At 47.8% G+C, this 56,397-nt stretch overlaps 3 protein-coding genes across 7 annotated transcripts; 1 reads left to right on the top strand and 2 right to left on the bottom strand.

Moving 5' to 3' along the window:
* Nucleotides 1-10,176: 10,176 nt before the first annotated feature.
* LOC123029732 (cystatin-like) lies at nt 10,177-15,279 on the bottom strand. The gene is made up of 3 exons (XM_044442966.1): nt 15,023-15,279; nt 12,067-12,180; nt 10,177-10,526 (listed from the first exon to the last, which is right to left on the bottom strand). The coding sequence occupies exons 1-3, from the start codon at nt 15,245-15,247 to the stop codon at nt 10,449-10,451; spliced, it is 417 nt and encodes a 138-aa protein (XP_044298901.1). The 5' UTR covers nt 15,248-15,279; the 3' UTR covers nt 10,177-10,448.
* Nucleotides 15,280-22,242: 6,963 nt separating this feature from the next.
* Nucleotides 22,243-31,332, bottom strand: CCT5 (chaperonin containing TCP1 subunit 5). Its single transcript, XM_044442945.1, has 11 exons — nt 31,176-31,332; nt 28,288-28,348; nt 28,032-28,196; nt 27,318-27,516; nt 26,801-26,993; nt 26,533-26,682; nt 25,811-25,930; nt 25,542-25,727; nt 24,226-24,363; nt 23,067-23,247; nt 22,243-22,493 (listed from the first exon to the last, which is right to left on the bottom strand). Exons 1-11 carry the CDS (start codon nt 31,278-31,280, stop codon nt 22,366-22,368), a joined length of 1,626 nt encoding a protein of 541 aa, XP_044298880.1. The 5' UTR covers nt 31,281-31,332; the 3' UTR covers nt 22,243-22,365.
* A 1,328-nt stretch (nt 31,333-32,660) lies between these two features.
* On the top strand, nt 32,661-53,889 carry ATPSCKMT (ATP synthase c subunit lysine N-methyltransferase). Of its 5 annotated transcripts, XR_006415976.1 has the most exons (7): nt 32,780-32,879; nt 38,037-38,329; nt 38,413-38,550; nt 39,591-39,641; nt 45,277-45,839; nt 53,551-53,694; nt 53,808-53,889. XR_006415976.1 is itself a non-coding variant. In XM_044442968.1 (5 exons), exons 2-5 carry the CDS (start codon nt 38,048-38,050, stop codon nt 45,451-45,453), a joined length of 648 nt encoding a protein of 215 aa, XP_044298903.1. In that variant the 5' UTR covers nt 32,661-32,743; nt 38,037-38,047; the 3' UTR covers nt 45,454-45,874. The 5 variants fall into 5 exon arrangements, 4 of the variants coding, with proteins under 4 accessions (XP_044298903.1, XP_044298902.1, XP_044298905.1 ...); XM_044442968.1 differs by lacking the exons at nt 32,780-32,879; nt 53,551-53,694; nt 53,808-53,889 and adding an exon at nt 32,661-32,743 and having other exon boundaries at nt 45,277-45,874; XM_044442967.1 differs by lacking the exons at nt 53,551-53,694; nt 53,808-53,889 and having other exon boundaries at nt 45,277-45,874.
* The last annotated feature ends 2,508 nt before the right edge of the window (nt 53,890-56,397 follow it).

Genomic DNA, 56,397 nt, shown 5'->3' with positions numbered 1-56,397 from the left:
TGAATTGGGCCCGGGCTTCAATGGGAAGCCAGTGAAGCTGACGGAGGACTGGAGTCCACTTCCCTTCCCTGAGCAAGCGAGATGGGGGTGACTTCAACAGACTGACTCCCCCAGGCTTCATGACCGAGAGGACTTGAACCCGGGGCTTCCCAGATCCAATCCAACATTCTAACTCACTCTTCCCTCACTTGGTGTCCTCCAGTTAAGGAATACAACACCCATCATTCCCAGGCCATGCTAGCTGGTACTGATCAAAGTTGCAGATCAGTTCCTCTCAATGGCACCAAACAAAACCATGTTTTGGTTTGGTTTCTTTTGTGTTTTTGGAAAGAGAACTTATACAAGCTGCTCCATGATTTCCACAGTGTGCATCTTTGCCTGGATGTGCCTGACAGACACTCACATGGTTCCTATACTAGTGTGGTTTCTACCCTCCTCACTCAGTCCTCCTGCTGTTGCTATGTATCCCATCAGCCACTGTGCCTAATACTGAATCCCACTGCTGCTGAGCAGCAGATGCCGCTCTTGCCAAGAGACTCTGTGGTAGCACTGTGGAAATCACAAAGTGGAGTTCAGGTGGTCAGGAAAACCACGGTGAAGTGTGGAAACTGTCGAACAGACCACTGTTTCTTATTGTGGTCTCCAAAAACCAAATGTACCCTGCTGAAATGCCACGGCAGGGTTTGGCTCACACAACAGTCCTCTCTCCGCCTGATGCACCTCTAGAAACGCTTACTTAGGAATAAGCCCCATAAACGCATGGCAAGGAAACAAGCATTTGTGAGTGAACACATGCATGGGATTGCACTGCACCAAAAGAACGTTGAATCTACTCTGCATTGCTTGCATCCGTCCATTCTGGAGACTTTTCAAAAGGATAATCATTTTAATGCAAAGGACCAGCAGCACTCTATCTGGATGGAAAACCTCCATGAGACACACTGGTTAAGGTCTAGGGAGATACAAAATTCTGTAGAAAAGGTAACCTTTTGGGAAAAACCTGATCTGTTTTCTGCCTTGCTCTAAGTAAGGAGATTCCTGCACCAAGGTGGTTTTTCTGCTTTGATCCTTGAGCTTTTCTTAATGTCGAGTGTTAATGAGGAAGCTACAGGACAGCTTTCTTTCTCTTATCTCAACAACAACAAACCTACCCTAGGCTGTCCTACCTTGGCCATGAGAAGGCCAGGCTCACCGGAAAAAACAATCATGTCAGGGAAAGTTGAAGGCAAAAGAAGGAAAAGGAGACCAAATGTGAGATGGATGGACGCCATGCAGGAAGCCGCAGTCTTGAGTGTTCAAGCGCAAGAAAATGGCATTTTGGGGGCCGCGCAGTCAGTTCTGCAAGTGCCATGGGTTGGAGAAGGCTTGACAGCATGTAGCATCCCAGCAACAAGCCTTCCTCCCCGAAACCTAGAAGCCAAGGAGAAGTATTCCGGCGTAGGCCTCTCCCCGCCATGCTAATATCCTACGTTGATGGAGTTTATACGTGGAGAACCTTCGATCATACGTGCCTCCTTAACAGTGAAGGACCTGCCCTGGCATGAAGCAGAATGACGGGTCCCTCATGCAGCGAGTGCTGGAAGGTACGGTGAGGAGTCAGGGACAGAGGTCCACCTGCCGCGTGGTCTCTTCCCTTCTCAGGGTGGTCTGTTCCCGTCTCAAGCGCTGTTGAGGACGCTTCCCCACTGCCAGCGCTGAGACTGGATTCAACGGCGTCTGTTCGTGGAGAAGAGATGCGCCGCAGGGAGCGAGCTTGCTTGGGCCAGCCCTGGCTCCAGGTGGGAGGGAGACTCTGCCCACACGCTGAGGTCTCCACAATACGCTGCTCCGAGGCACTGGGGAACCTGAAGCCAGCAAATTCTCATTGGCTCGCTCCTGGGAGCTGCTGCATTCACACCAAGGCGCCCAGAGATGCTGGACACCTGGGTGCGACGCCGGGGCTCCTTGCCAGCGGCCTGCTGCAAGGCGAGCATCTGTGCACCGTTCGTGGAGAGAGGTTGATTTAAAATAGGCCCTCTTGCGAGTTTAAAGGGCTCCTTGGCCGAGGATTCCACCTCATTGTCTCTGCATGAGCTCATCGCCTTGCTCCTGTGATCTTTGACTCTGGTTGGGCAATCCTGCCACTTCCTTGCATCAGCGATGTTTGCATTGCTCACCCACTGCTGAGGCGGAGATCAGCAGGACGCCCAGCCACCAGAACAGACCCCTGAGAGCGCTGCATGTCAGAATCCGTGCATTGCCTTTCCTGCAGCCAGATGCATCGGACTCTGGGGAAGGGGCTTCATTCCCCACAGCTGAAAGTGTGAGGGATGCCTTCCGTTTAAATCCGGGGAATGGGGCCTCAGCTTTGAACAACACTGCCTTAAATTCATGATTCTAAAGACAACAGCATCTCAAGGGAGGCTCCAGTGTGAGATGGCTGAGTAAGAATCTCTTAACAACAGTGGGACCAGCTGCCCGGAGAGGCGGTGGGCTCTCCCACACTGGAGACAGTCAGAAAGAAACTGGCCAGCCATCCGAGTGGGACGGTGTAACTTGGTGTCCTGCAACAGCAGGGGGGTGGACTGGATGGCCTTCATGGCCCCTTCCAACTCTACTGTTCCATGATTCCATGAAATGCAGTATGGTGGAACGTCCATCCAATTCAACCAGCACTGGGCAAGACAGTATGCAAGGTTTTTCACTGGGTCTCCTGGGCCATCTAGTCTGACCCCCAGCTCCAGCCGGCTCCGCTCACGACATGCCCACCATGTGGACATCCAGCCTATCCCTGAACACCCGCACCGATGCGGCCTCAACAACCTCCCGGGGAAGCCCATTCCACACCCTCGGGGTCCCGACTCTCAGGAAGTGCTTCCTGGCATCCAAGTTGAACCTTGGCTCCCTGAGCTTTGCTCCGTTGGAGCGCATCCTGCCTTCCTCTGCAGGGGAGAACAGGTCTCTACCCACCTCCGTGTGACACCCCCTCACATACCTGTCTGTCACCCACAGATCCCCTCTGGGTCTCCTCTTCTCCAGGCTGAAGAGACCCAGTAATTTATGCGGAACAGTTCAAGCAGGCAGACAGACCTCGCTCGTTTTGTGGCACCGTTCTTGTGTAAACGCAAAGGGGCACTTCGTGTCTCTCACGAATCTTCTGGGGACTGAAGCACATTGTAAGGGTGCCAGAAGAGAAGGCTCTCTCCACAATTTCTGTCTGATCCTGTCTGGAATGAGGGACTCCCAAACCTATTTATGTCACCGGGAGTCGGTGCTCCTAAGTCCACCTCTCCACGCAGAACCAGGAGGCACGGGCAACGGAAGAAGCCCAGAAGGTTGGAATGGCGCCCCAAGTGGAGCAAGCGGGAACTTCTGCCTCGAGGTTCTGCACCCCAGATGCACACTCACTGTGGCGAGAGAGAGCACGAGCTCCTCCCAAGCGTGAGAGTCATAGGAGGCAAGGTCATTGCCATGTTTGTGCCATAATGCCAGAAAAGTGGGGTCCCGGAGAAGAAGCCATGCTGCAGTTTTGTCCCACATCGACGGTGCTGCTCCCTGAAACTGGGCCAGGCTTCTAACCTTTCCTGGAAGGGCACAGGAAAAGCTTGGCTACCACAGTTCCCGTCATGCTAAGAGGAACCTTCAAAGGGTCTGGAAATAATGCTTATCTGTATTCACCACCCTCGTTGATCAGAGATCTGGGCATTCACTCCATCCTTCTTCTCTTCTGCTAGCAACAGAAAGGATCTGAGGAGCTCTACCTGCGTCCAACTCACAGAAAAATAGAAACAGAGCAAGTCAGAAGGGGTCTCCCTGGCCATCTAGTCTGACCCCGGCTCCAGCGAGCTCCACTCACGACATGCCTACCATGTGCATGTCTAGCTTATCCTTGGAACACCCTCACCAATGGGGCCTCAACCACCTCCCCTGGAAGCCCATTCCATACCCTCGGGGTCCTGACCGTCAGGAAGTGCTTCCTGGCATCCAAATGGAAGCTTGGCTCCCTGAGCTTTGCTCTGTTGGAGCACATCCTGCCTTCCTCTGCAGGGGAGAACAGGTCTCTACCCAGCTCCGTGTGACACCCCCTCAGGTACCTAGTGAATGACTCTTAGTGGCAGAAAGCACATGACATTTCTAGCTATTGCTCTCCAAATTTGACAGCCCTTCACGAGAAAACTGAAATAAATATTGGATGCAGTCTAGTGCTTTAAATCTTGAGTTAATTCTTGGTGGTCCACAGCCACAAAAGGTATTTAAAGGGGGTCTGTGGTGAAGGAAAAGCTGAGGACCACCGCCCTATCCCTTATTCTTTGGGTGTCGGGTCTTAAATCCCAGTTGTAAACCTGAGGGCATGGACTTTCATGCTGCGTCTCTTAAAAAGCTGACGCAGCAGCCCTCCTGACCAAAGAAAGGGTTATAATGACTGCAAACAAATAGATAAATAGATCAGCATTAGCTCCAGTGCGTAATTTGTTAGAGTGAACCGACATATAGCTAAATCAACCAAATCGGAGGCTGTAGCAGGTTCCACGCCAAGAAAGCGTCGTCTTTGCTTTTAAGCGTTATGCTGCTGTTTGAGCATGTCTGCTGACAATAAGCTCCTCCACTTATGGCTACCAGATGAGCTTTGTGAATACAAACCATCTCTAATGTTTATTCAAGGAAATGAGGCTTTTGGGTGTTTCAATGGCAGGAAGGCTGGGAAACAGAGTCTATGAAATCATGGAGGTTTTCTTCAACAATATTATTTAAAGGAAGTGCTGGGCCGAACGGTGGGGTTTGACCATTATCCTGCCACTTGAAGTGTGCACCGAGCGATCCCTCGCCGTTTACATTCCGTCAGGGGCAAAGCAGAGAGGTAATTCAGATTTCCTGATTGCAGCTGTAAATCCCATTGTTCCAGTGCAGACACCTTGACAGGACTTTGGTCAGACAAAGCAAAAAGTTGGAGAGGGGCTTTAAAGAAGGGGGGCATGTCTCCCCCTTGTGTTTCAGCCTGCATGAAAGCTCGCCCCTTAGGACAGGGGGTCCCCAAACTTTTTAAACAGGGGGCCGGTTCACTGTCCCTCAGAATGTTGGGGGCCAGTCTATAGTTTGGAAAAAAATATGAACAAATTCCTATGCACAGTGCACATATTTGCAGTGCAAAAAAACAGGGGAAAAAACAATACAATATTTAAAATGAAGAGCAGTTTTAATCAACATAAACTTATTAGTATTTCGATGGGAAGTATGGGCCTGCTTTTGGCTAAGGAGATGGTCAGTGTCCGGTTCCATATTCGCTCCTCTCCTCCGTATTCAGAGCCAACGCAAGTGTGCCATAGGAGGAGGAGCCAGCACGTGCGCAATTCATGCTGGCCAGACCAGCGCAGCAGCAGGAGCCGGCCACAACTAGCAGAGAGAGCCGGCGAATGCACAGTTGAAGGAGCTGTCACAATTTGGCGCGTGCGCCGGCTCTCTGCTAGTCTTTCAGAGTACGCCTGCGCCAGCTCAGAGCTTTTGGACTCGTTCGGAGATCGTTTTCTCCGAGCAAGTCCGAAAGCTCTAAGGCGGGCTGGGTAAATGAACTTGGCAGGCCGTATCTGACCCCCGGGCCGTAATTTGAGGACCCCTTCCTTAGGATAACCAGTGCAACAGACTCAAATAGTGAACAACAAATGCAAACAATTAACCAAGCCAGGTTTGGCACGAATGCTGAAAGCACGGATCCTGCTGCCTAAAAGTGTGAGACTGTGTCAGTCAGGAGTTTTTTGGGGCTGGGGCCCAGGGCCACAGGACACAGATCTGTGCAACACGTGCACCTGCAAATTCATATATGCAAATGTATTAATAATTGCAAGCGTGTGTTTAAATTTTACAGACGGCTAAGGCAGCTGATTATTTTTCCATCCAGATCTCCTCAAATAAAATATGCAATTAGCTCCCTCTCCGCAAAGCATCCAAAATCACCCTCTCCTCTTCATCTATAATTAATTTGCAATGGCTGTGGACAGGTGTGAAAAATGCAGAAAACAGAGTGGGTGGGAGGGGATGGTTCATGGGTTTTTCCCCCATTCCCCGGTGGCCCTAATTTCCATTGGTGGCCATGGAAGGGCTTCCCCCTAGGCTGACTAGTGATGTGGGGACTGCAGCTTCCTGGGAGAGAAAGCTGCCACGGTGCCTCCCCACAGAATCAGCCCTGGGCATGGCAGAGAAAGCTGAAGATCAAGGAGAAACTTCATGCAGGTCTTTGAGTCAGGAATGGCCAGTTTATGGGTAGGACTCACTGTGTGCAGGTGTGAAAGTCAAGAAGGGTGACGGGAAGAAAATGGCTGTGATTGAAGCATGGTGCTGAGGATTGCTGGTGGAGTCCCTAGACTGACAGGCAAATGAACAAGTGGGTCTTGGATCACATCAAGGAAGAACTTCCCCAGAAGAAAAATGACCAAACAGGGGCCACGTCACAAGAAGGAAAGACTCCCTGGAGGAGGAGGAGGAGGAGGAGATAGAGATGAAGGGGAAGGGGAAGGAGGAGGAGATAGAGATGAAGGGGAAGGGGGAGGAGGAGGAGGAGATAGAAATGAAGATCAAGCCTTGACTTTACGAGACAGCGGGGCTGCCACGGACGGGTCACTTCGGAGGGCTTCATTCATGGGGTCGTCATACGTCGGAGACGACTCAACAGCACGTAATAGAAATAGGCAGGAACATCGTCCAGCACAAGACGGTGCTGCCAAGATGTGGGGGAGCCCCGGGAGCTCATAGCAGAGCTGCTAGGAGGACGCCGGGAATCATAGAAGAACACAGAGTTATGTGCTTGGAAGGGGCCTAGCGGTCTATCAGGCCCAGCCGCCTGCTCAGTGCAGCACTCAAGGGGTTAAAGAGCCATTTGGAGCAATCGGACGGCAAGTCCTTCTGACCAGCTTCGCGGAAGGGCCTGCAACCCACTTCCTAAAGCGGACAAGCCCGAGCGGGACGGGTCGGCTGGGCCCCATGCGATCCGGCTTGGCTCCTTTGGGCTCCATGTGCTGCAGTTCCAATGGATGCCACCAGAGGCCCTCGCTGGCTTGGCTACCACCAGTTGTCCTTTGCTGCCACCCGGTGGCCATCCAAGGTCATTTCCTTCTAGCTCTTTTCCCTGGGATTTGAAGCTATTCTCCTCATCTGCCATTTCTCCTCTCTTTGTGGCCTTATTCTCGAACGGGTTCGTTTGCACTGAGGTTATGAACTGACACAGCTAGGCTAGAATCCTTCCATGCTAACCTTTACATGGGATTTTTTGCATGAAAGCCCATTCGGCCACTTGAACTCCCACCTGTAGTCCGAAGAAGTCCCATGCAGACACGGGTGCACCTCTCCGTGAGAATGAAGCAGATGTTTCAGTGTTGCTTGTAGTTTCGTCCACAGCAAAACCGACAAAGCCCAGTGCTGCATCTCCATCTTAACCTGAATCTTTCTCTCCCACCATTTCTCTTACAGATACGAAGTTTGGTAAAAAGAATGCTGCAACTTCATTTTGACCAAATTTTTAGGAAGCACTGATACACATGCTTCTTTCCACAGCCATGCCTATAACACACAGAGATATTAACAGGTGGATAATAAGGAGCTGGTGTGGCACAGTGGTGAGAGCGTTGGACTGGGGACCGGGAATATCTGGGTTCGAGTTCCCGCTGGCACATTGGAGCCGACTGGGTGACTTTGGGCCAGCCACTCTCCACCTAACCTACCCCCCAGGGTTGTTGTCGTGAGGATAAAATGGAGCCATGTAAGCTCCCCTGGGGTTCCTCCCAACAGGGAAAAAGGTGTGATAAGGAGATAACGCAATACGAACAATTTGCCCTTGATTGGAAGACTACCAGGGCTGTGGAGGTGTCTGAACGGGTTTGGTGCCTCGCACCCCCAGCACACATGCCCCAAACAAGATGTTGGCAAAAATAAATTCAAAGCACGTGGGCTGGCTGTGGGAGGACAGGATTCCTTGTCTGGCAGCAGCCGCCTTTTCTGCCTGGGCACGCAATGAGCGGAGAAAGGAGTCCTGGAGCACACGGTCCCCCCTTGGCAGGAACCTGCGAGAAGCAGCCGTTCCTCGTCTGGCCATCCGAGCCTGCAGAGCACTTCATTCGCAGCGGAAAGGTCTCCAGGGCCAGGCCCAGAGCGAGGAAGCCCCGGCTGGGTCAGGGGCGAGTTTGCTGGTGATCAGAGGCCGTGTCGGCAGACTGGCTGGCAGGACTGGCCAGGGGGAGGCCCCCAGGTGCCTGCGGGTGGCGGGGGGCCCGGCTGCCTTTCCTGCCACCTGCAGACGAGCGGGGCTTCCCCCATCCTGACCCCCCTGCTGGGCAGTGGGGCAAGAGAAGAAGAGAGCCATTCCGTGGTCCCCTGGGGGGCAGGAGAAGCCCTCAAGCACGGCGCAGGTGAGCACAGGTGTGGGCGACGCAGGATGGATGCGCGCACACACGTCTGTATGCAGATGGTAAAGTGCTTTTGGGGGTCAAAGTGCTTTTTGGGGGTCAGTAGTTCAGCCCCCCCACATGGAGTGACTGAGGTATACGACTGCCTTGAGGAGAAGAATGCTTCCGTGAGCACTGAAGATCAATTATGTGAGCACTGATCTTCCTTTCTATGAGGTTGTGAATGTCTGGGGAAGCTGAATCATGTTATCATGATTTAGATTTGTTTATTTTTGTTTAGTCACAAAGTTGTGCCTGACACTTCACAGCCCCATGGACAACCTTCCTTCAGGCCTTCCTGTTCTCCACCATCCCCCGGAGTCCACCCAAGCCCACACCCACTGCCCCAGGGACTCCATCCAGCCACCTCATCCTCTGCCGTCCCCTCCTTCTTTTGCCATCCATCGTCCCCAGCATTAGGCTCTTCTCCAGGGAGTCCTTCTTTCTCATCAGGTGGCCAAACTATTTGAGTTTCATCTTCAGGACCTGGCCTTCTAAAGGGCAATCGGGGTTGATCTCCTCTAGGACTGACGGGTTTGTTCTCTTTGCTATTTAGATTTATACCCTGCCTTTTCTTTTTTAAAGAACTCAAAGCAGCTTACATCATTCTCCTCCTCCATCTTATCCCCACAACAACCCTCTGAGGTAGGCTGGGCTGAGAGTCCGTGACTGGCCCAAAGTCACCCAGGAGGCTCCATGGCTGAGCGGGGACTCGAACCCGGATCGCCCGAGTCCCAGTCCTGTGCTCTTCACCACGACACCACACTGGCTCTCGCAATATAATTGCATGCCAGAAGGCCTTGTGTGTGTGACCTTCAAGGTGCATGAGGGGACGCATGAAAGAAACACCTTCAGGGGGATCGTGTATATTCATGTGAGATGCAAGAAAGAAATTAGAGATCACCATTTGAAAGACCTGCTGAAGAACCAGCTCATAACTTTTATGCAAGAATGGGTACCCAGATATGCGTATTTCCTCTTCATTTCCTACCCCTTTTCTTTTGAGTTTATTAAACTAAATTAAAGGAATTATTTTTATAATGACCAAAAGCTGAAAAGGAGGTCTGCAAAGCTTTCAAGGCAGCACCGGGAGGGAGGGGGGGATGCCATCAGAAGCACACAGGAAGCGGGGGTTGAAAACGGCTTGACGTGCGGGCTAGGGGAGGGGTCAAAAAAAGAGCCAGTCCGGGTTGGACAAAAAGATGTCTCATTTTTGGGGTGCTCTGTGTGGCGGGGGGAGGGGAGATCCCCCAAGTGGCACCTTCCACAAGGAAGATGGGGGCACCTTTCCCAAGTGGAGCCCCCCCCACAGAAATGAGACCCTGCCTTCAGCATCAACACTGCTGAAGCATCGATGTTACATTATTTGTAGGCTTTTCCATTTTATAAAAAATAAAAATGGTTTAGGCCTTTCTATCCTTTTCATTAAGCACCGCGCTCTCAGAGCTGGGCCAGTGCTGGAAATCAAACCCTAATCTAACACAAGCGTTGCAAAATCACGTCCTCGGACAAGTAAAGATTAGATCACAAGCCACTCTGAGTTTAGGACAGAAGAAGCTGCTCTTATCTTCTAATTCATCCCAGAGGAAATGTAAACAGGGGGTTGTGAGGGATGAGTAACGGACTGGCCTTGGACAGAGCACCGCCCCAGCTCTTGCGGTATCTCAGTCGCGGTGTCCAGATTGCCGTCACTGAAAGCCGCCCCCACCGTTGCCGAAAACTTTATTCTTAGCAATCGATACTGAAAGCGGAATAGGACACGAGTCTCTGCAAAACCTTGACAGAGCCAACGTTTATTTTTCTCTCCATCGGTTCAGCATAAGGAAGGAAGCCGGCTACAAACAGTGTTATAAATGAGAAAACAAGGTTTAGAAAGTGCTTCAAGAGGAAGAACTTGCTTCAAAACAAGTAGGCACAAGCAGTTTTGAGTTAGTGGCAGAAACTCTCACTTAAGGCGTTATCTGGATTATTGCTTTTCTCGAATACGGAAACCTTCATCGGAACAGCAGTTTGCTTCTCTTTGCCAAAGCTGAGGCATGTTCAGTTGCAGCTGGTACGCAACAGGGAGATCTTGTTCTGCCAAGGGACTGTGTAGACTTCAAAGGTGCAGGTCATGTGCTGTGGGTAGAAAAGCAAAAGGACCTTAATATGACAAAGGCAAGTCGCATCCATAGTAGGACACCAAACTCTTGCTAAGCTTGACATTAACTGAGAAGCCACAAAAATCCCAGAGGTTGTTTTGTTTTTTTAAGTAACTACTGAGATACGAAGCAGGGTGCAGTGCATGGTGAAGTGCTTCTTACAGCAAAACCTTACGTACTCCTGGTAGGAAGCGAGTCCCTCCATGCTTGCCAGAAGCTGCCAACTTTTTTCATGGGAATGCAAACTAACTTCCAATTAAACTTGGATAAAGCTGGGTTGTATGTGTCTCACACTAGTATTTGTAAACAAGTTTTATAAGAGGGAAAGTATGCCAATCCTTACTTGGAGCAATGGAAAAAAGAGAGGAATGTTGATGTCATAAGTTCAGCTGGAAAGAAAGACTCATTAGGAAGCGAGTCTGTCCATGCGGGGCGTAATCACAGGGCTCTGAGTCAATGAACAGCTGATCAGGGAATTTGGGCCAATACCAGACCCCCCTCAAAGACCAAACAGTAACTCCTTTATAAGTCAGGCAGAGAAACCAGCCAATGTGTTGCCGTTGCTCCCTTTGTTGACTGGCTATATCTAGGTTTGTGTTCGTCTCTGGAGTCAACCCGTGTTGACCATCCTTTGTGCTCAAGTTGTTGAAACCAAGGGGGAAGTGCAGACAAGATGGTTTGCAATTTGGACGTGTCGCAACGTGGCCCTTCCCCGGATGCCCTCGTGCCTAAGAGGAGGCACTTACAACTTGTTGCAAATAGTGTGTCGGAGTGTGCGTGTGACTCATGTGCTTTGAATCACATCCCATGTTCAGAAGAGGAAAGCAGAAATGGCAGCAGGTAGGAGACAGTCCTCTGATTGCAGAAAGACTGGCCATAAAGCCCTTTGATTTCGTATTCAGAGGTTCCTATGCACATTAACGTAGGCAGGAGCTCCCACTGGGTTCAGTAAGGCTTCCTTGCAAGTAAACATGCATAGGATTCAAGTCTAAAGATGAGGATTGAGTGCAGGACTACAGAACAATTCGGCTGCAGGATGCATTCTGCTTGGAAAAACCTGCTGGAGCCCTATTCTGTGTTGGACTGGGCTGAAGGCAAAGAAGCATCACCCAAAGACCAGCTCCACACTGAATCCTACAGGTCAAAGTAAACACGCTGCAAAGAGCAAGACGCCGGGCACAGGATGTGCTGCATTTGGGGTCCCTCGCCCCAGTTCCATGGAAGATCCGTCGTTCTGGCACACCGTCATGAGGACCGGCATTTTGCTAGCGAGCACAAGTGCTTCCAACGAAGGTGCCCACGGTGCAGTCACCCTGCCTCATGCTTAAAAGTTTCCGAAACAGGAAACATCTTCCATTTCTAGCCCCCTCTCATGCTCCCCTACCACGTCTTCCCTCGATCTCCTGACCAGAAAAACATCCCGCTAAGGAAGAAAAGGCGGAATAGCTGAGCAAGACGTATCGCTGGAAGAATCAGCCCGGCCCCCGTTCAAGGCGTCCTGGGTTTCTGGCACATACCTTGGCCAGTCCTGGGGCTGTGTGGAAAGCACAGTTCTCAACATCCGCCACGGCCTTGGTGCAGGTTGTTCGCCCGACTCCAGTGACTATGATATACTTGACTCCAGAGACAAGCTGGAAGATGCGGGAATGAGGAGTTAAGAGAGAACACATTCCGTTTTGTCATTGGCCATTCCATGCCGACACAACAGGCCTGGCTTGTGCAAACACACACCAAAAAAAGCTAGTTTGACAAAGGAGGCCCAAAGCTCTATCGCTGGCCTGGCCAACTTCACTTCATTCCCCTCTCAACATCTAGTAGATAATAATAAGTGAATGCATGACACCCGCTTAATCCTCAGAATTCATAAGGAAATACAAAGTCCATTGAAACCACCATTCTGTTCAAACAGTGGGAAAAAATAGGGTGTGAGTGAAATAGCCTTGATCTGGAGTTGGTCCCATGTGATGCAGTCAGACTGAATATTTTGAGATCCGGGGAGGAGTTCTCTGTCCAAAGGTACCAATTTTAGCCATCTACTTCTGACATAATTAATAGTCCCCATTTTGGACAGGTCAGAAAGGCGACAGGCCCCCAGAACACCAGCCAGACCGGACAGCCCGGAATAATACACACCATTCCCCAGCAGAGCCTTCCTTCTCTCATCCGTCCCTGTACCTCATCATGTATCTGTTTCTCCCAAAAATGGGTTGGGGGAATTGCCCGATGTTCCACCGGTTGACTATCGGGCAGGACCTTTTGTAAGACCTCTTAAGGTCTGGACAGTCCAACGATGGTGCATAAATATTTGACATGGACTCTTGAACAAATAGGTGTGGTGCTGCTGATGCAGGAGGGAGATACGGGCACGAACCATCAGGACTAGTAACCTCTGATGGCTCCATCCTGCAAGAATTTGCCCAGTTTCCACTTAAAGCCATCCAAAAGTGAACCATTCTGGTTGTAAAGAAGCTTGGATTGTGCAGGTTATGAATGTGGGGTGTAACAGCCCCCACCTCAAGGAGGTTGCTGAGCACCCCCATTTGCTGCTAGGGGGAGAAAGTGTAAGAAAGACAGGAGTGGTCTTTAATAGATGATTAACTGTAATGTCAATTCACAGCCCACCGCTGAAGGCCAGACGTCGTGCCCGTGAGCTTCTCAAAGCAGCCCTGCTAGCAGCGAAGACACAAGGACTGACCGCCTGCATCGGCGCCCTGCAAGGAGGCACTGCGAAGCAAACTGGCCGAAACGGCACGGACGGAGTCTTGGTGTCTCGCGTGGTTTTCTGAGTGAGGTGAGCGAACTGGACAAGAGCACCGCAGAGAAGCCACCTACGGACGGGTCTTCCCGGAAGCAGCAAGAGCAGCCAGGTGAACGCCTGTGGCTGGGCTGGGACCCCTGCAGTGGCAGCAGCCTAGACCCCTGCCTCACCGACCCACCTGAGCGGTTCACCCAGCCCTGGCAAAAGCCATCTCCACCTGCACGCAGACTGGAAGAAAACAAACCCTTCCTTAAATTTATGCTCTCTTAACATCACGTGCAGCTAAAAATACAGATGAAGGAAGTGAGCGCAGGGGGAACAGAAACTGCTGCCCGAGCTTCAGAGATGACAGTGGCGGTGAAGGGACAGTGGAGACGAACCATGTTAACCCAAAGTGAAAAGGTCCACTTTGCCGCAGACGGAGCTCTGGCACGCCACGCCTGCCTTTCAGCCAGGTGGTGCAATCGCTTGAGTGCAAACTGGCAGCGGAGTGGAAGCTTGCAGGGTCTGGTAACGCGTGTGGGAGGGAGGGAGGGAGGGCAGGAAGGAGTGTGATATCCGAGCTGGAGCTGAGGCACACTGTATACATACGCTGCTCCGCTACCCTGGAGAAGCAAAGCGCTGCTGGGTCAGACCCAGCTCCAGCCAAAGCCAGCCCTCCACACGCAGTGGCAAACCAGCTGCGCGCAGGATCGCTCACTCAGGATCGGAGCAAGACCTCACTTCTTTCCAAGTCCCTGTTTTCATAGCCACTCCTGGTAGGGCAGCGGCTGTGTTGCCCTTCTCTGTGCTTTTCCCAACTCAGCCAGGTCCTTTTTCAGGCAAGATAAACAGAACGGGACACAATATTCCCAGCGGGGTGGCACGTGTAACGGGGAGAGGAGGCCTTTGCAGCTCTTGGACTTTGCACTTGTGCGGCTCCAGTTTGCTTCCAGTGGAAATTCACCGGCAAGCTTGCACAAGGGACCTGTTCCTGCTGAAGGCGATGGCCGAAGGCGAGCGGAGAGCCAGGCTCAGTTGAGATGGGCTGATTGCAAGCTGAAGGAAAGGAACTAGGGGAGGCGGAGGCGCTTGTCGTCCCAATTAGGACAAGGCCGTTCCAGTCCACAATGAACTCTAATCCTGCATTGGCAGAAAAAAGCCTGCTCTCCTCCCGCCTTCCCAACTACTGCTGCCCCCGTGGAGAGAGAGCTCATTACATTACAAGCCCCCCTCTGTTCTTCTCATGGCCAGGCCTGCCAACTTTCTCTCTTTCTCATGCTTTGCCTGGTAGCCCAGAATGCAAACATTCACAGAGCGAGTTTGTCCTCCTCTGTCCCACAATGCCCGCTGCGGGGCGCGCGAAATATTTTGCAAAGCACAGAAGCAAAGCCAGCGAGGACGGCAAGAGAACAGGAGGTCCGAAGGGCGCCCTGGCTCGAGAGATGGGCAGCTGGCGGATCTCCAGGGCCCGCTTTGGCCTTCGACGCCCAGAAGCCCCTGCCAGCAGGGCCAAGGATCAGCAATTCTGGGACGCGGAGTCCAAAGATCTGCCGCCACTGCCGAAGCCCCGGGCTACGCGCAAACACCCCGTCGAGGTACGCCAAGGTCCCCGCTGGAAGGCGCTCCGAGGCGGCTCCGCGCCGCGGCACTCCCTCCCCAGGGCCGCGCAAGCCGGGGCCGGGGAGGCGCGCCCCACACACACACCCCCGTCCCGTCCCGGGGCCGCCACTCACCTGCCTCTTGACACTGATCACCTCGGAGACGCGGCTGGCGTACATGTCGTTGCTGCCTCGGTTGTACTCCTTCATGGCGAAGCGCAGCGCGTCGCGCACATCCTGGTCGTCCGCGGAGGCCTCCTCCGGCGCGCCCAGCCTGCGCTGGGCCCGGGTCAGCGCGGCCGCGCACAGGACGGCGGCGAACACGAGCAGCCGCAGCCACGGAGACGCAGACGGAGCCATGGTCGCTCGCCACCGGCTCCCCGCGCCCGCCCGCGCGCCCGGCGCTTTTCTGCGGCGCGCCCGAGCCCCGCCCCGCCGGGACCGCCCTCCCGGGGGCGCGCCTTCGCCGGCGAGCGGGGGCTGTCCAGGCGCCCCGGCGGGGAGGCGCGCGGTCCCGGGCGGCCGAGAAGCGCGCGGCTCCGGCCGTGGGGCGGGAGCCCGCGCCCTGCCTTGCGCGGCCCGCAGAACCGCGCAGGCATCGTCCTCTCGGAGCGTGGTCCAGAGGGCGCTGCTTGACGGAGCTCATAAATAGTGTGCCAAATAGTGCCGTGTCGGATGCCAAGGCAGTAATGGGGTGGGTTGTGTTGATCGGGACGTGTGGTATGTATTTTGCTGCTGTTGTTAGTCGCCAAGTCGTGCCCGACCCATCGCGAACCCATGGACAACCTTCCTCCAGGCCTTCATGGTCCCCCACCATCGCCCGGAGCCCACCCACGCCCACCGCCCCAGCGACGCCATCCAGCCCCCTCATCCTCTGCCGCCCCCTTCTCCTTTTCCCAGCATCAGGGACTTCTCCAGTTAGTTGTCCCTCCTCATTCGGTAGCCAAATCTGAGAATATTTGAGTTTCACCTTCAGTATCTGGCCTTCTAAAGAGCAGTCAGGGTTGAGTGATATGTATTTAAAGTTCCTCAAATGTTTCCATTAAGAAGGAATTTTACACCTCCTTCACAAGCTATGGTTTCTTCAAGAGAACATGTGAAATACTGTGAGCTTGCCCCAAAATTAGATGCAATGGATCAAAAACAACTGCATATTCCAGGCAGGACCATCCAAGGGGAAGGTGGCCCTGCTAGCAAGGACAAAAACGACTGGCCTGCAGAGCTAACCTTTGCTTTTGGCGCATCCTGGAAAATACCAAATTCAGTGAAGATTATCTTATGCCACTCGAGAGTAGGAATTTATTCTCCAACTATGAGAGGAGACTACCTTAGGCTTTGGGTGTCATTTTTAACCTATTAAAGGTAAAGGTTTCCCCTTGACATTAAGTCCAGTCGTGCCTGGCTCCAGGGGGCGGTGCTCATCTCCGTTTCCTGGCCGAGGGAGCCAGCGTTTGTCCGCAGACGGTCTCCGTGGTCGTGTGGCCGCATGACTAAACACCGAGGTGCACGGAACGCTGTTACCTGCCCACCGAAGTGGCACCTTTTCATCTACCTGCATTTGCATGCTTTCGAACTGCAAGGTTGGCAGGAGCTGGGACGGAGCAACGGGCGCTCACCCCGTTGTGCAGATTCGAACCAGCGACCTCTCGATCAGCCAGCCCAGTAGCACTGCAGTTTAAACCACTGCGCCACCTGCAGTCCCTCTTTTAACCTATTATATCATCTAAAATTATCCCCAGTGTTGTTAATACAGAAACTGTCCACTTCTGTTTTCCACCACTCAGCAGAGACCTTGTGGGTTTCACCAAGGGATGGAGGTAGCTTTTGAGTAACAGCTGCATTTCATACCCCCAAACAGGAGGGACCGACTCTTTGCTTCTTACCAACCCTCCTGGGGAGGGTTCCAGCTATAACCTGAAGCCATCTCTTTACTTTGGATGTCTCCATTGTCCTTCCACTTCCCATCGTAAAACTGTACCAAGCAACCTAGTCCTGATCCTTGGCCATTTCGTCCTGCACCTTCTGGCTTAGTTCACTGGCTTGTTCCATGAATTCCGGAGGAATTGAAAGCCTGTGCAGTATTTCGTGCCTGCTGGGTTTGCAAACAAAAGGATGATGGCGTAAAGGGCTGGGCGGAACGCTGTTCTCTCATTTTGTCTGCACAATCACTCCGTGAGGCAATGGCGGTCAGGGGTAGCAACTTGCTTTACATCACACCAGCCTCCTGGTGGTGACTGAGGCTTCCATGGGTCACGAAGCTCAGGTCACCGAGGTAAGCCTCTGGTCCGGAAGCTTCCACACGTTGCTTCTAATTACTCTCAAAATGCCCTGCAGCTTACTTCTCCTGCGATCACTCCCTGGGTGGAGAAACAACTTCATCATTTCTCACTAATCTGTTACCTAACTGTGACTGAGACTCAACCAAATAACCTTTTTTTAAAACCACATGAGGACAAATCATGCAGCAACCCCATGTTTAAGGAGAAGAATGCTCATATCGTTAATTGACAGGATGAGCTGCACAGACATTAGTGAAAGGCTACAAAGCTCTGGGTCTGGAAGAGAACTAGAAAAAACAAGTCTCATTGAAGCACTGCAACCTGCAGGCTCCCTCAATCGGCTTTTTGGCCAGCCAGCCATTTTGCATTGATTAAGTTGCTTCCGCTGTATTAAAAGATCTGCAGATTTCAGACCTTCTCTTGGAAGGACAAGCACTAAAAAGCTCACTTTCAAAGATGATTCTTGGCCTTCCTGTTGAATTTAGGGGAAGGGGAAAGTAAGAATTCCACCCCTCTTCAGCGAGATCATGAAGATCCACTTTCCAGTGTCCTTTGAACTCAAAATTTGTTTTGCTACCACAGAATCCTGAAATGAGAGATTAAAAGGGAACCCAAGTCTGCAGTTTTCAGAGGAAGGGAAGAAGAAAGAAAATTCAGTCCATTTAATATGGTCTCATTCTGCTGAGAACAATTTTCCCAGCAGCCACAGAGGCATAGATCTTTGCATTATTTCTGCTTTTTCTAGCTGGTCCATATCTGATTGTTCCCCTTTTCTTCTTTTTCCTAATTGCAGACTTCAAAATTCCGTGGCCTTGGAACTCCTTTTTGCTTTGTTATGCCCACACACACACACACCCTCCCTGGAAGTCGAAATATACATGGTTCTGATTCCACAAATGTGTGAATCTGTGGCACTTTGCATTCTTCTTTAATAAAACGAATCGTCGTTTTCAAAGACCTCATTATGGTCTGACTCTCTCAGGTTATAGGATATGAGGCTTTCATAAGCACCCAGGGTTCAACATTGGAAGTTCCCTCATATTCTCCTATGTGCTTGGTGTGTATGCATGCGATATGCATGCCCTTGCACATTAAATCATTTTTCTTAACTTCGAAGCAAGCACAGAAATATGCTGCCAGCGTGACGACTGCCAGCTCAGACCATCCAAAAGTTGCAAAGATTGGCGAAGCGGAAAGTGGCACAGCGAGTTCTGTCCACACTCGGTGCCTGAACAGAGGGCACTTGCAACCACGAGGAAGTCCAAACCACACGCTCTTTAGCTTCTCCTTCAGAGGCTCTGGAAGGAGCACATTCCACAGCCGGGGGTCCCACAGGCCTTTCACCTCTGCATACAAATTCACTTATATATTTATTAAAAGCTCTCGTATACTGTTCCATCAGCTATACTTCTCTGAACGGTATACAACAACAAGAAAGACCATATAAAAAGTCACATAATAATTCTGATGTCAGATAAAACATAAAACAGTGCATCCATCCAAATGCAATACAGAACAACCATTAACAGATAAATAATTATACATATCATAATAATTAATCCACATCAGCACCAACAACAATATAAATAAAACCAGTATAAAATGATCATATTTAACTATTAAAATACTGGGAAAGCAAAAAGGTTTTAGCCTGGTGCCAAACTGTATAAAGGGTTGGACCCAGGCACACCTGGCTACACATTTGGGGTGCCACGGCCAAGAAGGCCCTGCCCCTCGTGCCCACCTTTTAAAGGTGGCTCACGGAGAAAGACCTCTGTGGATGATCTTAAGGTCCAGGCAGGTATATGGGAGAGCCTCTGCAGGCAATCTTAGCCTCCCAAAGGCTGTTAAATAAGCAGGGAGGTCTTCGAGAGACTGGCAAGCTGACAGCCAGCTCCTCAGCCAGTCAGGGCTGGAAAGGTTACCCTGAACCCCATAAACACCCTGTAAAGCCATTGGGGTAAACTGGCCCCAATACCAAGCACTGGTCGCTAGTCTTGCTGCCACTTTCTGCATCTGCTGAGGATTCCAGAGACTCTTCCGGGCAGCTTCTCACACCACATTGAAACACACCTGCAAAGAACCAGGCATATTGTAGACATTTTGAAACCAGGAGGAGGAAGGAAAGCTGCTTGGAGGGGGCAATTCGGAACTGAGAAACATCAGAGGAAGAAAAGGACATTCCTGGGGTGAAGGGAAGGAGACCAATCCGATTTCAGAGTTGTGCAGCTGTGTGGCTCCGGGTCAACACCACGTTCCTCTGTTTAGCAACAACACAGAGCCATGTGGAAAAACTAAGCCAGGATCTCGACACACTCGGTTGCTGCAGATTAATAGCTACCATTTTTTTCCCTTTGTCTATAACTAGAGCTGAGTAATGGATGAAAAATATTAGTCCATGCTCAGATTTGTCTGTAATTTATAATGAATGGATAGGAAAATCACAGTCTCCTAGAATCATAGAGTCAGAAGGGGCCGGGAAGGCCACTGGGTTCAACCCCCTGCTGTTGCTGAACACCACGTTGCACCATCCCACTCAGATGACCGTCCAGTTTCAGCTTGGATGTCTCTATCATGGGAGAGGCCATAACCTCTCCAGGCAACTGGTCCCACTGACAGTGAGGAAACTTCCTGATGTCCATCCCGAATCTGGGTTGTCGCAACTTGACTTGATTATTCCGTGTCCTACACTCTAGCGTGAGCGAGAAGAGCTCTTGACCTTCCTCTTTGTGACAGCTTTTGAGGTAGTTATAGCATGTCCCCCCTCACTCTTCCCTTCCCAAGGCTGAACATGCCCAGCTCTCTGTCTCTCCTCATAGGACAGTGTTTCCAAACCCTGGATCATTTTTGTTGCCCTCCGCTGGACCCTTTCTAATTTACCTGCATCTTTCTCAAACCTTGGTGCCCAGAACTGGACCCAGTATTCTAGATGCTCCGCTAACACTAAATGAATTTCATGTAACTTGAGAAGACATTTTCTAGAAAGCAACCACACAAACCAGACTGAAGTAAAGTCACCACCAGAGGTCGCCTGCACCATGCCTGCAGGCCAGAAGCCCCGTTGCTTCCCGGTTGCCTCCTGACCCTTCTCTGTCCAAGCAGAGGCACACCGAGGAGCTATGCCCGTTTTTCCAAGCTGTTCCTGCATCCAGCCACAACATGCTAGGTGGTTCACCTGCACTTGAGAATCTCACAGTGACACCACCTGTTCCTCTTTACTGCAGTAGAACATATGAATTGACATTGCCCCATGCCAGGCCAACTAGCTCAATCATGCCTGAGGGATGCAGAGAGGTCTTTCCCAGTCTCATCTGGAAACACCGAGGACAGAATTAGAGATCCTCGGAGTACGTGCTTTACTCTGAACTTACCACTGGAGCAGAATGGCTTGGCTTCCTCAAAGCCCTGCTCCTAGGCAGGTCTCGCTTGATGCCTCACTAAGTCCTTTGCCGGAAAGCCTTGCTGGGAGGAGGGAATGTGGCCTCTGAGCCTCGGGGTGGAAACATTGAATTCTGGATCTTCCAGAATCACGGTCTCTGCAAATTAGATTCATATTAGAGTTGGAAGGGGCCAGGAAGTCCACTGGGTCCAACCCCCTGCCCCAAGTTCAAACATCCCTCTCAGACGGCTGTCCAACTGCCTCTTGACTTCCGCCAGTGCAGGATAGTCCAAAACCTCCCCAGGTCATTCGTCCCATTGTCATACTGCTCTAACAGGAAGTTCTTCCTGATGTCCAGCCACCATCTGGCTCTCTCAGGCATGGGCCATTATTCTGTGTCCTGCACTCTAGATGATCGAGAAGAGAGCCTGGCCCTCCTCTTTCGAGCACTTGGAGAGTGTTATCCTATCTCCCCTTGCTCTTCTTTTCAAGGCTAAACAAGGACAGCTCTTTCATAGGGCAGTGTTTCCAGTCCTGGATCATCCTTGCGGCCTTCCTCCGAACCTTTTTCGGAGGGCGACATCCTTCTTCATGTGTGGTGCCCAGACCTGGACACAGCATCCATGATGCAGCCTAACCAATGCTGAGTAGTGAACCAGTATTTCATGCATTTGCATTATTATCACTTAGTTCTAGGCTGCAGTAGTCCATCTGAGTTCATATGTCCCAAATGTTCAGTCACACCCACCATGCTAGGCAGGAGTTAGTCAAGAGAGATGGTAGCAAGTCTTCAAAGGATGGAATTCCCTGGCTTGCGAAGTATAGGTAATCATCCACACTTGGAGAATTGCATTATCAGAAGCGCATTAATCATATTTGTAATCACAGCTTCTCCCCGCTTGAAGCTTTCTCTAGTTTCAAAATGGCTGCCAAGCCAAGCATTCAGATAGCAGGACTTGAGCAATCAACCAGATGCGTATCTTGGCAAGTTTCTTGGCTTTGGATTCCGGACCTGTGAGAAACAGGCACCAACCCTTGTGCCAGCAAAATGTCACAGCCTTCCCCTGCTCTTTGAAATGCAGAACTAAAATTCTTCCAGATGAATAAAATCCATCTAACCCTAGTCCTTGGACTTCTCCGCATTTGTTCTGTTACAACCAGTGTGGAATGCCAATAAATTTACTGCCAATGCCAATGGTACACTGGCAGTGTGTTTAGGGTCTTGGTCTCATAGAACCTTCACCCTTGTCTGAGGTCCCCAGCAAAGCAAAACAAGCTTTCCTTTAGAATTACTCTGTATTTGATTCCATACATCTTGTGAATTTGCACAATGTCAGTGACAGCTGAACCAAGAAAGGGGTTGTAGTAACAACATTCATCACCCCAACCTTCTGAGGTCATTCACATACACTCTGCAAGCACCAAAGAAAGCACTGAGATAGCAGAAATTTGGGACAAAATGAAAAGTATTGACAAATGATTGTCAAAGTATTAATGAATGACAATCTAGGTCCGAACCTCCTCTTCCACAATTATCCTGCGTTTCATCAATCTTTTGAAGTGCACACCTTTAAAGTTTTAATTCTACCCAACTGCAAGTCTTAAACGTCAGCCATTTAAGCTTTACCTTCCCAGAACAACCAAGTACAAGAAGGGTAAATATGGTATAGCTTTAAAAAACCACACACACAATGATATTTCTGAAGTACAGCTGAGGCCACAATATTAATTTATTGATTTAAGTAAGTATAACAAAAACAACCCATGAGGGGAAAAGTTGGAATTCTGCTGATGTGTTCACTGAGGGGATGTTTCGGCTTTTATTCTTCAGTTTCACCCGGCTTGCGGATATCATCAATCTTCAGAATCATTCTGACCATTTGCGTGGCCAGAGAGATCTGTTGCTTCTTGCCAATTAAAGTTTCTATGACGTGTTGTTCCTTCATATCTGCCGAAAGAGGAAATACTTGACTATATTGCATCCACTCGGAATAAAAACAGATCTCATCACATTTCTGGAGGACACACAAATAAATTGGCGGGGGGGGGCATACAACTCTGAGATCGCCAGTTTACGTATGTGGCTGGTGTCTTAAAGAGTGTGCCATAGCTTTTAGACTAAACTTTGTACTTCTACACAGAGAATAATATTGTATAAATGTCTTTCTCTTTTGGATAACCACCATAGTTATTTGCTCAGTGGGAGGAGGAGGAGCAAGGTGCAGCAAGGCCTTATGTGCAGGCGGAAGAAGGAAGCCTCTGGCCTACACATTCCAACCGACAGTTGCCACATTCAGTCCTGGGAAGGACAGAAGGAAAACCACATGGGAAGAACTGCAGTCTCCCCCCAGAAACTTCAATAGCTCAGCATAGAGGGAGCCTTTTAATGACTCCAGCCAAGTGCCCCGGTTTTGGTGCTGAAAGCCAAGCTTAACAGCATTCCTGGATTTGTTTCTACATAACTACCCACACCAGAGAGCTCCTTTTTATGCTCCTGGACACATCTGAAAACAGTGCTTACCATTTGTCCCTTTGCGTAAGCAATCCATGCCCAGGGCAGGGTTTTCTTCTTTCACTTGCCGAGCTCGCACTGCAGCCATGGTTTGTATGGGATTCATCCCGCTGTTCTCAGCAAGGGCCATTGGAATCGCTTCGAGGGCATCTGCAAAAGCTCTCATGGCATATTGCTCCAGTGATGGGCACTAGGAGAGCAAAGAACAGAACCCAAGCATAAGGAGAGTCTCAAAGCAGTTGTGCTACAGCTTAAAGGTGTAACTGGTTATACTTTTTAAAAATCAAAATCAAATCAAATTCAGTCTGGAAAAAAATCACAAGAACCAACTGCCTACAGATTGTGGGACTCAATTCTTAACTGCATGATGCTTTGCATTTCTGCAACATTAAATTCCTTCTTATATTCTGCTACTTAAAGTACAGAAGTACACAGCTTACATTACACAAAGATTAATGACAAAAGCCAAAGAAAAATAATCTAAAATACTTTCTAGTCCTATGCATGGGCTATTCAGATGGCTGACATGACAGAATGGAAGAGTACTTCTGAACACTGGTTATTGTCACTGCAGGAAACTTGTATTTTTCATATAACCACCATCTATCATCCAATGAAACACAACCCAAATGTGGTGGCATCCTTTCCAGCAAACAATGTCCATTTTATTCTATGAACCTTTAAGGAGCTCAGGGCAACATCCAGCTCTCTACCACCAGCTGCCCGACAATGTAGTTGTGAGCAGAGGAAAACACCAGTCCAAGCGAACCCACTGAAATTCATGGCTGAGTTTTGAACTCAAATCTCTGTAGTCCAAGTCCGACATTGTACTGCATTATGGCGACTGCCTTCCGCAGTTGAAATGAGATTTTAAAAAGACTCCTTTGGATGCTTTTCCCATGAGAGTGAATGCTTGTTTTGGTTTCAAGGAAGAAACATTCACCACCTGAAAAATACTGTCACGTGATTCACCTAGGGAACAATCCACCCCATCAGCGTACAACAGCCATGAGCACTGAAGCAAGTAGGCTCTTCTCCAGAAACTGTCGGGTACAAGCGAAATTTAATCGCCACTGCAGCATCTGAGCAACTAGAGAGCATCACTTGTTTCATGGAAAACTGGCCGGTGGAACACAGCCCAATATTCACCCTCTTCTTTTAGCTTTACCTTATCCGCAGCTTCACTAACAGCCAGCGCACAGGAAACCTCAGACGCGCCCCCACCATACACGATGCGGTTGTCACGAACCAGGTTCCTTATGACACACAATGCATCGTGCAGGGACCGCTTGGCTTCTTCGATGATCTTCGGTTACAGGAAAAAACGCAGACACTCAAACCAGGATGGTAATAAGGAAATTTCCAGTGAAAGAGAAACCCCCCAAATCATTCAATATTTGAAAAGTGTACCGTGCCAGCGATATTCACTGACTAACTTGACAGACATATTCTGTCTTCTAAAGTAAAGTCTCCTAAGGCAACATATAGCAAAACCTAATAAAATGATGAAAACGTAAAAATAAACAATGAGATCCAAGAGCATATGCACCATGTAGCCTCAGGTAATTATGTATGCCTTTAGGGTCTACCTGAAAGGCTGAAATGAGGGGGACTGGCAGATTTCAGTCGGAACAGAGTTCCACAAGTGTGGGACAACCAGGAAAGCCCCATTGCTCCAGAAAAGGAACAACTACAGGACATTGTCAAAATCCATGTTCACAAGACGCATTCGCTGTATTGCACCACCAGCGATTATCCAAACTGGACAATTCCTTTAAAAGGTTGATGTGGCCACCAGCAAACACATAACAAATGTTTTGCTGAATGAAGGGTGCTCTGGTTGTGCGACAGCACATTTGAATCCACGCCACAATCTCCTCAACCAACTCTGGCCGCTGAAGTACAGCAGCTCCTCGGGAAAGGTGAAGGGAGCCCACAGCCCTTCTTTCTAATATCCAGAAAGGGAAATGAAGACTCAACATATATTTACCCAATTAATACATATTTTTCAGGTATCAGTGACAATCGAGAGATTCAAAAGTGTCCATTTTTACTCAGTGTGGGCACATTTGAGAAAGCTATCCAGAAATGTGAAGTCACAGACCTGGCTACTCAAGGTTTACTTTCAGTTGGCTAGAGAATTTCCATTGCCTCAAAATGACCTTTTTTTTCTTTTTGCAATCCTACAAATATTGTATATGAAGCACGTCCGTAGGATGTGCTCTTAATGCAAATGAAATATCCAATGGAAGAGTGCTTTTTCTGAAACTGCAACTGCAATCTCAATGTAACTACCTTAATTAAAAGAAAGAGCAACCTAATTAGAACAGCAATCCAACCCCAAAGTCTCAAATGCTTTGCCACACTGAAGAATGCATTGGCACTTGTCAGAACAGTGGAATTCATATTGGGGCAAACAGTAAATCATTTAATTAGGAAGACACAATTGCTAGACAAGCTATTCAGTGAATCCATTCCACTCACCATTTTATTTCCACCTCTAATGAAGATGGTCACAGCTCTAGAATTCTGACACTGCTCAATCACCAGCATTTTGTCTCGCGTTGTTCCGAATGAGAGTTCTCTGACCACACCAGCAAAGCCCAGTTTTTCAGGTGTGAGCTCGCAGAAACGAGGAACAATGCGGCCTCCCGTTGCAATGGCAATCAACTGAAAGCAATCAGATTGAGTTATGAGGCAAGACACAATGGAAATTTGGCATACGTACGGAACAGTAAGGGATTCCGACTTACTTCTATTTCGGGGCCACCAACCCAGCGAACAGCGGGCAGCTCGTTCTGAAGCAGCAAGTGATTGGCTTCATCATCGAATCCCCACTGGCAAATGGCAAGGTTTGCCCCGGTGTCTTTGATCTACAACAACATGTGCATTTTACTTTTATCCTGCTCATCCTTTTAAAAATGTTCACAGAAGCTTATATGGAATGTGCAGTAGTCTCCTTAATGGACAGTTAATATGAACAGTTTCTTCATTTCAGAGCTAACAAACTACTCCCAGATCATGGAAGTTAATTAAAGTGCTTCCTCTGATAAAGTGGCTTCCTTCTGTGCAATGAAAAGAGGAATTCCTTCCTTCTGCTGCAGTCCCAGCAGATCCTCCAGAGCTGAAGGCTTTTGGTTTTGTTTTTTTGGTGGGGGAGGTACAGGAAAGAGTAAGAGAGTTCACCCCAAACTCTACATCACTGAATTGCCAGGCACAAGCCAGAAACGCTTACAGTAATGAAGACTCACTTAAATTTAAATTTCATTTTGGAAGCGAAGTAGGCAATATTTCATTCTAAAATGTCACTTAGTTTCCTTTTAGTGCTGACAGAAACAAGCTTGCCTACAAGAAGCTGCTAGATTCAGTACCTGCACAGTACTCTCCCTTCACCATGACTAGAAAAGGAGGACTTGTGCAACTACAGCCAATACATAAGTACATCTATAAATAAATATATACGTATCATTCTAACCTGCTTCACCATCTCCTCAAACTTCTCCTTCTCGTACTGCTGCAATGCCTTGTAGTCTTCAACAGAAGTGACATCGAGCTTATGCTTCGTTTTCGGCTTCGGAGGCTCGAATGGACAAGTCAGAATTGCAATCTTAGCATCTTTAACTTCCTGGGGGTTTGAATAATTCCATGAGAAAACAGCATGCATTAAAAATAGTTCACAAAACAAAGCAACAATAGGAGAACCCAAGACTATGAACCTCTCACCGATCAGAGAGAGTACTCACTTTAGGCATTTGTGGATGGCTAAAGTCTTTGTCCACAATCACGCCTTTGATTAGCTGCGTGTCCTCCAGTCTGCCACCCACTTTTCCTTGCACTTTGATCAGCTCAAAATCAACATCTCTGCGGTCCATATCTGCCACGGTTAGCACCGCATTTACAGCTATTTCTGCCATTTGTCTGTGGCAACGATTAATTCTAAATGCAAAAGAAAACTTCATTTCAACTCATTCAGAGACACAAAACAAAAAGAAGCAAGATCAAATGTGGGAGAAACCCAATGGCTTCTTGAAGATTCCGGGGAACCAACAAAGTGCAAAATACGTCTTGCACTGGCAAACTCACACTAGTAATAAGGCCAGTTTCCATATATAAATTCCCCACAGTATCTGAAGCAAGAGGCAGCTTGGTAACTTCGGCTCCTTTAACAGCTAGTTACCTTTTTATACAGTAATAAGAATCAGCAACCAATTTTAAGACATTCTCATTTCTCAGGACGTTTTTTAAAAAATGTGTACGTACACTTTAGAGCCCAGAGTTGTCTTTGCTGTCTGAATGAGAGGCTCAGTGTTTTCTGGATCAACTGGAAAACTGTCACTGATCTTGTCCAGGTTTTCAATGGCAATGCGAGCAGCCTGTTCATAACCATCGGCTATTCGGATGGGATGAATACCACGATCTAACAAGTGCTCTGCTTGTTCCAATAATGCACCTGCAAGGACTACAGAAGCAAAATCATAACACATCTTGGCTCTGTTTATGAAAGTTCATTTCTCCCTGCCCTGTAATTTACTTTATGCTAGATATACGCAAGAGGCATTTTAGTTCCTAAAATGAAAACCAGGCTTGCTAGTGAGTCTGCAAATATTTTTGTTAGCCCACTTGCCAACATTTGTCCAAGATCAACTGTTTAAAAAAGGCCAATTCATCCAGCTTTACCAAAACTTCATTGATTGGTAACTTAGCAGTTCATTTAACTGCTACAAGTAATTAAATAAGTAGTTATTTATAAGGGTTCTGCAGGCAAACAGAGGAAGAAAGGAGTAAGTAGGAAGCACCTACATGTGGTTAGCAGCTAACCAACAGTGCTGTACGGTACTGCATTCCACCAAAATATTTTTCAGATGTGTTACAGAAAACAAAGTTTCTTGAATTAACCAGATTTTATCAGGTAACACAAACACCCACTTTCAGTACCTTTAATATTTAAAATCTCCTAAAAGAGTCCAGCCTTACCAACAACCCCAGTGGTTCCATCCCCAATCTCATCATCCTGAGATTTCGCCAGCTCAACCATCAGCTTTGCAATCTGATGGTCCACATCCATCATATTCAAGATAGTGGCACCATCATTTGTCACCGTCACTTCACCATCCTTGTCAACCATCATTTTATCAAGGCCTGCAACAGACAGTTAAACATTTGGAAGTTTCGACAGAACCGTTCAACGCAAGAGCTGTAAATGTGTACAGCGTGAAGTGTCACTACTTACCATTGGGCCCAAGTGATGTTCTGAGTGTGTTGGCTACTGCCTTGGCTGCCAGTATGTGAGACTACAAGAAATACAAACGCAGAATCTGCATTACCACATCCTGCAAGTTCAGTATTTTCTGCTTATACAGTTTGCACCACTTACTTTAAAAGCAACAGGATCTTCTCCCATATAATCTAAACTGCTTGAATAGCACTTCTTAAGTGTCACCTCTTTTGGAACAGGTCCCCCCCTCCCGCATTCTATTCACACTAATATATACATGAAGATTTTATTTATGGCATAAAACCCGAACACTTAAGGTTCCTGCAGAATTTATAGGAACAATTTATGTCTCAAAAAATCTGGAGAATCTCGGACTATTCATTCCTAGGATGCTTTTCAAACTTCCAAACAACTGGTAATTCAAACATTTCAATACCCTGGAGAAAACATTAGCTCACACAGTGGAACAGTTCGACACAAACTCTCAATTTGCTCTGACAAGGCAGTGGCTGATGGACAAGCAGGTGCTGGGGAGGATGCATTAGGTCCGTATTAGGTCCAGAATTCCAGCTTTCAGTGGCAAAAAGTGCTTTTAGTCTAGCAGAAGTAGATTACAATTGTATGGCAACCAAATACCCCATATATCCCTCTAAAGCAAAGGACTGTAAATTTGCTTTTTTACTGGATGTGCATTTTCTGACTGGAAGGTGCCTGGAGAACCTCAACTGACAGAGCACAATCAAAATGTTTAAGATGATTTCCCCCCCAAACACCACAACATTTCAGAAAATGGGGAGAAGGCACTGATATTAGTACTAGCCTACAAATGAATGCATAGATACATCACACTGTCACATGGAGATGTCAGAATTGCCATGCCAGTGCCTGGATTGGCTTCCAGATGCATGCATCAGACTGGGAAATACTCTTTTCAGGAGCAACAAATCAAGAGCTTGACTTTGAATATCACAATAATTACAACTGACACGTCATACTGCTAATATCCAAGCCCAAGCATGCAGTTAACCCCATGCGGCAGTTTAATGCAGATTCACCATGGTGAATAAGATGGAACTTGGCACCCCTCACTTGTGTCAAGTCCAAAACACCACCACCACCCTGCATCAGAAGAGAACAAGAAAAGCTCCCCTCAGCTCCCTTCTGACTTGATGGCCTGGAAGGGCACATGGTTGGTAGTATGAAAAGCTGGGGTGGGGGGGGGTGGGGGGTGTCCTTGAGAATCAACAGGGTCTTTAGTCTTCATAGCAGAAATGCAGAACAAAACCAGAGCTGTCACCCAAATGCAGGATAAAGAATCCTGAACAACCTGCCTGTCAAGTGGTAGGCAGAACAGCATGTTGGGCATTGTTTAGACAATGGGAAAGAAAGACGAGTAACTCAAGGCTGGGGCAAAGTTGGGAAAGGAACAGAAGTATCAGGAAAATGTAAAGATAGAGCGAATAGGTAGATTGAAAAGCCCTTGTTGATGGAATGGGACCTGACGGAGAGACTAAAAAGGAGAAGAGATTTTACTAGGCACAAGGAGACAGCTGCTGAACAACTGACATCACAGGAGCCAGGAATAGGAGGGGGAAACTAGACAAAGCTTCAAGTACTAGTAATAATGGCAAATAAAACATCAGAAAGGTACCATATTAACCTGAAATTATTAAAAAGAAACACAAAACAGAACGACCTGAAAACTGATTCTTTGTCAGGTAATTCAGCATATTGTGCTTTTCAAGCCAGGCCTCTACAGTTTTCCTTAAGTTCTCTTTACAATCAAATCATCTTAAACTGGTAATGCTTCACTTTTTATAGGCCCCCTTCCATACCTCTGCAACCTGGTCTGCAGGCACTGCAGAATAAGGTGGGGGGAGAAGAAAAGGGAGCCAGTAGGTAAAGGGGAGCCCTGTCAGACAGGGATCCAGAAGGGCTCTAGGGTCCCTTCAGCCACAACACTCACAGGGTGTCTTTGCACCAGCTATTGACTCTCAGCCTCCCTCACAGGATTACAGTGAGAATAAGACTGAGGAGGATTACATAGACCACCTTGAGGGAAGAAAAACAGGATATAAATATAGCAAATAAAATAAATGACAGATAAGACAGTGCCACTTCAGACAGCTGGAAGGAAGCAAATACTAATTTTTAAAATATAAAGGCACGTGGCCCGCGAATAGGAAATCTCTGCCAGACTTCTACTTGAAAGAGTGGAAGAAGCATTAAAGATTACCTTCTCTCTCCAATCTGCAGTGGTGCAGTCTCGTGCACCTCCCCAAATTGTCTGAGAAGGAAACTCCACAGCAGGAAACACGAAAAGACATGCAAGCAACCCCCCTGCAGAGAGTGGCTGATCTCACGTGCCTTTCCTGGGCTTAAACTGCGTTTCCCTTAGCATCGTAAGAGAAATTATTATTATACTACATTTTTCGTGTAACGCAAGGCAGCTTACACAGACCAGTCTATCCTTACAACAACCCCTGAGGTAGGTTAGGCTGAGAGTGTGCGACGTCCAAGGTCAGCTTTACAGCCAAGAGGGGACCGGAACCCGGATCCCCGATACCAGGCCAGCACTTTAACCACCACGCCACCCTGGCATTTCATGTAAGGCAAGACAATACTACCGCATTCTTATTTCATGGGATTTCTGATCCTGCCGCCCCCCCCCCGCAAAGAGCCCAAAGCGGCTCATGGCGTTCCTCTGCTCGCAACAACAACCCCGTAAGGCAGGCCGGGCTGAGGAGGGACTGGTTCCGCGCCCCCCAAGGACCTTTGTGGCCGGGCGGGGCGCGGCGTTCCCGGCCGGCACTCGAATCCGCGGCGCCTGAGGGGCCGGGCCGGGCCGCAGATGGGCCCACGGAAGCCGGGGGAAGCCGCCGCCCGCCAGCCACGCCCCGTACCTTGAGGGCCTCCACCCCGGTGGAGCGGGTCTTCCGCTCCTGGTCCTTGAGGATGAGGAACGGCCGCCCGTACTCGTCGAACGCGAGAGTCCCCATGGCCGACATGATGCCGGCGACGCCTCACGAACCGCGCGGAGGCAGCAGCGGCGGCAACGAGGATCCGCGTGCGCGCGCACCGCTCTCCTCTCGTGCCTTCTCGCGAGGCCGCCCGCGCCGCGCATGCGCCGCAGCTGCCTCGCGCCAAGAATCCCCCCCGCCCCCGCGGGCAGGCCAGATTCTCGAAGCGTCTGCCGAGAGCGCGCGGGTTGCCGCCTCCGGGCCGTGCGAACCATAGAGATAAGAACTTCAAAAAACGAGAGACCCGCAATCTGCGTTTGGTTTAAAATAGAAAAGCCCCATAGACGGCGCTTCTTTATGGCAGGGTGGCGTCACTCAGTAGATATGCCAATAGCTGCAACCTCTCTGTTTTGCATTTCTTTTTTATTTAGAATATTTATACCCCGTCCTATACGCAAAGTGTATTGGCATCTGCACAGTAGCACGCTCACTATTTAGGACTAGATGCATTTCTGAATGCATGTGAAAGTTAGTTTTTTTGTGTTGCAATCAGGTAGTAAACTTGCCAGTGGAAAAATGCAGAATTTTACTGTATCTCATACACTCGCCTAAGGTAGCAGTGGAAATAGAAGTTTATGCGCTTTAAATTGTATGAAAAATTGAAGTTGTAAAAAAGCTTAGAAATAATGTACAAAGTGCATGCAAATAAGCGGAATGCACGGCCTTTTCCTGTAGTTAGTGATTGATTGCACTGGGTTAGGAGATCCAAGGGAGGAATTTAATATGGGGATAATAGCTATGCTAGCATTCAGAAGGCGTTCTGAATATAATATGCTGGATATTTTAAAACTCAAATTGTTTTCCAATCGAAATGAAACCAGAGTTAGAAACATTCGGAATGCCTCTCTCTGTTGGGAGGAAGGAAAGTATAGACCATTGCTGCAGATCAGTGCTCAAATTAAGGTGTGTTTTTCCCCTTTGCTGGCTGTCAGCAATTCTTAGTCCCGCCTTGGGAACTGGCTGCTCTATCTAAAGAACCAGCAATTTCTGCTTCGAGAATTTTGAAGTGCGCTTCAGCGCTTTGTGCCCACGACCGCATCGCACATTAAGGCTGAGATTGCCGCGTGTCATTCTACATTTCTATCTCTACGCACCAGTCGCTCTTGGGAAGTTCATAATTCGGGAGTTCGCGCGCTCCCTGCCTCGCATCACGTGGTGGACGATACCATTCAGACAATACGCCCCTTTTTAAAAGCTGGCCCGAGGTATTGAAACACTCGGTGTTTCTATAACAGAATGATGCTTTTTCCCCCGATGGAAAGCCGGCTGGGAAAGCGGTGTATTGGAGAAGAAGTGCAGTCCCCCCTTTCCTTAAAACAATGGTACAGTCCACAAGACCGGAAGTAGCCGTATTCCGGCCGCTTCCGGTGGCGGCTATCGGCCTCCGGTAGCGGGGAAGCAGAGGCGTTGTTTGCCCCGCTGTTGGGAGGGGAGTTAGTGGTCTTTCGGAAGTAAGTGCCGTGGATGTCTGGTTGAACTCGCTTCCAAGGCCTTGGTTTGCGAGCTGGTTTCGTGAGTGATTACTATTATCGCACCCGAGGCGGCTCGCTCCGCTCCGTTTTATGCTCGCAACAACAGCCCTGTGAGGTAGGCCAGGCCGAGGGGCAAAGTCTCCCGGGGGGATCCCCCTTAACCAGGGAAGCAGAAGGGACAAAGGAGAAGCTCGCGAAGGCCGAATCCTGCTGGGGGGGGGGCAAAAGCAAAGCGGGGAGGGGGCAAAATGCCTAAACCTCTGGCTTTTTTCATCCTTTTTTGCTTCAGGCTCCTACTGCCAGCAGTGAGTCTTACGAGGAACACAGCAGCTTTTTAGAATAAGGAGAAGCTGGAGAAGCCTGGAAACCAGTGAATAGTTATTTGTTTTTCAGCGCCAGGCTAAGACCTTTTTATTTAAAACTCATTTTAATTGTTAATTTATTTGTATTTATAGGATTTTAAATCTTTTAAGCCGAGATGTACCAGGTTTTAGTATTTTTACTTGTATAATTGTTATATTTTTGTATTTTGTTTTTGTTGTGAGCCGCCCCGAGGCTTTGTTGTGATGGGGGTGGCATAGAAATGTTTTAAATAAATGAATAAAATAAATTAGTGGGTTAGAACTTCTGGGGCCCCAAGACGGAAGCTCTGCAGTTTTAGCACAAAGGAATGGGATCTTTTATTCACTGTCAACAGAATTTTGGATTAGATTACTAATGCTCAGGGGTGACATCAATACAAAGCTGAGATGCTTCAAATCCACTCGTAGTCTGGCAGGAACCAGGACTTCTATACAACTTGGGAACTAGCAAAGGGTGCCGTTCTGTACATGATCACACACAGAATTTTTGGATTTTTTCTGGCTATCCAAGCATAGGATTTCACTTTAAATGTATAAACATGGCTGTAAGCGGTAATGAAATGTATGCTTCAAAGTACAGTTGCCAGGTTTAATCTAGCAAGGAATGATGCTCTGGGAGGCGTGATAATTGTCATTCTTTCACTCCACCTTGTGGAGTACACATACATGACATCCCATCAACTCTTTTAAAGTTAGGTCTCCCAGAATCATCATTGAGGTATGCTGGCCTCTACGCACCAGGCAATGGGTCATCACCCCTTCATGGTTTTGTGCTCTGTGTTTTTTAGTGAACTCCTATTGGGCAGAATAGGATTTTTCACATACAGTAAAGCAAGTATAATTTCAAGTGGGAGAAGAAAATGTGTCTTTCTTTTTAGTGTTTTGCCTCTCTTCCTCCCCTCCCCCATGTTGAATGTTAGTCTTTACACAAAGTACCCTGGGCCATGGCAGTTAAAACAATTTGGTCTCCCTCTTGAAGCCATTCTGCAACATGGGAACACTCTTCCCTCAATTTTTTATGAGCCGCATCCATATTTTTTTGCATCTTTCTTCTTTTCCTTCCCCTTTGCCCGAACTTCTTCCCTGCCCCCCCAGATACTGTTTGTTAGTTTTGCCAGTTGGTTAATGTTGCCAGTTAAGAAGACAAGGTTGCAAAAAAGTATCGAGCAACAAAGTTTAAAGTTTTACTGAAAAAAAATGTGAAAAAAGATTTAAAATCTGTATGGATACACACACACCACAAAAAAGCATTGGAGCAATAAAGTAATACAGTGTATGCATCCCACCAGCCTAATTCAGACTGTTCGAACTTTAAGTACCTTTTAAGCTATATCTGACAGTTATAAGTCGAGTAACCGCTTAACCAATTCTCCAAACTTCTGACAATTTCCTCTAGGACGCTGGACTGACGGTCCATCCTCCCTGCCTCTCCCCATTGCTTTTGTGTCTTATGCAGTGGTACCTTGGCTCATGAACTTAGTCCATTCCACAACTCCAAGTCAAATTTCCCCATAAAGTTAATGTAAATAAGGTTAATCCGTTCTGTAAATTTTGTTTTAAATCACAAAAAAAGTAACAACAACAAAGTACAGTGGAGAACACTAACCTAGGTGGGGGGGCGGTTATTGTGCTAGGGGAGGGGGGAGATGGCTGCGATTGTGATAGTGTTTGTGCGGCAACACGGCCGCGATCGTGGTTGTCACCCAATGCGGATTCTGCGAACTGAGACATTTTTTTTTTTTTTTAATCTGTTTGCAACCTGATTTGGTCGTGAACTGAGGTGTTTGTGAGCCAAGGTACCACTGTATCTTATGATGCGATCCTACGTCTTTGAGGTAGAAAAAAAGGCCTGCAAATCCCAACATGCAAGCTGGGGAATTTTGGGAACTGCAGGCATTCTTCCCACATACCTTTTATCTTTATTTGTTTCCACTGCAAGCTCAAGCTGATCAGAAGGACAGCTATGTTATTCGTTTTTGCCATCCAGGTTTCTATTTCCAAAAAACTTTTGCTGACCTTCAGATAAACCTCCTTGCAGACTTTTGGCTTCCTGAGCAAATTTTCATCTAGCTAAAGATTTGGCCTCTAACCTGTTAATGTTTGGCTCTCATTGACCAGTGCATACTCAAAACAGATTAAACTCTGAAATGTCTGCCGACCAAACTAAACACAAAAATGCAGGACAGCTTTGTTCTTTCACAGCAACAATAAAACTACAACTGCGAACAATAAAACAGTGAGTATAATCAGTGTAGCAAAAGCTCTTGGCAGTCTGTGGGAATGATGGCTAGCACAATGAGAAGCTGGCGCTTTATAGCACTGCCCTGGAAACCAGCTCTAGCTAATGCTTGTGGGATAGGCAAAGCTTTGTTCCGTTCCAGAAGCATTAGATTGGTCTCATTTGGGGTGGGCTGTTAAGCGTCCTATCTACTCTAGGGATCATTCCAGCTACTGCAAGGGCAGCACTGGATACTGACCTCAGCATCACCCAGCAATCAAACAGGCTTTCGGTTTTGAAAAGTTTAAAGGAAGGTTTCACATCTAAGAGTGGGTGAGACCTGGGAAAAATCAAAATGTCTTCACCCCATCGCAGAGAGCTCAAGGGTCAGCCCCAAGCCAGCCTCTCTGGAATGAAATTTCCACACCCCAGATGCCACCCCTATAAAGCCCTGCAGAGAAGGTTCTCTAAGGATGATCTCAGTAGGTTGGGATGATACACCTGGGAAGAGGGAGTCCTTAAGGTAACCAGCTTGCCAACCAATTAAGGCTCTATAGGTCAAAAGCAGTGCTTCAAATTGGACCTAGAATTAATGTGAAGGATGTGCCAATGACAAGGCACTGATGAAATACAACCAAATTGCTCTGTGTCTTGCACCCCATTTCTGGGTTACCTGAAGCGTCACGCCCAGTGCCAAATGCCAGTGTGACACAGTTGATGGAGCATTGACCTGGGACTCGGGAGATCTTGGTAGTCCATCTGTTGCCCCCCAGCCACTTCGGGCCAGTCGCAGGCTGTCAGCTTAAACTACCTACAGGGTTGTTGTGATGATAAAAAGGAGAGGAGAAGAATTCTGTAAGCTGCTTGGGTTTCTTGCAGGAAAAAGGTGGGAGATAAATATATGTCACCACACTCCAAACAGGATTGCAGCTGACAATGGATAACTGAAGAAAGGCTAGATATGGTCATAGCTGCGTTTTCAGCTAAACAGAAGGCACGCGGAGCCACAAAGGCCTGGAAGTTTCCAGTTTCCACATTTCCATTCTATTATCCATTACCTCGTTTCATAGCCTTGAATGAACATGGCCATGAGTTCTAGTCGGGAATTGTGCAAGATTCTAAATCAGCCTTTCCCATCTGGGAGGCCTTCAGAGGCATGTGGACTGCAGTTCCCAGAATTCTCATCCAGCAGGGCCATTGACTGAGAATTCTGGGTGTTGTAGTCCAAATGCACCTGGAAGGCACACAGTTGGGGAAGACTGTTCTAAACCATTTTCTTTGGTCATTGGCACGCCTGCTCTGTGAGGTAACCTATCGATATTTTAAATAAATAACATCATTGGCTACTGCTGTGTATATGTGTTTAATTGTGATTTGCAGGCTCATGTTTTGGTAATATCGGAAGTAGCCTTGTGAGGTCAGTGTACCCCGACAGGCAGGTTTCAGTTGCTTAAAAAAACAAATAATAGGTACTTTGGACAGTCCACCTAGGAAACCAGTGCAGTGCAGAATTAGGCATACTTGATTAGGCTTGGCAGTTCTCCAGGTGTTTGTGACTGCAGTTCCCAGAAGCTCCTACCAGCAATGTGGGTAGATGAAGTTCAAAAATATTCATCATGCCTGAGGCCACTGAAATCAACAAGCTTAGGTGTGCCCAACACTGTGTAAGATAGACAGATTTCTCCACGAATTTGTGCTCCATGCTTTTCTGTGCTGAGAATCAGGTGGGTTTCTAAAGAATCTAACATCTCCCTCCAACTGTCATAAAGTTCCTGTTTTCCATCCAGCATAGCATGGCCCAATTCTTTTTATCCTTTAAATGGACATTGCTCTTCCCTACTTAAAGCACAGCCGAGCATGCAGTGGAGCAGATGACCAAATCCAGCACAGGGCATTGCTTGCTTAGACACACATTCCACTGCGGTTCAGTGGGCTACTTTCTGAATAAGAGGCAAGCTTTGGATTGTTCTGAAAGTGTCTGAATTATTAACGCTTCTGCTAATACATTCAAAAGGAATGTATATATCATTTCACCATTTGAATTTGTCTCTTTCTTTGTAAATTGGATCCAATTTTATGTTTGCACATTTACATTTCCGATGTTCGAATATCACCGAATACTTCAAGAGAAATGTTCAAGGAAAGCATTACTAAAGAAAGAGAGCTCATCCTTCTTTATTCAGCTACTGTAAGACTTGGATAGTATATATTAATATTGGATTACATGTGTAAATTTTGCACTACTTATACGAGAACAGAGTTGATATACAACTCAGTTTTCCTCATAATTCATTTTTGTTAACATGATTTGAAGTCGTCTCGACTAGAAACAACATCCAAAAAATGAAATTGCTGTTATAAATTAGAAAGCAGTGGCATGTTTCACCCAAAGTCAGGCAATGTTCCACCCCTTTGCTTTTAATGAGAGAGATTTAAGGGTGTGCTTAGCGCAATCTATCATTCAGTAATGAAGGTCACTGCCCCAAGATGTGCTGAAAGCCCACGGCTTTAGAAGAGATCAGTCAGACTCATGAAAGACAGCTTGTTGTTAGCTAGCCTCCCAGTACCAGTTGGAAACTGACAAATGGACCTGGCTGCCCAGTGTTGGCTACTGCATAATACCTGCTTCTGCTGCTGCAATCAGGGACGTATGATGTATTCTTGATCATGCATAATCTTTCTCCTTTCCTAGGTGTTTCTATTATGTCGGAAATACCCGGAAGCAACGCAGCACATGACATTTTGCCTTTGGTTGCCGCCAAAGAAGACTCTAAACAAAGGCGCTGGGGTTTACTGCTCACTGGTGTTGTTGGGGGGTCGCTGGTTGCCCTCTATTCTGTTGCCGCTCCCTTCATCGCTCCGGCACTGAGGAAGCATTGCCTGCCGTTCGTGCCTGCCACTCCAAAGCAGATTGAAAACGTGCTGGGTGCGCTGAGAGGCCGAAAGGGGTCCCTGGTTGATCTCGGGAGCGGCGATGGACGCATTGTAAGTCGGGAGAAGTAGTTTACTCGGTGCTGTGTTCACCCCAGTGCATTTGTCTGACCACACACTGGTTTGTCTTTATACAGGTGATAGCGGCTGCAAAAGTCGGATTCAAAGCTGTTGGCTATGACTTAAATCCCTGGCTGGTCTGGTATTCCAGGTACCGAGCCTGGAGAGAAGGAGTGCACCGAGATGCCAAATTCTACATTTCAGATTTATGGAAGGTACATTGATTGAACATCATGCATGACAAATGATGCAGATGAAAATGGCCAGATGGAAACCAATGCAATGCTAAAGATGAGTTTTAACCAGTGTAAGATACTTGTAAAATTCCCATGGAATCCTTCAGTGGAATCAAGGCATCATCATTGGGAAAGGTGGGGGACATTTTTTTTAATTGCATGTCATTAAAACCATGAGAAAAGGATGATTTCCCCCTCTCTGCATCCCCTTTCTATCTGTCTCGGAGCTGAACTAGACTTACACAATTACAAATGGTTATTTACTCTAACAGCAGCAATTAGTGCAAATGGGCGTTTGTCTCTGGGTACAGCTAACAGATGCAGGGGCAGGGCTGGACTGGATTTGGCCCACGGTGTGGGGCGAAAGATGAAAGCCTTCCTGCCTCCCCACCACGGCTGATCTGATAAGCCTGCGTACCCACCTGCCACTTAAAAGCGGTGGCTCTCCATGGGTGCTTGCATGAGTGGTGCCGTGTTTGCTTTGCCCCCGATAATCAGCTTTTGTCCCTTTACTCTCATTGCATCGCTCCTTGCTTGTTCCCTTTTCTCTCCTGAACTGGTCAGCTTGACTCATTATTATCGTGCCTCTGTTCTTTTCCATTCCCTGCATGGACTTCCTCATCTTGTATTTTTTTTAAATCATAATACTATTCTAACTTTATTTGAAAAAACCATCTATCGACTTTCAAAAGCCTTCATTCTTCCTCCCACTATGGGGAACAGATCATCCGCCGGCGGTAACCGATTGGTTATTCAGTTGGCATCTGAATTCTAGAATAGAAAGATACAGTGGAGTCGCACACCAGCGTTTTAAGCTGCCATACTTTGCAGAGATAAGACAGACGGGATTCTGACAAGTAGAGGGAAAGTTTTAATTTAATTTCCATGTATAATCGCCGATCCTTATGCAATGTAGATGGAAGAACTAAAAAGAGTCCCACAAGTACATATAGAAAGTAGGCAAACTGAACAAATAATGCATCTATAGAGAGTAACTCTGCCTTTTCCCCCCGAAACAGATCAGTTTTTCCCAGTATACGAATGTTGTTATATTTGGAGTTCCTGGAATGGTAAGTTTTAATTCTCCTAACCACAACAGTATCTGGATCACCAATATACAGAGATCTCTCAAATGCTTGACAGTGAATAGGCTGAAAAGAATCCCTGTTTCATCCTGGGAAAAGATAGATAGTGGAATCTGCAGTTGAAATGTGACACTCCACAGAAAGCCTCGCATAAACCTTCGATTGTGGAGATGGGGGTGAGCATAGAAACAGAGCGAGTCAGAAGGGGCCTCCTGGGCCATCTAGTCTCACCTCCGGCTCTATCTGGCTCCGCTCACGACATGCCCACCATGTGCACGTCCAGCCTGTCCTTGAACACCCGCACCGATGGGGCCTCAACGACCTCCCGAGGAAGCCCATTCCACACCCTCGGGGTCCTGACTCTCAGGAAATGCTTCCTGACATCCAAATTGAACCTTGGCTCCTTGAGCTTTGCTCCGTTGGAGCGCGTTCTGCCTTTCTCTGCAGGGGAGAACAGGTCTCTACCCCCCCCCCGTGTGACACCCCCTCACATACCTGTGTGTCGCCAACATGTTGCCAGCACAAGAGTCCGTGCCAGCCTGTGCGGACTTGTCTGCGGCCCCGTGGCATATGGCCCTGCCCTGGAAGGCAAGTTGGGAGGATGGGCCCTGGGCATCCAGTGGAGGCCAGTTGCGCTGCACGCAGGCAGGCAGGCAGGAGAAGCCGCTCCGCCTGGCTGGTCTCTCATCTTCCCCTGGAGGGAAGGCAGAGGAGGAGAAGCTCCCTCATCCAGGCTTACGTAAACTCCTCCAAGCACCGGCCGACTGTGCTGCCCAAGTCCCCTTCTCTCCAGTCTGTGATCAGAGGCAGCCCCTCTGAGAGGAAGAGGGAAGGGGCATGAAAGGTAGAAAGAGCGTTCAGCTCCGCACATAAAGAGTCCTTCCTGTCGGAGGCAGAGTGGCTCCCAGGCACGTCGGTCTGTGACGAGACTTCACGTACCCATGTTACCCATCCGTGTGGATGAGGGCGCCAACGTGGCAGGAGTCCCCAGCGGCGTGGGTCGTGTGGGCAGCATGCAGCTTTCCCCGCCTGGTGATTCTGTCCAGCACTAGCCCAGCTCGACACCGGGGTTGTGGGGAGCTGCCGTGTTCCCAGGGAGCTCAGCCGTGCTTGCTGGGTAGCCCCCTGCCCCAGAATAGGCAGAGCCGGCCTGTACTTCGTGCTGGGCTGAGGAGCACACAGGAGCGGCATGGAAATTGCCCCATCATGTGGCTGGACAACTTTCTGGTAAAATTTGGTGTTACGGTGTCAGTTCCCTCCTCAGGGGAAAAACGGGTTGCTACTGGAGACCTACAGAATCCAAAGGATTCCTGAACATGGTGGAGGATTTTCTGGTAACTCAGACCTGAAGCTGGACAATGAAACAAGTCAGGAGCAGCATATGGTTTGTCCCGAAGGCGATAGACCATGTGTGAGAGCCTAGAACTGTGCCCATCCCAGGGCAGTGAAGCAAACCAAAGCAGGCTCGTTTTGCTTCTCCGTCTAGCTGCACTTTCTGAGCAGCCTGGCGGGTTGCTTTCATCTAGCCCAGGACTGGAACCCTGGGAGACCTGCAGGGCCAAGCCAGCAAGGCCCTCTGAGGACAAAACCGCTCACGCCATGCCGTGCTTCATTTTGTGGGAACAATTTCTGTTCGTGGAGCCTGCGATTGTGACCAAGTCGGGTACATCCACACACACTCTTGACACATTCCCTTCCTGGATTATTTATTTCTTATTTATTCCTTACATTGCTGTCATTATTGTTGTTATTATGTTGCATTTGTATACCGTCCATCGACAGAGTTCTCTGTGCACTTCACAACATTTAAGTCTCCCATCCAGGTTTCAACCAGGCCCAGCTTTACTTAGCTTCCAAGATTAGGCAGGCTCAGGCACTTCAGGCTATTTTTACACCACCCAACAGCCGACCCCCTCTGGGCAGTTCACAGCAATTTGAAACATAACATACAGTATAAAGTTAAAATAGCGAAGGCAACCATATGCAAGAAAAATGAGCTCTTTGAGCTGGCCACAGCGGGAGCTATTGGACTGGGTGGAGCAAGGGAGCAGTGCAGCGCGTCACGGCATAATGATGTGTTCGTGAGTCCCCAGAGGAGGCGATGGGGCAGCCGTTCCTGACAAGGAAAACACTCTGTGGAGCCAGACATCTCCTGTCAGCAGCTCCCGTCTGTTGTCACCTCATTCCTGAGCAAAGTGCATCTGAGAGCAATGGCACTTCACCTGCAGCAAGTGCCCTTGGACAAGCCTTGCCTGGGCCCGTCCCAGTCTGGATCCAGGCCCAGCTCTGGAGAGAAAGCAGCCTCGGTCGTTTTGCCGGATGACCTTGCTCAGGAGAGGGGGTGCAGCTCTCCTACTTCTTCGCCATTCCAAATGCCTCCTGGAAATGCACTTGTTCACCAGGGGTTTCCAGGAAGATAATTAATCGTGCTGCTCCATTTTTTTAGTGCTCTTGCATTGCTCTGTCTTCCTGTAATTTAAATTGTGTATAGTATTGCATTTTCATTGTCTTTTCAATGTGATTTTAATGTTTGTGTCTTGAAGCTCTTGTGGGTTTTATTATTCCCCTCTGCTGCACAAATAAAGAAATCAGGATCCAGCAGGAGCTTCATACTGGAGGAACTGAGTAGAGATTGCAATTCCCATTGACTCTTCCTTCCCCTCCAACAACCCCCTAGAGTCAGATCACACAGTCCTGGGGGTGCCCCCAATTCACCAGAGTAGAGGAAAGAACAGATTTTCAGAGGATGGAAGTGAGGGCTGAAGAAGGAAGAGGGAAATTGGCCAACAGTTCCATTTACAGAATTCTGCTCTGTGAATTCACTAACTCTTGATCCACCTTAATTCAATTTTAAAAATGAAGCAAAAGATAAATGTTAAACATTCCCAGAGAACTCCGTGTAGGTACTGGGGAGGGCAGCAGTGGATTCTAGAGAAAAGATGAATGTATCAAAACAGGAAAAATCATCTAAGATTTGCACAGGGGAAAAGTGTATGGAAGGCTGTGATGAGAAAGCAGACAAAGCGATTTGGTGGAGTGGGGTTATCAGAAGAATGGAGAGAGACTGTTTATTTGATTTTAAAATATTTCCAAGCTGCTTTGAAGGGTAGAGAAGAAATATCTTTGTCCTATAGCTTAAGCTGGACCCAATAACACATAAAGAAAGGGAGTGTTACAAAGATCAAGGCTGGGAAAATGCAGTGCTCACAAATTTCGTAAGCAGCAGAACTGAGGAGAGGAGAGAGGAGCAACCCAGAAAGGAGAGAAATAAAATAGCCATGCCCCCCCCCCCCCGGATGCACACCTTGACATACATAGTGAGGGATTTGAGAGTGCCCAGGAAGCGGAGAGCTTCGCCCTCGGGAGGCCAGAATCGTCTCACTAGGTTGGTCTCCCAGCAGGGACACCCTCGGTAGGATGGCCAGGCTGAGATGCCAGACCAAGATGCCTCCGCCTTCTTCAGGACTCATGGCCTGATCAGGTGAAAGAGAACCGATCGCAGCGGTGATGGCAGGGGAGAAGCCCCTGGAAGACAGCTCCTGGGCAGCCATGGTAGCTGAAGGCGACGCTGGCAGAGGGTTGTTCTCAGACAGTGGCCATGATGGATCTCACAGGAGGAGGATGGTGGTAATCCACTTCTGGGTTCTTTCTCCATGCAGACCCTATGCTGGAATGACCCAAAATGAAGGACAGGTTAGTTTCCAGAAAATGAGGCTGCCAAGCTGGGAGGCACAGAGAGCCACTGGGGAAGGGCAAAGGACAAAGGCACGTAGTGCTGTTCCTGATGATACAACCCGATCGGACCCAAAAGGCACCCGAGGGCCAACACGCCCAGAGGTGGAAAGGAAGTCCCATGCTGCGTGACACACATGAGTCAGACGTGGGAGATGAGCAGCTTAAATCCAGGCAAGCTGGAAATTGTTGAGCAAGAAATGGAAAGAATGAACATTATGTACTTCGTGTGAGCGTACTAAAGTCAATGGCAGTGGGACATTTCCAGTCAGACAAACAAAGTGTTTTCCTCTGTAAATAAACCCAGAAGAAATGGGATAGCTGTAATACTGAGGCAAGATATTGTCCATATAACCATCATTCAAGTCTAGTTTCCAACAACAGATGCTGAAGAAGAAGACATTGAAAGCTTTTATGCAGGTGTTCAAGAGGAAATTGATAATACAGCAAAACAGGAGATGCTGCTAATTCTGGTGACCAGAAGGCAAAAGTACGGCACCATGCGGAATCCAAGGATGTGGGACAACTTGGCCCAGGGGTAGGAAATGAAGCAGGAGAAGGACTCCTAGAATTCTGCGGAGCCAAAAACCTGTTCATTGCAACACACTTCAGGCAGCCTCCCAGATGAGTGTATACCTGGGCTTCACCAGATGGCCAATCAAATAGACTATGTAATTGGAAGCAGAAGGTGGAAAAGCTGTATTCTTGCTGCCAGAACAAGACTAGGAACAGATTTCGGTCGTGATCATCAGCTCTTAATTTAAAAAATCTGAGTCAAGCTAAAAAAGAAAGTCAAAGGCAGACAATGAAAGGGCAGACCAGATATAAGATGGATTGAATCTGTCAAGGAAGCCACAGCCTTTGCTATGTGCTATAGAGTCATCTTTGACCTATGGCAACACTGTGAACGAAAGCCCTCCAGAATGTCCCATCGATGAAACCCTGCTCAGCTCTTGCAAATTCCAGGCTGTGGCTTCCTTGATGGAGCCCATCCATCTCAAATTTGGTCTTCCCTTTCATCGTCTGCCTTCAGCTTTCCCGAACATGATTGTCTTCTCCAGGGAGCCTTGCCTTCTCATGATGTGTCCAAGATATGACAGCCTCAGTTTTATCATTTTTGTTTCTAGGCAAGCTCTGGCTTGATTTGATCTAGGACCTGCTTGTTTGTCATTCTGTCAGTTCAGGGTATTTGCAAAGCTCTCCTCTAAATGTATTTTAGCAATATTTTAAAGCTGAAATCGAACATTTTTGCTGGCTTGAATAACAAGATTTTAAAAAAGAAGACTGAAATGACTTCCAAGCTTCCTTATCTGGGAAGGAAGATTCTGGCTGAGTCTGTACTTTGGTAGCAGTTTTTCCCTTACTGTGCCCTTGTTACAGGGCCACATCTGTCATTTCTTCCACCAATTTGCTGTCACTGATATTTTCCTCACTTCTTTACAGCCAGCATCTGTCTGTATGTCTGCCTTTCTCATTCACTTAGAAAACCTGTTCTGAGTTTTGCATCCTTTCACTCACTTTTCTCTTTCTCTGCCATTTCCAAATGTTATTTTCTGTCTTCTGCTAAGGAGACCTCACTTGATTATCAGTTTCCATGCATTCTCTAGTGTGTATGTTGTAGAATACCACATTTCCAGCCTGACTTCCAAATTTGTAGTCCACGAGTCTTCTCCATCAAGCACCAGAGAGTTATTGTTTCATACAATATTTAACAATTAGGCCGCAGTCCCACGTACTGAGAGTAATTTCCCAGTGGGTCTTGTTTGTGGGCAAACATGGATAGAGTTGCTTCTTCACAGTCAGTCCTCCACATGGTGCTACTGAGGAATTGCTTGGGAAGAAGCCGGTCTCCCACACCATCCAAAGAGGTTTTATTGTTTCTTCACAGATGCAGCAGCTCGAAGAGAAGCTTGGGCGAGAGCTCCGGAAAGATGCCAAAGTCATTGCCTGTCGCTTTCCTTTCCCCCGCTGGAGGCCAAGTCATAGTTCTGGAACGGGCATTGACACCGTGTGGACATACGATTCAGAATCTTTTAGAACGAAAAGGAAAGGGACGCAATCATGACCAAGTTTGTTCCTCTAATGAGATACAATTCCAAAAATGTTGTGTTCTGAATAGCTGGGGGTGTTTTGTGGATCTCCTTGTGTCTCCCATTTTGGAGAGAGAACAGCTCAAAAGTAGTTGCCACAATGCTTTCCCAGAAGGTTTCCTGTGCTCCTTAAAGAAACGGAAAAAGAGGGATTCAGTCATGAAAACTATTCAACCCCAGCAGGACTGGTGGGAGGACTCGCAATGAGGGGTGTTTACATCAGTCATGGCCCCATGCTGGACAGTGTTCTCTTCCTCAGCGGCTTGAGATTGGGAGAAAGATACATGGAATTGAAAAAGCAAATTATAGAGTTGTGATGTGCCAATTTCAAAATGCATTGGCAAACTGAATACACGAAGGTGTAAGTATTTTAATAAAATGTTTAACAAAAGGTAATATATAAGGTTTTATTACAAATGGGAGTTTCTGATATAGTCAGCCTTTCTTTGAGTTTCATTTATTTATTTCATTTCCATACCACCTACAGCTGAAGCTCTCTGAATGGGTTACAGCAAAGTATAAAAACAATGAAACATGTTTTTTAAGTTAGTTAATAGTAGTAAAATATCACCGTTTTATATTCTCTGTTTTCTGGTTAAGGCCACCATTCTGGGCATACTTACTTGGAACAGATCCCTTCACTCAACCTTGCCAGTGTATGAGCACCATGCGTGCGCATCGGCTTAATTGCGAGCGCTCATAACAAGAATCAGTACGCTCATTTGAGGGGGCTCTAACTGATAATAAAGAGCTACAAAACACGCTACCAGTTGGGGTCAATGGATTGTGGTGGTTGGACACTTGCCAAGACCCACACGACTGCAGGGGTCTGATTATTTATTTACTTATGAGTGCATTTATAATCCACTTGGCCAATAGTCTGGCAGCACTCTCCAAGCAGATTTACAAAACTCATAGAAACAAACAGTGACAAGAAAAAACATAAACACTGCATAACAGTCAACCAAACAAACATCATCATAGACAGAAATGACAAGAATATGCAACACCCGAGGGTGTGGAAGGGGCTTCCACGAGAGGTTGTTGAGGCCCCATCGGTGAGGGTGTTCAAGGACAGGCTGGACGTGCACATGGTGGGCATGTCGTGAGCGGAGCCGGCTGGTGCTGGAGGTCAGACTAGATGGCCCGGGAGACCCCTCTGACTTGCTCTGTTTCTATGTTTCTACGTAATTAACATCCAAAAGACTATATAATATACAGTGTACAGCTGAGAGTTTAAAAGCAGTACAAATTCTAAAACATACCAATATTTGATTCTAATTTAAAAATTAATAAATTTAACAGAATTAAAATGCACTATTAAAATATCCAGAGAATAAAATTGCTTTTGCCTGGTGCCAAAAAGATGGTAAAGAAGGTGCCCCCTTTCCATAAATGGGGTGTAGCCACTGAGAAAGCCCCTCTTCTGTTTCTCTTCTGAGAAGGCCATCCTCCCAACCTCCTTGGTGAGTCCCCTGGCCACAATCTACTTGTTTGTCATGAGTCTGTGTTCACATGTCTCTCCCCTTCTTTCCTTTTCCACAGATCATGATAAACAGCTTCTAAAATGCAGTCCTTTATAGGCTGCCCAGTTGGAGATGGCTTTGCAAAATTGTTCCAAGTAGCAATCCCTCTGATTGCTGCTGTTAGTTCTGGCCCATGTAAGGAGTGGATTCCAAACTGAACCCTTCTTCCCCCCTTCTCCAAAAGAAGCAAGCTCCATCCTCAGGGAGGTTCGTGCGGCTTGTGGGCCAGAAGGCAGAAATGCTTGACATTACTTAATTGATCTGCACACAAGGCTTGGTGACAAATCACTGGGTGGATGAACTCACACCCATCCCTCTCTGATCCTTCTTGTTCTTCATGGTCTCTGCCTGAACCAGAGTCGTTAGCCCTGGCCTTTCATTAATGCATTCCAAGCCCTCTTCTAGTTCTCCAGAGCCTGAACTTTCCAGCTTAGAACGCTGCAGTGGCCCAGTCCTCCTATCTTTCTCACCTGCCCCTTCCGACTGACCCAGGAAGCATGCAAACAAAGTATGTTCCAATTCCCTCCTGGGCAACTTTGCAGGCAACGGTGGTAAACAACGAGAGCAGATGGCAGTAATGAGAAGGGACGCCCACTGGTCCTGTCCTGCCAGAAGACCATCCAAACCCTGGGCGGGCTGTTCCTACTCTATCAACTGCTCCTGTTCTTCCTATCTGAGAACTTGGGCATAGCTCCTTCCCTTCCAGAGTTACGCTCCTGTCAGGCAATGGAATTTGTATTTGCATTGTGCTCAGCCATTGCGTGGGCTGGCGTTACAGTACGAAATACTGGACATCTGGATTGCTCTGGAGCAAAGCTTTCAAAATGCTTTGAAAAGAAGGAGGACATTGTCATCGTCTCCTCCTCTCCTCCCCATTCCACCTGCTTAAGTAAAACCTTGGGTAAGTCCTGGGGAGGGTGTAGCTTTGTAGAGCTGAGGAGCAGTCCCAGAAAGCTACAGGAATAGGGAGCAGGAAAGCCAGAAAGGAAAAGCACCAAGTCAGATTTTAGTGGAGACGTTCACATCTTGGTTTGAATCAACCAGTGAATTCTTTCATCCTAGGATTTCAGTGAGGATGTAAGTTGCTTCTCCAGCCACCATTCGTGTCCCTTCATGAAACCGTGCAGAAGAATTTGTCAGGGAGATATAAATGAATATCTCTGTAGCTAAGACAACTGGGCCTAAACTCTCCCATCAGGATCCGCCATGTGAGAATCCGCCTATTGCGCGCAGGTATTCAAACTTCTCTACAACTTGTCCCGCATCATTTTTGTGCATCATGAAAGGCAATGGGAACGGCCGGCACAACAAGAAGGTTGCCTCAGCAACAAGAATGATTTCTCTTTCCTCCGTTAAAATGAGGCCTTGGTGACATCAGCAGGAGCCAAATTAGATTGGCTGTGTAATAGTATGACATCGTATCGACAGCAGGATCCCTGATTAGCAAAGTCCTTGCAGTAAAGAACCCCCAAAATGGCATTCTAGCATGAAAACCACATTCATCTTCTCTTGAAAGCTCATTGTGTTATCCAGTGTAAAAATGTGTGCATCAAACACGTCTTTATTCAGTTGCAAGCCCTGCCTCTTACATTTTTAAAATATTGTGGACAGTACCTAGATTATTGTCCGTGTGCGTGCATAGACAGGTGTACCTCCAATATATTATTTTTTCCACAGATTTATTAGAAAGCAACTGGATTTACTGAGGCCAGGATGGGAGATCCTAGCCGGCGAATGCACAGCAATGCTCACCAGCAGTTGTTGAACTGCTGCTCAGATCTCTCAAAAATAATTGCTTTTTTAATGAATAGCCTCGTGGCAGTTCTCTGCACGGCAGCGTGTTTAACAGTCACGCTGCTATTAATGCTTACCGTTATTATTTGTATTTGCTGGACGCAGACTCACGTGAGCATTTTTTAAGGCACAGCACAGGCCATCAGAGAAGCCCAGTGTGATTTAAAAGGTTTCAGAAAAGGGACTACTCTGTACAGATGGTTCACTCCAGGAGACGGGGCCGTAGTCAAGGAAAGAAAGAGCCCGCTCTGCTGAAGTGTATTTTTCTCTTTCAGTGTCTGCACCTGCTCTCGTCCCCATGGAATTTCCCACATGCAGCAAGTCTCAGAGAAGCGCACCGCATTATTTTGTGCTGCCTGCATGATAGGAAATGTCACAGTATCTTTACATCGCCAGTTTCTTTCAGATGTGACAGGAAGCAAGCTGCAACATGGGCACCGCTAGTCCTGAAGTCACAGGGATCACAAATGCAACAGCTTCCGCCTGGCCGCCGCCGCCTGACAACTGAGGGAATGCATTACTGTTTGATTTATAGTAGTTCTTAAAAAGTGCAGACATGAGCATCAATTGACACATGCAACCTCTGTTTACGCAGCGTGGTTTTTGTCCTGCCCTGCGCTCACCAAGTGCTCAAGCTGATGGCCAAGAAAATCATTAAAACAATAAAGGGCGAGTTTAGAAACCCTAGAGCAAAACAGATTCTTGTCACTATGAGATGCTTCCTTTATGCAGTGAGAAGTCCTGCGTTTTTCCACAAGGCCTGCTCCTCGGGAGGGCTTGCTAGCTTTGCGCTCTGAACTGAGAGCGAGGACCTTCTGCCTCAGATCCGATCTCCAGTGGTGGAGTTGAAAATTTTGTAGTGCAGACACTCATCATGATGCTCATAGGAGTCCAGCAAACCACGTCTAGGAGTTTTCAACTTCACCAAGAGCAAGTCAATTGGAAGGCTAACAAGTCTTTGAAGAGTCAAGATAAAGCCAGCCCAGAAGACTTCACTTCACAACAGGGGACAATACGGGGTTGCTAGGAACGTTAATTTCCTCCCAGGTCATATGAAGACTGCAGCTTAGAGGAAAGAGGAGATTCTGAAAGGGTATACCTGGGGATGCTAGCATTCCTGTTATCTCCTCATGAAAGGATCATACACATCTAGTCCAGCTCCTTGCATCTGTTTTCAGTTCCAACCACTGTGTTCTGTTTTGTTCTGAAATAAGCTTTTTTCACATCAGTAGTGATGGTATTCCTATTAATCCTCTGGCAAGATCCATTTCATCTGTTTGGAAACAGTTCTAATCTTAGGCAGTGAAGAACGGCCTGGGCATTTATGAAGATTTGTATAAAGAGATCATTCAGATACTGCAGAGGAATCAGGACAATTTCAAATGCATTCACTTTACATATTTAAACTGGATCGATGCACTATTATTGCAGGAAATTAAGAGTGCTGTAGGACAAATTGCCTGAAACAATTATCAATTTGGAAAGGCTGCCGTACAACATGTTCACTTCATTCATTGCCAAGGCTGCAACCCTATTCTCACTTCCCTTTCCCAGGAGAAGGGTCCATTAGGCTCAATCAGGCTTACTTCCGAGAAGCCCATGCATAGACTGGCAGAGTTATTTTGCTTTAGAACAATTCTGGCTAAACGAGAGGTTACAACACCATGTAGATGCAAAGAGCCAGAGACTCATTAGGAGGTGGCAGTGAGAGAGCAAGAGGAGATGAAAGAAATGTAGTAACAGTTACAATTCGAAATGATCACTCGGCTAGAGGAATATTTCAGAGTGGATTTTCTAGAAATAGGTGCCATTTCTGCTCCCCTCAGTCACTCACTCTAGTTTTATTAGGTTTATCACAGAGCAATTTGGGTCCAGAGATTAACTAATAAAGGGCCAGTGTGGTGTGGTGGTGAAGAGCATGGGACTGGGACTCAGAGGATCTGGGTTCGAGTCCCCGCTCAGCCATGGAGCCCACTGGGTGACTTTGGGCCAGTCACAGACTCTCAGCCCAGCCTACCTCACAGGGTTGTTGTTGTGGGGATAAGATGGAGGAGAATGATGTAAGCTGCCTTGAGCCCTTTGTAGGAAAAAGGCAGGATATAAATCCAAAAGTAAATAAATAAAAAAAAGTAAAAATAAAATAAGAAGAACCTCCATGGATGAGCTCACGAGTCCTTTCGACCCAGACTCTCGTTTTCAAGAGCAGTCAGGCCGGTTCCTCCAGAAGCCCAGGGGTGTGGCATGGAATCCCTTTGCATCTGCCTTTGCATACGGAGGTCATATTTTTGGCTATCATGGCAAATGCCCTGCAGCTTGAAAGCTGGTGCCATGAGTTGCGGGCAAGAGGCTGAGGGTTCGATCTTGTGGCTTGTGCAGGATTCTGAGTGTTCACGCTTGTAGAGTCTCCTGCCCCTCTGGCCTGGCATGCTTGCGATCCGAGCTACTAAGGCTCAAGTGTTGGGGAGTTTTGCTCCATCTTTACATGTCTACAGCAAAAGGGTTCCTCCGCACGGTTGGGTTCCCGCCATTTCTGGGCGGTGGAGTGACGCCATCTCCCATCTCTGCTGCATCCTGGGACTGGTGGGCAGTCGTGGGACTGGCCACGGCGGATATTCCTGCCATTTTCCTCTCTCCTGCATTTTGTAGCTCTTCCCCTGGAGTTGCTGCTGGTGGGATATCACATGTGCTTCAGCCAGGGCACGCCCGTTAATTTTCTGACATGCGTAAGTGAGAGAGCCCTGCAGGACTGTGCTAGAAACAGCCTCAACGACAGAATACTTGTTAATATATTAATCCGAAGAGTGCGTCTCTGTATTGACATAGGTTTAGTATTTTAATGGCAAGCAATGGACAGGGAAGAAAAGAGGGGAGTCTTTTGCATACAGATTAAATTCTATTAACTGGAGTGGCTTTAAGGATGGCGAAGTGAACAGAACTATTTTACTAAAAGAAGGGGAGGAGAAGGTCATGACAGAAGCATCGCATTGATGTGACTGTGGCCAGAGAATGAAGCTTTTTCACTCTTCGTCGCAGCAACGAAGCACAGCGGGTTAGCGTCAGCTGCTGCAGAATGCAAACTGGAAACCTGTACCTGGAGGGCAGAACTGGCTGCAAGACAATGTTGTGTATGCTCCTCACAGGTCGTTCCATCACCACTACTGTGAAATTTTAAGATCCCTTATCCTGCCAACAAGAGAAGATGGGTTTGTGGATATTATATATGGGGAAGGATAGGTCCTCCTTTCAGATCTTTGTTTGAGCTCCTTAATGAACCTGGTAAACACATTTGCAAACAGTCATAGAATAGAAGAGTTGGAAGGGGCCAGAGGGCCATTGGGTCCAACCCTCTGCTCAACACAGGACTCCCAGTTCAACCATCCCTCTCAGGTGGCTCAGCTCAGTGCGTGTGCAGGCCAGCTTCCAGACCAGGCAGAGAATCCTGCCCAGCATATATGCAGATTAAATAACAAAGCAGGCCGAAACTTCCAAAGTAAAGCAACATAGTAAACTAGCAAATGAATTCTCTCTGCCTACCAGCCAAAAGGCAAATCTCAGTAGCTCCTAGGAGGGAAGGACTTGGTCACCTAAGCTGAGTTATGCAGGAAGTAAGATCGGGAGAGTCAGCCTAAAATCTATGGAGCTGCAAAGGTGGGTGTCTCGACTGGCCATGTTCTTCATGAGAGTTGATCTTGGTGGGACAGGAAGGCTTCGATTCTCACAGGGAGGTACCCACCAGCTCCTTTCATGTGATACTGGCAGGATGTGGTTAGCTGGTGTGGTGTCCTGGACTGGAGATCTGGGTGCTCCCAGTTCTAATCCTTGGTCAGCCATGGAGCTCATGGGGTGACTCTGGTCCAGTTACAGTTGCTCAGCCCAACCTACCTCACAGGGTTGCTGTTGTGCAGATGAAATGGAGGAGGAAGATTGTGTGAGTTGCCTTGAGCTCCTTGAAAAGAAAAAAGGCAGGATATCAAGATAATAAATGAATAACATAGAAACAGAGAGAGTAAGAAGGGGCCTCCCGGGCCATCTAGTCTGACCTCTGGCACCAGTCAGCTCCGCTCACAACATGCCCACCATGTGCACATCCAGCCTATCCTTGAACACCCTGGATAATAAACAACTGGATGGACCAGGGAAAAGGCAGGCCCTCCGAGCCAGCTGGCAGAAACCTCTGGGCAAAATCTTGCCAGCCAAATAAAGCACTCACTTCCCCGCTGCATACACCTCCAGTCTGCTGTTATCCTACGGTTTGGGCGCGGAGGCAGCTGGGGAACGTGGCCTTGCTGTAGTGTCTGGCTGCAATCTTATAAAAGAGCACAGAAAATGTCAATTCGTTAGCCGAACCTGCCAGGAAACATTTCCTCCACTAGATGGAGAAACCAGAATGAGTGAATTCTGATATATGATATCAAATGCAGATTTTGAATCAAATGTCAAAATCAGAAGCCATTAGATTTTATCCTTAAAGTCAGGATGACAAAATTCAGGGGGTGGGTGGGGAGCCAGGATTTCTGAATGCTGGCAAGTCTTTGTTTCAGTGCCCATTTGGTTTTTTGCCTATAATGCTAAGTGCGCTTCCACAAGGAAATGGCAAGTACACATCGGCCACATGGAATCGCTAAGGGGAGTCCATGTCAGACCAAGCTATCAAATCCAAGAGTAGCCTATGGAGCAATTAATTTAAAAAAACCAGTGTGGAATTCCTGCCAGCAAAAGGGCTAAATGGAATCTTTGATTGTTGTATTTGAGGTGTTTTGAGGAAAGCTCAGACCAGAACTTCCGGGGAGACATCCGGGGCCTGCATTAACAGGAAGAGGACCCAAAACCGATGCCGCAAGAGTGACCTCCCCCATGACCATGAGTCATGGTTTGCCTGCTTATTTCCAATGCAAGGTACTGGTACTTCCCTTTTCCCAAGGCTTAAATAGGTTGGGAATGAGATACTTGGACTTATCTACCTCTTCTCATACCTCTGTGTTTTGAAAACTGCTGATCTTCTTCTCCAGGTGGCCCCATTCTTGGAAGTTGGCTATTCAACAAAGAGGAGGACTTTTCAGGGATGGCCTCTCCGTTATGGGAAGTCCTGGCTACTGAAGTGGTGCAGCCATGGAGTAAAGGGCTCAGGGCAGTATAACGATGCCAAACAATTAATAGGTAGAATTATTTTCTTTATCTAGACTTACTCAGTGAAATATGCCCATTCAGAAGTAGCGGATGTAAATTCAGCGTGCTGAATAGCAAAGTGCTATGAAGTGAAAAGAGCCAGTGAAAAGCTGCTGATGAAATCAAAAGGAAATCGATTTCAAGCCGGCTGCCAGATATGAAGCCAATTTTTAAAAACCTGTTTTAAGAACAATAAAGTTTTTAGCTGCATCGAGCTACAGTCCAATGCACTGTTACCTTTAAGCAAACTCGACTGAATACAGTGGGATTTTTAAAAAGCAAACATGCATAGAATTGCAGTTTGTTATTAACCGGAATGGGGAAGAATGTTAACAGAAACAATACAACAAAACAGGTATAATTCATGATTAGGACTGTTTACTTATGAAAAGTCAGTCCCCAGATTCTATTCCACACTTCTAATAGCCTGTCACACTTTAGTGTAACCAAGAATCTGGGGTGAAGCTATGTAGATGAATAGCACAGTCTTGAAGCAGGCTTGGTTTCCTCTGAGTGGATGGTGAACAACCCAACAGCAAACCATGGTTTCTCTTCATGGACTGCTTGCAGTATACAAGCCATGGCTTGTTAGCACAAGATGAATTCAGACATGGTAACCCACATTTCATGTTTCAGTGAGCGAGTTGTTGGCTGGGTCCAAGCAACATGGCAAGCCAGAGTGATTTTCTTACCATTGCTGGTTTGAACCCAGTCATGGTATTTCACCATGGTAAGTCTGGTCCTTAGAAACCTTGATAAGAAATAACGGTTGGTTCTATGGTTTCTCTGCAACACCATGGGTTGTTGTGTTGTCTGAACTCAGGATTATGATTTCCACAGACCTGGTGTGCAACTATTACCTGCTGAAGCTTCTTCACTAGTCCAGCCTCTATGAGTTGCGTAATGAGGAAAAGGAAGGTGATATAGGGAGCAATGCACCTTGGGATTGCATTTCAGGCACAATGGCTGATGGGATCTGTGCCGACAGTGGGAAGACCGAGCAAGAATGATGGAGACCACAATGAAGAGAACCATTTGATCATTTGTTAGGTAGATCATGGTTAAACGCTGAGAACCATGGTAACCACACAGAGTTGCTGGTCACATTGTGTGAGCACCACCATTGAATTGTCTGAACCCATCACTGATTGGATGATCAGAGACAGGGTGGTAATTTAGTGCTTTTATCACTGCCAGTGATGTTCGGGGCCTCCCACTCATATCTTGTAATGAATGTTGGCTTGCGGGGAACAAAAGACACTGTGTCAGACTTCCGAAATGCCATGCTTAGAACCTTTTTCCTCATTAGGGGACAAACCTGGTGAGATAAAGAGAATCTGACATAAGAAAAGACAGGCCCCTGCAAATAATGGTGTCAGAATAAAGAGAGTTTGCCTTGGGAAACCAGTTCAAATATTAATTTGCTTGCCTAATCAAAGAAAAAGAACGAAGCAAGCATGTTATGTCAGGTACCTCACACTGAGGTCCAGACTCCCAGCACGTTCAGGATTCTGCCAGCTCCCCCTAGAATCAGAGAGGTGGTTCAACCCAAGCAAGCCCCACTCTGGGACTCTCTTTGAGCAGGCTGTTATTTTTAAAACCAACAGATACAGTATATTCAACTGCCAAGACAATCGAATGATGGAATGTTCCTAGATGGCCCATCAAATCATCATTGATCGGACAGCATAAATAAATCCCTGTCGAGCCACTGTTTCACAATGTGAAATGGCCTGGAATGTGTCAAGAGGAAAATAATTAGGCGCACCAGTCCTTTAGGACAGAGGGACCCGCCTGCGGAGGCTTCGTGGCACTGCTGACACAGCAACTGAGATGGTAATTCTTACCTGGGCCTGAGCCCCACTGACTTCAGCACAGAGGTTTCCGGGGCTGCAGTCTGTAGCGCTAGAAAGGTATAGGTAAAGATGACTGCCTGATTCAGTAGACTGAAATCCACAAAGGCTTCAGGCAACGGTTTTGCCAGGCATTGGGCACACCCATTTCCAAGCCCTAGGGGCTAGAAACTTGCATAATGCATGAGGGGGAAGCAGGGAGGTTCAGCTTCTCAAATGCTGATCACAATACAAACTTCCACACTTCCCTGCGCTTAGGTGGAACTCCGGATAGACACAGCCTGCGCACAAGCGAGCATCACTTTATTTCCCAGCCCGTTCATGCGTGGAGTCCATCGAAAAGCAGCGGTCCTGCAAACCTTTCGGCACGTGAGGCGGGCCCGGGCTCATTCACACGTGCAAGTTACTACTGGGCGCCGCTTGCGCGGGATCCTGAAGCGCACGCGCGGAGTCCGGGCGCAGCAGGCGCTGATGGAGGAGCCTGGAGGAGGCAGAGGAAGGCGAGCGAGCAGCCGGAGCGCGGAAGCGCGCGGGTCGGCAGCGCCGGAGCCCCGCTGAGGCCGCCCCGGCTCGGGCACGC

The sequence above is a fragment of the Varanus komodoensis genome, unplaced genomic scaffold (assembly GCF_004798865.1).
Source record: "Varanus komodoensis strain SLA01 unplaced genomic scaffold, ASM479886v1 scaffold40, whole genome shotgun sequence".
In the NCBI taxonomy this organism is placed as follows: Eukaryota; Metazoa; Chordata; class Lepidosauria; order Squamata; family Varanidae; genus Varanus; species Varanus komodoensis.
Note: the sequence above shows the minus strand (reverse complement) of the source record. Positions and strands in the feature narration are given on the sequence as shown.

Bases quoted from the DNA above. Each gene is read 5' to 3' on its own strand.
- LOC123029732 (XM_044442966.1), bottom strand. From the start codon at position 15,247: ATGGCTCCGTCTGCGTCTCCGTGGCTGCGGCTGCTCGTGTTCGCCGCC. The intron at 12,181-15,022 runs GTGAGTGGCGGC...CGCATCTTCCAG, and splicing joins TGATCAGTGTCAAGAGGCAG to CTTGTCTCTGGAGTCAAGTA. The intron at 10,527-12,066 runs GTATGTGCCAGA...TTCTACCCACAG, and splicing joins CAGCCCCAGGACTGGCCAAG to CACATGACCTGCACCTTTGA.
- ATPSCKMT (XM_044442968.1), top strand. From the start codon at position 38,048: ATGTCGGAAATACCCGGAAGCAACGCAGCACATGACATTTTGCCTTTG. The intron at 38,330-38,412 runs GTAAGTCGGGAG...GTCTTTATACAG, and splicing joins GGAGCGGCGATGGACGCATT to GTGATAGCGGCTGCAAAAGT. The intron at 39,642-45,276 runs GTAAGTTTTAAT...GTTTCTTCACAG, and splicing joins TATTTGGAGTTCCTGGAATG to ATGCAGCAGCTCGAAGAGAA.
- CCT5 (XM_044442945.1), bottom strand. From the start codon at position 31,280: ATGTCGGCCATGGGGACTCTCGCGTTCGACGAGTACGGGCGGCCGTTC. The intron at 26,994-27,317 runs GTACGTACACAT...TTTTGCATTTAG, and splicing joins ACAACTCTGGGCTCTAAAGT to AATTAATCGTTGCCACAGAC. The intron at 25,931-26,532 runs GTTAGAATGATA...ATGTTGTTGTAG, and splicing joins TTGAGGAGATGGTGAAGCAG to ATCAAAGACACCGGGGCAAA.